At 34.5% G+C, this 68292-nt stretch overlaps 3 protein-coding genes across 3 annotated transcripts; 1 reads left to right on the forward strand and 2 right to left on the reverse strand.

Moving 5' to 3' along the window:
- The first annotated feature begins 37729 nt into the window (after positions 1-37729).
- LOC141717266 (phenolic glucoside malonyltransferase 1-like) lies at positions 37730-39465 on the forward strand. The gene has a single exon (XM_074519359.1). The coding sequence runs from the start codon at positions 37772-37774 to the stop codon at positions 39179-39181; it is 1410 nt and encodes a 469-aa protein (XP_074375460.1). The 5' UTR covers positions 37730-37771; the 3' UTR covers positions 39182-39465.
- Positions 39466-48892: 9427 nt separating this feature from the next.
- Positions 48893-51145, reverse strand: LOC141717267 (cytochrome P450 93A3-like). The gene is made up of 2 exons (XM_074519360.1): positions 50219-51145; positions 48893-49778 (listed from the first exon to the last, which is right to left on the reverse strand). The coding sequence occupies exons 1-2, from the start codon at positions 51125-51127 to the stop codon at positions 49122-49124; spliced, it is 1566 nt and encodes a 521-aa protein (XP_074375461.1). The 5' UTR covers positions 51128-51145; the 3' UTR covers positions 48893-49121.
- A 9986-nt stretch (positions 51146-61131) lies between these two features.
- LOC141717269 (cytochrome P450 93A3-like) lies at positions 61132-62977 on the reverse strand. The gene is made up of 2 exons (XM_074519361.1): positions 62057-62977; positions 61132-61788 (listed from the first exon to the last, which is right to left on the reverse strand). The coding sequence occupies exons 1-2, from the start codon at positions 62975-62977 to the stop codon at positions 61132-61134; spliced, it is 1578 nt and encodes a 525-aa protein (XP_074375462.1).
- Between the last annotated feature and the right edge of the window lie 5315 nt (positions 62978-68292).

Genomic DNA, 68292 nt, shown 5'->3' on the forward strand with positions numbered 1-68292 from the left:
CTCAAAAGGACTAACAATTCTAACGACATTGCAATACAAAAGAAATTAGGTCTCAAAAGTATTTTTATTGAAAGTGTAATATTTTTCTGAGTCTATATGCGTTAGTTTCGTATTAAACGAATGAACGGTTCATTTATTACTAATAAAATAAGAAATAAATAGAATTAAATCAATTAATAATAATATTAATTGACTTTTAAATACCAAAATATAATTTTTAAAAGTTTAAAAATAATTTTAGGAATTATTTGAATTAATTATAAATAATTTATATTTATTTAACTATTTATAAATAAAATTAATTTATTAAATAAATTAATTAATTAATTAAACTCATAAATAATTAACTAAAATAAATTATAAATAATTAAATCAAATTGAGTTTTGAAAAAAATAAAAGACAATAATTTTAGGAATTTAAAATAATTAAGTAAATAATTTTTAGTATTTAAAATAATTATTAAATGATTTTTAAAAATAAAATAAATAATTTTTAGAAATAAGAAAATGAATTTTGAAATAAAAGTAAAAAGAAATTAATAGAAACAGAATTTAGATTGAAGTTTTCTTCTTCACAGAATCAGACGGTGGCCCTGGGGGAAAGAATTTCGCCGGAGAACGGGGAAGGTGACCGGCGTTTCGTCGGTTTCTGGAAAATTCCAGATTTCGGTCAAACGTCCAGCGACCTCCCGGACGTCCGGTGACCCCCAAACACAACCAAAATTTCCAGATTTTGATTCCAATCAGTCCCAAAACATCCCAGAAACTCAGTTCTGCTAAAATTCGACTTCAACATCAATCCAAACTCCAACTCCGGCAAAAATCAACTCCTCTCTGATGAACCAAATCGGAAAAACCTGATTTCAACTAAATCGACATTAAAACTCGAGTTCTCGGTATCAAAACGAAGCCCAGAATAATTAAAAACCAACTCAATCATCAAACATAACCAAGAACATCACTATAACCTCAAAAATCGAATTGAAAAATCGAAAAAAAACTTAAAACTCAAACTTACTCAAATCGGAATCAAAATTAACAAAACAAGATGCTAAACCATTCCTAGTAATCCCAGGAACAATTATCAATCAACCAAATCATCAAACAATCCTTTAATCTTCAAAACCGAATTTAAATAACAAAAAACTGAAAAAAATGAAATCACAGAAGAATTAACCTTGGTTAATGATGTTTGTATCAATAAATAGAGCTTGAAGAGAGCTTCAAATCGACTATTCGAGCGTCACAAACGGATCTCAGAATCACCTTCAACTTTTGATTTTAATACCTACCCTCAAGAACACCCCCACTTATTCTTGAATAATTCTATTTTTTTCTGAATTTTTTATAAAAATAAAATAAATAAAATAATCTGATAAGCTATTTATACTATTACAGAAATTAATACCCTAAAATAAATTAAGGGTGTTTTTATTCCCGTAATTAAAATAATAAAGCCCCAAAATCATAATTACGGGGAATAATTTTTAAAAAAATGATAAACTATAAAATTAATGTCAAAATTTTCCAAAAATTGCGAATAATTCAAAAATACAGAAATACTGGGTATTTGAAATACAAAAAAAAAATTTAAAAATAAAAAACACGAATATTGTGGGATTTGACGTCCCGGTGGGGTTCCGGTCCGTTTATTTTTGAAAAATAGAAATGATCCCTAAATTAATAGAAAACCCCGAAAATACATAAAATGCATTCGAATGCACATAAACGAGATAAAACGAGTACGTCGGTAAATATGTAAATAAATACGAGTCCCAATTGCAGATCGATTCATATAATTGCAGTTTTAACACATATTAATCAATTGAAAAATTTTCAGGCCCGCACGGAAACACACATAACAGCTATAGCATCTAATATCATGGCAATAATCACTTTAAATTTATAAAACATATAATATTTATTCATTTAACATATAATATTCACATAATTTTCCCGAATATTACATCCTTCCCCCCTTAACAGGATTCTGTCCTCAGAATCAGCCTAAGAAAACAAGTGAGGATACTTGGATCGCATTTTGCTTTCCAACTCCCAGGTCGATTCCGCAACCTTGGGATTCCTCCACAAGACTCGCACTAAAGACAAAGACTTATTCCTAAGCACTCTTTATTTCTTATCTAAAATCTGCACTGGTTGCCCTACAAAAGACAAATCTGGCTGAATCTCGATTGGCTCGTATTCTATCACATGATTTGAATCGGGCAAGTAATGCTTCAATATCGACACATGGAACACATTGTGTGTAATAACCCCAATTTTTGAGAAATTTTGAAACCCTTATGAATAGTGTTTTTGCTGAACGAGAAAACTTTTCATGCCACGCTATGTAGGGGTTCTGTTATTGATCTTATGGGATATTATTAGTACTCTATGAAGTATATAAGTGTATGTAAAGATCGTCAGAATCCGATTCCGAACACTTTGGTTTTTCCCGGAAATCCACAAGATACGGAGAGAATTAAGTATAAGGTAACAGGATAAAAAGGATTTAAATTAAAGGATTATAATAGAGGATCATAAAAAAGGAATATAATGTATTGAGAAAGGTTAAGGGAACCTAAGTAATAAGACCCCGGGTATGATCCTTCAAACGATAAACGAGAACGAAAGTTAAGCGAACCGTATAACAGATCAGCGGTCATTAGGCAAACGATTAGGAAGTTAATCAAAGGGATTAGTGGGATTGATGTCATCCAACCAATAGAAAGAGGACAAGGAAGGGAGGATGACATCATGAGGATGACACAAGCATGACATGGGAAGGAAGGAGATGTGGTGACTTTTTAACCACACAAAACCAAGGGCAACTAGGTAATTCACTAAAGCAAACAACAAAAATCAACCAACCAAAAGCAAATCAAGCCAAAACACAAAAATCTCTCTTCTTCTTCTTCAAGCTCTCGGGTGCATTTCTTAAAATTTGAAGATCCAAGCTCCACCACTTACTATTTAGCAAGGTAATTATCTAAGCTTCCCCATGGATAGTTACATACTTCCTATAAGTTTAAGCTTCTAATTCCAAGCCAATCTTTTTCTATAAATCATGAAAGAAGATGGTGAATAGTGTTTTCAAGAACTAAAATTTGTGTTCTTGAAGTTTTGTTTAGATTAAGCTTGGATAAGGGCTTTAAAGGTGATTCCAAGCCATTCTCTTGATTCTCCACTCTCCAAGGAAGGTATAAACTACAAACCCTAGCTTTAGTTTTGAGTAATTAGGATTGAATGTGTTTGATATAGCATATGTGAAGCATGATGCTTGAATGGTTGAAGTTTGGTTGAGTTTGTAGATATTAGTTGGTTTTGTTGCATTGTTGGAGTTGTAAATCTTGGTAATTAGTTAAAGAACCTAAGTAAAGCTTTTAGTTCATGTGAGGAATAAGTATAAATGGTTAATGTGGATTTGTTGGGGCTGTTATGATGTGGTTTGGAGGGATATTGGTTGTATGATTGATTTGGGGTTGATTTGTGGTTGGTATTGAATGGTTTAAAAATTGGGAAAACGCGTAAACATAGCCGTCGTAATGTCCGATTTACTTTAGACTGCTTTTGTTCATAACATTAGGACCCGAGAACCCCCTGCTAGATTATGACCACTGCCATGTTTAGATAGCTCATGTTACGAGCTTCGTTTTGATATGTAGTTCGTTCGATTCCGATGCACGGTTTAGGAGAAACGACCGTTTCAAGTAACGGCGTTTCGCGAACGAAACTTTTTCCCTCGCCTTACTTTGAAACATAGGTTAAAGACCAAAAAGGGTTAATTAATGTATGAAACATTTATGGTAAGTGTGTTAGGCAGTTGGTAAGACACTCGCGAAGGAATCGCTTTAAAACTCGTAAAGGTTAAATTATTAAAAATGGTGGAGCCGAGGGTACCCGAGTGACTTAAGCAAATCAGTGAGCGCAAAACAAGCGTTAGAGTCTAAGTTAGTTAAAGTATAGATTTACAAGTGATTTTGGTTTAATTCCAACTTACTTGTTGTTTATAGGTTACCAGACTCGTCCCGAGCCTTTTATCACCCCAAGTCGCTCAGGCAAGTATTCTATCCGTTATACTGTTGTTGTGATGTATACATTTATATATGCATGATCTTGCGATAAATGCATATTGGTTAATTAGCAAATGTTGCGATATATTGAAGCATGCTGATATGGTATATATATATGCATGCCTGTCTCATATTCTTGAGTTATATATCTGTTGGTTCAGTTGATAATACCTATGCTAGAGGATAGCGGTAACTTGCATATACCCTTAGTATAGGGACCCAAAGGTGAAAATATTTTCTAAAACCGGGAGTCGAGGATCTCGAGTAGGTTTTGTATATATGGATATATATATATATACTTATATATATATATGGTCATAGTTTTCAAAACTATTAATCGAATAAGGCTTATTCGATAACTTTAGCTTTATTTTATTATTGAATATTATTTCGAATATTATTCGAAGGCGTATGACTCCTTTATATTAAATGAATATTATTTTGAATATTCATTCGAGGACTTATGACTCCTTTTATTTTATTATCTGAATATTATTTGAATATTCATTCGGGGGTTTATGACTCAGTTTATATTATTTAATGAATATTATTTGAATATTCATTTGAGGATCTATGACTCCGATTATTTGCTGAGATATATTCTTTATTGTATTTAAGAATAAGGTGTCGATAATCAAACTTACTTTTGATTATTCAAATAAAGATATTACTTTCGTATAAGTATATCTTTGATTATTTGCTATTCATTTCAAGTATAAGTTTTAATACTTCTACTTCAATTATTTTATAAAGATTATTCTTTATGGGAATATTATTTAAATAATAATATTCAGACATTTTCTAAATATTCTGGGGACTGATTTACTTCATTAAATCAGCTTCACTCCAAACATTCTTAAAAATGTTTTGCGAGTCTTCAAAATGATTTTTTTAAAAGTTAGAGCGGATCCCAAAACTCATTTTTTTAAGATCCTCCTTTCGAAGGGGATTTAAATACTCGCTCAAAACCTGAGGGATCCGGCTCTGTGGTGTGTTTTATATTCGCAACAAGGTTGCTGTTTTGATAAATAAATTGATTACTTACCCAACACTCGGGAAGTAAAATTCTTGGAACAAGTTAATCCATTAACAGGCATCGCCTGGGAAATATCGGTGAGTTCTCCTTTCCAAATAGATACGACTTCTTGGTGGAGCCGTATCAACAAGTTTCTACTTGGGGAAAGTGGGGACAAGCTTTACGTTTCAGAGTCATGGATTTCATCTGAACTAGGAGTGGCGTAAGTGGCCGAGTAGCGCCGGCCCAGCCTTATTATATTGGCCCAAATGGCCTGGAAGTTCCGCTAAGGCGGTCCATTCCTTAGGAGTTCAGTGTTCGGTTGACAAGTAAATCCGACAGGTTCTCCTCTACATGTAGAAAATGGCGGGGTTGCACTACTACGACTGATCATCGTAAGTGGTCTTCCTGGCGCGGCAAACTCCCGTAATGAGTTCATCATCCAATTGGATATTTCTGCAACACTACCCAGAGCATTTCGATAGAAAGGCTACGGTTGGGCGATTGTTGAGTGTTGGCAGGGTCAAGTTTTCAAAATGATGTTTGCATCAAATGAAGTATCTCGTAACTTCATTTTATTTTGATGATATTTTAAAGATTTAATCTATTCAAATCTTGTCTTGTAGTCTCATCTATGTGATGAACCGTTGAAAGCTCATTATACTTTGAACAGTGGTAGTTCAAGTAGCTTTATAAATGGTATAAGTATAGTGAAGTAATTGGTAACTTCATCTTCTTTTAAAACTTATATCCAGTAAGTAATTACCTTACTCATGATAAAGATTCTAGTAAGTATCCATTTAGATACTTATATTATTGTTATCACTACATATTATCTTGCGAGCTGTAAGGCTCACTCTTGCTTTATTTCTTCATCACACAACAACAGTAGGAAAGATGGCCAGACTCCAGCAGACCCAGCGCAAGCGCGTGGGAAGCATCCCGCATCTTCCCGATGATGTTGTGGCTGCTATAGCTGCAGAGGTAGATCTATTGGCAGATCAGGCATTCTATTTTTGAGAATCAAATTATGTATAATTATAACTTGTGGCAGATAATGGCAATTAACTGTAAATTTATCAAGTAATCATTTTGGGTTGTAATAACTTTTAAATTGTGGATTCAAAGACTTGTACTTATTTAAATTTCATCTCTGAGACTATAACGGGTTGTGGTGTGTGTTAGTGTGGGGTCACAGCATAAGGTTATTATTATTAATTAAGTGAAGTGATATTGTGGAAAGAAAGACCGTGATGACCCGGATCCCCGACCCCGGATCTGGGGGTGTTACAGAAATGGTATCAGAGCCAAGCGTTATAAACCTCAGAGATGATGGGACGTTAAGATAATAAGTTAACTAAGATAATAAGAACTCTTGCCAAGTTCATAGTCGGGCTACCTAACGTAGCACTGACAGTTAAAACCCTTATGGGAACCCTTATAAATATCGTGATAGGAGTGTAGTTCTTTATCGTATATGGTAGCGGGACTCCGAACCCTGAGGTTGAGGAGCAACTCCGTGATGATATTTTATTACTAATTGGAGATCGGATTGTGGATCCGATAGAGTGTCCTAATGCAGGACCGGATGATGTTGATATTGAGGATTTAGCGGTTGAGGATGTTGTCCTAGAAGGGATAGTTGTTGAGGAGGATCCCATGGAGGATCCTGACAAGATTGGATAAAGGACCACTGATGAATTGATGACCATGGTTTGGTCGACTACCAGAGGTAGGATTGGCCGGTCACTACCGGAGGTTCGTTCAAGTTATAAAGATAGTAGCCCCTTTAACGCGGCTTACTCGTAAGACTGAGAAGTTCGAATGGACAGAGAAATGCGAGAACAGCTTTCAAGAACTGAAGCAGAGGTTGGTGATGGCCCCTATGCTGGCATTGCCGGATGGAAAAAGGAGATTTTGTGATTTGTAAGTGACGCTTCGCATAAGGAATTAGGGTGCTTCTTAGCACAACAAGATAATCGCGTCCGCGTCAAGACAATTAAGGTAATATGAAATTCAATATCCCCGCCCATGAGCTTAGGCTCGTGGCAATAGTTTACCCTAAAGATTGGAGGCACTACTTGTATGGAGAGAAGTGCGAGAATTACCTAAGCCATAAGTGCTCTAGTACATTCTTACGTAGAAAGAGCTCAACATACGCCAGAGGAGGCGGTTAGAGCTAATCAAGAATTATGATTGGGAGATTCTTTATCATTCGGGGAAAGCCAATATGGTGGCTGATGCCCTTAGTAAAAAGGAGAGACTCAAGATGATAATGTCTTTTGGAGAGTTTATAAGAGATTTTGAGAAAATGGAAATAGTAGTGAAGGTAACCGGAGCCGGTACCGAAAAGTTGTTTGAGATAGCAATACAGCCCGAATTATTGGAAAAGATCATATTGTGCCAGAAAAAGTTATGAATGAAGGCAGAGAGCCAACAAATAGATAAGAGGTTAATACCGAGAAAGATGAGAAGGGAATAATGAGGTATTCCTACAGAATTTGGGTTCCAAATGTTCAAGAGCTTAAAGATGAGATCTTAGATGAAAGCTAGTTTGAGGAATAAGATTTAGAGCAAACCCTGAACGTGATAGTCAGGGAGGTCGCCATCAAGATAGAAGGAACCCATGACATAATGGAGTGGAAAATGAGGATTTTAAATTAAAAGATGACCCCAATTATGGGGAGTAGGATGAAACATTTCATACTAAGGAAACAGAAAGTCGAGTAAGGAAAGGAGACCCGAGACGGTACTCCTATACGGCAATTCATGGACCTGTCTAGACAGAACTTAGACTATTATCCCCAACCACCACCTTGAGGAAACAATGCGATAGGAAATTCTTTCAGGACCTTTAAGTCTCTAAGCTCTCAGAGTTCCAAGGAACAGGTTGACCTAGTCGAGGCAAGAGCCTGGCTAAAGGAAATATAGGAATCATTTGAGATTCTAAATGATTGACGAACCACAAAAGACTGTTTTTGTCACTTACCCTCCTAAGAGAGAGACCACCGGCTGGTGAAAGACCAAGAAAGGCACGGAGCCAGAGGTTAGAATAAACTGATTTAAGTTCAGTCAATTGTTTTTGGGAAAGTAATTCCCAAAGATAAGGAGATCGTGTAAAAGCTTTGGAGCTAGAATAAAAGTGGATGAGTATGATGAATTATGAATCTAAGTTGTAAAAGTTATCAAGATTCGTTCTGAGGACACAAATCCAGAATGACGGGATGTTTGGAATCAATACTTATGTTGTGTTAGTTCATGAAATAATGATAAGAGAAAGGAAAATAAAAAGAAACTGAAGTGGAAAGGAATATAAAGGCAATAGAGTTTGAGGTATGATAAGGGAATTGGGTATGAGGAAACCCTAAAGACTCGTAGAAATAGAAATAGAAAAGTATGCATTCGTCAGGATGAGGGTGATTCACCATGAGTTAAAATTGATGGTTGAAGGCATAAGAGTTATGTATATTTTATCCCCTTTAAGTTGGGAGGATTCGAGGAAACCTTGAGGTAATTCGAAGGATAAATAATGAGACGCGGATAGACTGAGGAGACAAGAAAGTAAGAAATTAAGAAAATTGGATGAAGGAAGTGACCTTCAAGAACGGGAAATGTAAGACCGGTGGCTTGATACCCAGAAAGGGAGACGCCAGGTATGAGAGATATCCCAACATTGAGTTGACTGTTGAGATAAACAACAAAAGTAAATAAGGAATTATTAAGAAGAGGTTCACGTTGAACATGACCAATATCTTCCAGAACATCCATATTATCATTACCAAATCAGGAAAGAAAAGCGGATGACCATTGTTATCTTTTGGAGGCCATATGGATTGACCTCAATTTGAATAAGGATGCTATTATGAAGTTAGGTATAGACTATCGAGGTGGGAATGATGAATAAGATAATCTATCAAGGATATATGACTTGATTTATCCATGGAAGGATGCATGTACCTTTTTAAAGGTGGAATTAAGAATAGAACATCGGTAACTTAAAATGAATCCTAGGGGAATGCATAAAGGTTGGCATTTCACCCTTAATAGGGACAGTATGAGTTTTGACAGGATGAATTGGAAAGGGTTAAGGTAACAACAACCTTTAAGGATCAGTGGAGAATTTTTTCAGAAGTATATAGATAATGGTTCTAGTAATAGTGAATGGTATTTTGATATGCCCTGTATCTAGGGAATACAGGAGGAACGATTGAAGGATAACCTTAGAGGTTTTACAAGGACAAAGGTAATATTCAAAATTCTCAAGAATAAAAATGTTGATAAAAGAAAAATGACGTAATTATAATGATGCCAAGTGGGGCACGTGTTAAACCACGAGAAATTATGGATCGAACCAGTAATGGTCGAAATTGTTCAGGGCAATTAGGACTTAAGATAAAAGATGTTCTAATTATGATTGAGCGTCAGTCATGATAGTGATTAACCTCTAAAGACTGAGGCAATAACTTATGGAATAATGGTGATTTTTTTTTACTCATCAGATTTTAAGGAAAACATCTTCACATAAGCTGTGATTGAAATGAGGTAGAAAATTATTTGGAGGTGGTTAAAATGACATTGACTATAAGGAAATTGTACTATCAGGAAAGGCCAAAGAGGTGGCCGACACTTTAAAGGTAAGTGGATAATTATAGGCGCGTGTGCCAAAAGAATACAGTAATGATGGTTAAAAATGTGAAGGTTGAATTATGGTTTGGAAGATTGACATTCCTTCTGATGACTGTGCAATACCCAACCGTAATAGTAGTTGGTAAAGGTTTAATTCGTGTAATCGCCATGAACGGGCTATCTATCTTAGAAGGTCCTATCTTGAGATAAGCCAGGACCATGTTTCAAAAAGGACTAGACGAACCTTTGAGTTAAGTCTTCTATTTAAGGCATATGATTAAGAATGGTATTAACCTGCTATCATTGCTTTGATTGAAACTCTTCTGCACTTTTATCTGCTTCATGTCATGTATGTATGTCAGGATCAGGAGTGTTCTTCATGAATCAGGAATGGTGATTATGTTACCTCCTTAGAAGGATTTGATACGAGATGTATGGACTCCGTATGGTTAGCTATTAAGACTTCATGGAAAATGAATGACTACAGTAGGTCAGTGGTGGACCATAGTAAGGTAGCAATGATTCTGCGAGTAATGAGCTGATTACAACCGTGAGAGTTGTATTGGAATGGGTGTTGAGATTGAGTACCACTAATCGGGTCGTGGTAGTGTATAAGTTATCATTGATAGACTAATTAAGTAGAGTATCTACCTAGTGATTTATTATTCTTTCTTATCAATAGAGAGTCGTATTATTATACGAGGAAGGTTGCGGTGCAAGCATAGAATTCTAGTAACGATGATGTATAGAATGAGATCCCAGATTCGATTTTCGATGTCGAGGGAGTTTCAAAGGTGATTGTGTATAAGCTCGAGGAAGAGCATGGGTCCATAGAATGATGGACGGAATAGCAAAAATATTTAGGCATGTGAAATAGGATGCTATAATACTTGATGTTGATATAAATACATATATGTTTTGTTCTCCTATGACAAACCTCTATAGTTCAGAGGTAGGTTCCAAGCCAGATATTTTGTGGCAGTATATTTTTTTTATATATACAATTCTCTTCAGTTCGTTCTTTTCTCTTCTTTTCATTTCATGTAAGCTGAGAAGAACAACCCTTCCAGAAGGGGAGGTATTGCCGAATGACTATCTATCTTTGTGATAGAAGCCTAGTAGGATACCACATGTTGTTTAATTGCTTGTCAAGTACTAAAGGCTGGCCACCTTCTGTACTAACTATGCGATATAACAAGTGTTCATGATCATAGTGATCTCTCAACAAATTCCTTTACTTCTATATGATTGATCAAATTTTGGAAAATAGAAACAACTGAAAAAGGAGTAATAAAGTGGTGGTAGTATGCGGAATGGGAACACATTCGTGATACTAAGTTTGACGTGGTTATTAAAAGGTTATAGAACGCTAACGAGCAAAAGTATAACCAGTATAATATTAGGAACGGAAGGTGATAGCGATTACGAACTGGAAAAGAACGGGTATTGAGAAGCAAAAGCTATAATGATTAGAAGCTATGATGAGAGTCTGTGTAATAGACTTGAAAGAATTTGGAATGATCACTTAACGCGGATTAAGTTATCTTACGACAATAGATCATATGTCATTATCAAGATGTCGCCTTATGAGATCCTTGAGGGAAGACAATGTCGATCTCCCTTATGTTAGGATGAAGTTGTAGAGCGCAAGATGCTCGGACCCGCAGTAGTCCAAAGGACCAAGGATATGATAGATCGAATCAGAGGACGGCTGGTAGTAGCCCAAGATGGACATGATAAGTATGTTGATTTGACACGAAAGGATAAAGAGTATGAAATAGGGGACCTAGTAATGTTATAGGTATCCCTTGGAAAGGATTGATGAGGTTCGGAAAGAAAGGAAAGCTAAGTCTACAATTTGTTGGACCCTTGGATATATTAAGACGTTTGGGAAGTTAGCATGTGAGCTAGCCCTAACTCCGAACATGTAGCAGGTCATAACGTGTTTCACGTATCAATGTTAAGGAAGTGTAATTCAGATGCCAGATAAATAGAGGCATATGAGCGCATAGATATGCAACCCGACGTAACCTATATGGAGCAACCAGGAAGGGTTATAGAGTGAAAAGGAACAAGTGCTTAGGAGAAGGATTATCAAACTAGGCAGAGTTTGGTGGTAGAACCACAATGTGGGAAAATTGACTCGAGAGTTAGAAAGGGTAATGCTAAGAAAGTATCCCCATTTGTTTTCTATCTGATTCCGGGACGGAATCCTTTTAAGGAGGGGAGACTGTAATAACCCCAATTTTTGAGAAATTTTGAAACCCTTATGAATAGTGTTTTTGCTGAACGAGAAAACTTTTCATGCCACGCTATGTAGGGGTTCTGTTATTGATCTTATGGGATATTATTAGTACTCTATGAAGTATATAAGTGTATGTAAAGATCGTCAGAATCCGATTCCGAACACTTTGGTTTTTCCCGGAAATCCACAAGATACGGAGAGAATTAAGTATAAGGTAACAGGATAAAAAGGATTTAAATTAAAGGATTATAATAGAGGATCATAAAAAAGGAATATAATGTATTGAGAAAGGTTAAGGGAACCTAAGTAATAAGACCCCGGGTATGATCCTTCAAACGATAAACGAGAACGAAAGTTAAGCGAACCGTATAACAGATCAGCGGTCATTAGGCAAACGATTAGGAAGTTAATCAAAGGGATTAGTGGGATTGATGTCATCCAACCAATAGAAAGAGGACAAGGAAGGGAGGATGACATCATGAGGATGACACAAGCATGACATGGGAAGGAAGGAGATGTGGTGACTTTTTAACCACACAAAACCAAGGGCAACTAGGTAATTCACTAAAGCAAACAACAAAAATCAACCAACCAAAAGCAAATCAAGCCAAAACACAAAAATCTCTCTTCTTCTTCTTCAAGCTCTCGGGTGCATTTCTTAAAATTTGAAGATCCAAGCTCCACCACTTACTATTTAGCAAGGTAATTATCTAAGCTTCCCCATGGATAGTTACATACTTCCTATAAGTTTAAGCTTCTAATTCCAAGCCAATCTTTTTCTATAAATCATGAAAGAAGATGGTGAATAGTGTTTTCAAGAACTAAAATTTGTGTTCTTGAAGTTTTGTTTAGATTAAGCTTGGATAAGGGCTTTAAAGGTGATTCCAAGCCATTCTCTTGATTCTCCACTCTCCAAGGAAGGTATAAACTACAAACCCTAGCTTTAGTTTTGAGTAATTAGGATTGAATGTGTTTGATATAGCATATGTGAAGCATGATGCTTGAATGGTTGAAGTTTGGTTGAGTTTGTAGAGATTAGTTGGTTTTGTTGCATTGTTGGAGTTGTAAATCTTGGTAATTAGTTAAAGAACCTAAGTAAAGCTTTTAGTTCATGTGAGGAATAAGTATAAATGGTTAATGTGGATTTGTTGGGGCTGTTATGATGTGGTTTGGAGGGATATTGGTTGTATGATTGATTTGGGGTTGATTTGTGGTTGGTATTGAATGGTTTAAAAATTGGGAAAACGCGTAAACATAGCCGTCGTAATGTCCGATTTACTTTAGACTGCTTTTGTTCATAACATTAGGACCCGAGAACCCCCTGCTAGATTATGACCACTGCCATGTTTAGATAGCTCATGTTACGAGCTTCGTTTTGATATGTAGTTCGTTCGATTCCGATGCACGGTTTAGGAGAAACGACCGTTTCAAGTAACGGCGTTTCGCGAATGAAACTTTTTCCCTCGCCTTACTTTGAAACATAGGTTAAAGACCAAAAAGGGTTAATTAATGTATGAAACATTTATGGTAAGTGTGTTAGGCAGTTGGTAAGACACTCGCGAAGGAATCGCTTTAAAACTCGTAAAGGTTAAATTATTAAAAATGGTGGAGCCGAGGGTACCCGAGTGACTTAAGCAAATCAGTGAGCGCAAAACAAGCGTTAGAGTCTAAGTTAGTTAAAGTATAGATTTACAAGTGATTTTGGTTTAATTCCAACTTACTTGTTGTTTATAGGTTACCAGACTCGTCCCGAGCCTTTTATCACCCCAAGTCGCTCAGGCAAGTATTCTATCCGTTATACTGTTGTTGTGATGTATACATTTATATATGCATGATCTTGCGATAAATGCATATTGGTTAATTAGCAAATGTTGCGATATATTGAAGCATGCTGATATGGTATATATATATGCATGCCTGTCTCATATTCTTGAGTTATATATCTGTTGGTTCAGTTGATAATACCTATGCTAGAGGATAGCGGTAACTTGCATATACCCTTAGTATAGGGACCCAAAGGTGAAAATATTTTCTAAAACCGGGAGTCGAGGATCCCGAGTAGGTTTTGTATATATGGATATATATATATATACTTATATATATATATGGTCATAGTTTTCTAAACTATTAATCGAATAAGGCTTATTCGATAACTTTAGCTTTATTTTATTATTGAATATTATTTCGAATATTATTCGAAGGCGTATGACTCCTTTATATTAAATGAATATTATTTTGAATATTCATTCGAGGACTTATGACTCCTTTTATTTTATTATCTGAATATTATTTGAATATTCATTCGAGGGCTTATGACTCAGTTTATATTATTTAATGAATATTATTTGAATATTCATTTGAGGATCTATGACTCCGATTATTTGCTGAGATATATTCTTTATTGTATTTAAGAATAAGGTGTCGATAATCAAACTTACTTTTGATTATTCAAATAAAGATATTACTTTCGTATAAGTATATCTTTGATTATTTGCTATTCATTTCAAGTATAAGTTTTAATACTTCTACTTCAATTATTTTATAAAGATTATTCTTTATGGGAATATTATTTAAATAATAATATTCAGACATTTTCTAAATATTCTGGGGACTGATTTACTTCATTAAATCAGCTTCACTCCAAACATTCTTAAAAATGTTTTGCGAGTCTTCAAAATGATTTTTTTAAAAGTTAGAGCGGATCCCAAAACTCATTTTTTTAAGATCCTCCTTTCGAAGGGGATTTAAATACTCGCTCAAAACCTGAGGGATCCGGCTCTGTGGTGTGTTTTATATTCGCAACAAGGTTGCTGTTTTGATAAATAAATTGATTACTTACCCAACACTCGGGAAGTAAAATTCTTGGAACAAGTTAATCCATTAACAGGCATCGCCTGGGAAATATCGGTGAGTTCTCCTTTCCAAATAGATACGACTTCTTGGTGGAGCCGTATCAACAAGTTTCTACTTGGGGAAAGTGGGGACAAGCTTTACGTTTCAGAGTCATGGATTTCATCTGAACTAGGAGTGGCGTAAGTGGCCGAGTAGCGCCGGCCCAGCCTTATTATATTGGCCCAAATGGCCTGGAAGTTCCGCTAAGGCGGTCCATTCCTTAGGAGTTCAGTGTTCGGTTGACAAGTAAATCCGACAGGTTCTCCTCTACATGTAGAAAATGGTGGGGTTGCACTACTACGACTGATCATCGTAAGTGGTCTTCCTGGCGCGGCAAACTCCCGTAATGAGTTCATCATCCAATTGGATATTTCTGCAACACTACCCAGAGCATTTCGATAGAAAGGCTACGGTTGGGCGATTGTTGAGTGTTGGCAGGGTCAAGTTTTCAAAATGATGTTTGCATCAAATAAAGTATCTCGTAACTTCATTTTATTTTGATGATATTTTAAAGATTTAATCTATTCAAATCTTGTCTTGTAGTCTCATCTATGTGATGAACCGTTGAAAGCTCATTATACTTTGAACAGTGGTAGTTCAAGTAGCTTTATAAATGGTATAAGTATAGTGAAGTAATTGGTAACTTCATCTTCTTTTAAAACTTATATCCAGTAAGTAATTACCTTACTCATGATAAAGATTCTAGTAAGTATCCATTTAGATACTTATATTATTGTTATCACTACATATTATCTTGCGAGCTGTAAGGCTCACTTTTGCTTTATTTCTTCATCACACAACAACAGTAGGAAAGATGGCCAGACTCCAGCAGACCCAGCGCAAGTGCGTGGGAAGCATCCCGTATCTTCCCGATGATGTTGTGGCTGCTATAGCTGCAGAGGTAGATCTATTGGCAGATCAGGCATTCTATTTTTGAGAATCAAATTATGTATAATTATAACTTGTGGCAGATAATGGCAATTAACTGTAAATTTATCAAGTAATCATTTTGGGTTGTAATAACTTTTAAATTGTGGATTCAAAGACTTGTACTTATTTAAATTTCATCTCTGAGACTATAACGGGTTGTGGTGTGTGTTAGTGTGGGGTCACAGCATAAGGTTATTATTATTAATTAAGTGAAGTGATATTGTGGAAAGAAAGACCGTGACGACCCGGATCCCCGACCCCGGATCTGGGGGTGTTACATTGTGAATATGCTGTATGTGAGGTGGTAAAGCTAACTCGTAAGCAACCTTTCCCACACGCCTCAAAATCTCAAAAGGGCCAACATAGCGCGGACTCAGCTTTCCTTTCTTCCCAAATCTTGATAAACCCTTCCAAGGTGAAACCTTCAATAGCACTGCTTCACCAACTTCAAATTCCATATCCTTTCTGGTAGGATCAGCATATTTGCGTTGACGATCTTAAGCTGCCACTAATCATTTTCGAATGAGTTCTATTTTCTCTTTTGTCTGCTGGATCAATTCTGGACCCAAAATCTTTCTCTCACCAACTTCTTCCCTACATATTGGAGATCTGCATCTTCTCCCGTACAAAGCTTCGTAAGGCGGCATTCCAATACTGGCGTGATAACTGTTGTTGTAGGAGAATTCAACTAATGGAAAATGTTTGTCCCAACTTCCTTCAAAATCTAGCGCACATACCCTTAGCATATCTTCAATAGTCTGAATTGTCCTTTCACTTTGACCATCTGTCTGCGGATGATACGCGGTACTCATGTTCAGCTTCGTTCCGAGACAATCTTGAAAACTTCTCCAAAATCTTGAATTAAATCGAGGATCTCTGTCGGAAGCTATTGATACTGGAACTCCATGTCGTGTCACAATTTTCTTCATATATAACCGAACCAATTTATCCATTGAAAATCTCTCGTTGATAGGAAAAAAATGCGCTGACTTCGTCAACCTGTCGATAATAACCCAAATAGCATCATGATTTGCCATGGTCCTCGGTAATCCAACTACAAAATCCATCGCGATATGTTCCCACTTCCATTCTGAAATGTCCAATGGTTGTAAAGTCCACTGGGCCTTTGATGTTTCGTTTTGACTCGCTGGTAAGTGTAACACGTACTTACCCATTCTGCAATTTCCTTCTTCATACTTGGCCACCAAAAATTTTCTCTTAAGTCTCTATACATCTTTGTACTTCCGGGATGAATTGAGTGTCTGGAGTTGTGAGCGTCTCGAAGAATTTCATCTTTCAGCTCGGCTACATTGGGTATCCATATTCTGGAAGAAAATCTTAATATCCCTTTATCATCCTTTTGACTCCCTATCTCTTCTCCTGTCAAACTGTCTCGTTCATGGCTCATGACTTCTTTCTGACATCTTCTTATTTTCTTCAATAGTTCTGGTTGAAAAGACATTACACATAACACATCTGTAGACATACTTGGGGTACTGACCTCTATTTCAAGCTTCTCAAATTCATTGATCAATTCCTCAGATGAAGTAATCATATTTAACCTTTCCTTCCTACTCAGAGCGTCGGCCACCACATTTGCTTTTCCTGGATGATAGTTGATAGTGCAGTCGTAGTCCTTGATTAATTATAGCCACCTTCTCTGCCTCATATTCAATTCCTTCTGGGTAAAAATATACTTCAAACTCTTGTGGTCCGTGTAGATCTCGCACTTTTCCCCATACAGACAATGCCTCCATATCTTCAATACGAATACTATAGCTGCCAATTCAAGATCATGAGTTGGATACTTCCCTTCATGTGGTTTCAACTGTCTTGAAGCGTAGGCTATCACCTTGTTGTGCTGCATCAAACCCATCCCAATCCTTTGTATGACGCATCACTGTAGATCACAAAATTTCCTTGATTATCTGGCAAGACTAACACTGGTGAAGATACTAATCTATTCTTTAATTCTTGGAAACTCTCCTCGCACTTCTCATCCCATTCAAATTTCTGGTTCTTCCTGGTGAGCTTTGTCAGAGGCGTAGCTATCTTCGCAAAATCTTGCACGAATCTTCTGTAGTAACCTGCCGATCCCATGAAACTTCTTACTTCTGTTGGTGTTTTTGGCCTCTCCCAGTTGATTATGGCTTCAATCTTTTCCGGATCCACTTCCACTCCTTTATTGCTGATCACGTGCCCAAGAAATCGTACTTCTTTTAACCAAAATTCACACTTTGAAAACTTTGCGTACAATTTCTCCTGTCGCAGTATCTCCAGAACTATCCTCAAGTGCTCTACATGCTCCTCTTCTGTTTTGGAATAGATCAGAATGTCGTCTATGAACACAATCATGAATTTATCCAAATACTTTTTGAATACTCAATTCATCAGATCCATGAAAGCTGCCGGTGCGTTGGTTAATCCAAATGCCATCACTAGAAACTCATAATGCCCATATCTGGTTCTGAATGCTGTCTTCGGAATTTCTTTTGGCTTAATCTTCAGTTGATGATATCCGGATCTTAAATCAATCTTAGAAAACCATAAAGCGCCTCTCAATTGGTCAGACAAATCATCGATCCTTGGAAACGGGTACTTGTTCTTAATGGTCAGCTTATTCAATTCTCGGTAGTCAATACACAGTCGCATACTCCCGTCTTTCTTCTTGACAAATAGTACTGGTGCGTCCCACGGGGATACATTGGGTCTTATAACTCCTTTCTTTAAAAGATCTTGTAGCTGAATAATTCTTTCATCTCCACTGGTGCCATTCGATACGGAGCTTCAGAAACTGGTTCTGTTTCGGGTGCTAGATCAATTGCAAATTAAATTTCTCTGTCGGGAGGTAATCCTGGAAGATCGTCTGGAAAGACATCTGAAAACTAATTGACAACTGGAATTACTTCTGGTGCTGACACTTCTTTGCTAGTGTCTATCACATGAGCCAAATACGCCTCACAATTCTGACACAATAACTTCTTTGCCTGAGCTATCATTAAGAACTTCTTTTCCTGCTTATTCCCTCGAAATATTATCTTCTTCTTGCTATCCAATGTCTGAAGTCTCACTTTCCTATTCTTACAATTAATCTGAGCGTTATTCTCTGACAACCAATCCATTCCTAAAATAACATCAAATTCTCCCAACTTAAAAGGTATTAAGTTGGCATAGAAATGATGTCCTGCTATCTCAACATCGTAGCTCAGACACACTCGGTCGACAGGAACTTGGTTCTTATTAGATAATTCTATCATTAACGCTTGTTCTAACAATTTAACTTCGAAACGCAGTTTATCGACAAAATCTTGAGAAATAAATGACCTTGTGGCTCCAGAATCAATTAAAACTTTAGCATCTATGGAGTTGACTGGAAGCGTACCTGCAACCACATCTGAACTCTGAATAGCATCCTTCATAGACATGTTGAATGTTCTGGCTTTGGGTTGAGCTGGTGGTCCTTCAATTCTTGGTTCACCCTGAGATGGAGCACCTGTAAGTCTTGGTGTGTTACTTGTTGTACCTTGTGTTGGGCAATTTCTAGAGATATGCCCTGGCTTTCCACACTTATAATAACCAATTCCCAAATTCGGATCCCGATTCGGATTCTGACACATATTAGCAAAGTGTCCCCTCCTACCACACTTGAAACACATCACATTGGCATTACAATTCCCAAAGTGCTTTCTGCCATAAATCTGGCAATCCGGTATTGGTGGACGATTGGGCCTCTGCTGATTTGAATTCTGAAAATGGCTACCTTGTCCTCCATTTCCTGATTGTGGTCTTCTGAATCCCACATTCCTATTACCTTGAAACGGCTTTGGAAATTTCCTTGTTGCTGACCTCCTCCTGAGGTTTCTATTTTCCTTTTCTTCCCATCCTTTTCTCTCTGAGACATGTCACTACTACTTTCAATCACCATCGCTTTCTGAACCACGGTCACATATGAAGTCAACTCAAGCATGGCCACTCTGTTAACTTTAATCCCTGTTTGAACCTTCTTGCTTTCTTTTCATCGGTATCAACCTGATCTGGCACAAACCTCGCTAACTCAGTAAACTTAGCTACATACTCAGCGACAATAAGATCTCCCTGGGTCATGTTCAAGAACTTGATCTCCATTTGGTTCTTCATGTACCTTGGGAAATACTTCTCCAGGAACAGCTTGGTAAACCTTTCCCAAGTCACAAACTCATCTCCTTCCTAAGCTCGTATGGATTCCCACCGATAGTTCGCCTCCGCCTTCAGAATTTAGCTTGCAAACTTGGTCTTCTGTTCAGCTCCTGCTCCAACTAAGTCAAAATCCTTTTCAATCTCTTTAAGCCATACATTGGCTTCCACGGGGTCAGCATTTCATTTGAATTCAGGTGGCTTCATAGCTTGAAACTGCTTAAAAGTCACTGCAGGTGGTGTTGCTGCTTGCTGCTGCTGTTGCTGCTGCGTAAGATGCAATACCTGTTGCTGCATTAGTCCCAACATCTAGACAATCACTGGGTCTGTACGACTCTCGGTACGATCCTCTCCTGAATTATTCCTTCTCTTTGGTGCCATTATTCTGATAAGAAAACAAGCAACATAAATAATAATCTATCAAACATTGTGTCAAATATGTAGCAATTCTTTAGCATATCAAAATTATCGAGTATTATCTCTTCTCAAAATATCATTTACTTGCTACAATATTAACACAAGCGACATGATTATCACATAATCCTGCTTATTATCTCGAGAATAATAACACAAGAAAATTGACAAAGAATTATCCAAACCTTTTAAACTCTTGCTCAACATCTCAAATAAACCAACACATGGTGGATAGGTTTGCAACACAACCTTCCAACCTCTTTCAATACTTCTTACTATTCTCAGAAACCAACTAAAATAGCACCGCAATGGTACAAAAGCCAAGAACTAAACACAAAATAGGGAACCTAAACAACTTAACTATAACCCAGCCCAATAACCTAAATTTAACCCTATAAGAGCTAAACTACACGCACTTATCTTATGTGATCTTCCTATGACTCATCTATGACAATCCTAAGCCTGTTTCAGTGACCATAACCTTAGCTCTGATACCAACCTGTGACGCCCTCCAAACCCAGGGTCTAGATTTGGGGGTCACTAGCCGAAAAGAAACTATAATAAAATAATCATAGCGGAATAATATAATAAATATGACCCCTTGCATGCAACTGGATCGATCACATGTTATAGTATGGAACACGCACTAATACAAACTAACTGTTATCACAACTATAAGTCTAATTAGTTTTACAACTTATTCAAATTTTATTACAAACCTCTAGACTATTCAAGCGTCCCAAAATAGTCTACCTGGAAAACACACCAAACTATCTACAAGCACTCGACTTCTGATCAAACCTAGAACTCAACTCTGCTCTGGCTTAGCTGAAAGATTAGAATAATAAACAAGTATGAGCGAAAGAAATGCTCAGCAAGCAGTATAAAGTGTATGCTTGAAATGATAAACCACATTTTGATAATAACTGAACAACAGGATAAAACCAGTGATGTTTGATCAATAATAAAAGCTTCACAAGCTATCAACAATAAACGATAATTTTTAGATTGGAATCTAACTCCGACGGACGTACTATCACATGCTGATCAGCCCGTGTGATAGCACTGGATCATGGTTCGTAGAAACATGTTCCGAAATACGAGTACTCAAATAAAAAGGCAATATATCTGCCTGTGGCACAAATTTTATCATAATATTTCATATAACACTTAGAAATAGCCCTCCGCTGGACCGTCCGTCCCGGTCACTTACGCATTCATCCAATCCATAAAACATTTTGATCAAAGGAGCCAAATCAAATGACATCATTAACAATATAACTCCCCATTTCTCATGGTCCGAAGTTATCTCAACAACCGATGGCGAAATAACCAGAACAATTAGTTATTCGCTAATCTCAATTCAATGTTCCACTGTATAGAGTAATTTTAGCGAAATATAAAACGTTTAACTATTCTGAACTTAGAATAGTATGGAAATTGAAATAATGGAATTCAGAGTCAATATCACTTGAATGATAAGTGAAGATATAACTGTTTGCATAACAGGATTCATAATAAACATCACTTGAATAATAAGTGAAGATAGGGATACTTGCATAATATGATTTGAATTAAACGTCATTTGAATGATAAGTGAAGTTAGGGGTACTTGCCTGATATGCTTGATAATCTCTTATTATAACTCTGTTTATAGCTGCTGGCTATTATCTCCATCTAATGCTTCACTACACTTTTTGCTACTTGATTCTATAAACAAAAGGATTATCTTAACTGACAGAACAAAACTCAATCGACGTAACTATACGTCTTGACATCTACCTGATCGTTTATAACTAATCATGGCATTTTAAAACTGTAAACATATAGCATGCATATCACGTAACACGTAATCATGTCATTTATATATCACGTAATCATATATTTCATGTAACACATAAGTCAGATTGTTAAAACATAGGTTTCAGTACGTTCAGAATTCAAATCAGGTCAATAATAGTGTTTACCGATCAGATACTGACTCAAAAGGACTAACAATTCGAACGAAATTGCAATACAAAAGAAATTAGGTCTCAAAAGTATTTTTATTGAAAGCGTAATGTTTTTCTGAGTCTATACGCGCTCGTTTCGTATTAAACGGACGAACGGTTCATTTATTACGAAAAAATAAGAAATAAATAGAATTAAATCAATTAATAATAATATTAATTGACTTTTAAATACCAAAATATAGTTTTTAAAAGTTTAAAAATAATTTTTAGAAATTATTTGAATTAATTATAAATAATTTATATTTATTTAACTATTTATAAATAAAATTAATTGATTAAATGAATTAATCAATTAATTAAACTCCTAAATAATTAACTAAAATAAATTATAAATAATTAAATCAAATTGAGTTTTAAAAAAAATATAAGACAATAATTTTAGGAATTTAAAATAATTAAGTAAATAATTTTTAGTATTTAAAATAATTATTAAATGATTTTTAGACATAAAATAAATGATTTTTAGAAATAAGATAATGAATTTTGAAATAAAAGTAAAAAGAAATTAATAGAAACAGAATTTAGATTGAAGTCTTCTTCTTCACAGAATCAGACGATGGCCCTGGGGGAAAGAATTTCGCCGGAGAACGGGGAAGGTGACCGGCGTTTCGCCGGTTTCTGGAAAATTCCAGATTCCGGTCAAACGTCCAGTGACCTCCCGGACGTCCGGTGACCCCGAAAACACAACCAAAATTTCCAGATTTTGATTCCAATCAGTCCCAAAACATCCCAGAAACTCAGTTCTGCTAAAATTCGACTCTAACATCAATCCAAACTCCAACTCCGGCAAAAATCAACTCCTCTATGATAAACCAAATCGGAAAAACCCGATTTCAACTAAATCGACATTAAAACTCGAGTTCTCGGTATCAAAACGAAGCCCAGAATAATTAAAAACCAACCCAATCATCAAACATAACCAAGAACATCACTATAACCTCAAAAATCGAATTGACAAATCGAAAAAAAAAATTAAAACTCAAACTTACTCAAATCGGAATCAAAATTAACAAAACAAGATGCTAAACCATTCCTTGTAATCCCAGGAACAATTATCAATCAACCAAATCATCAAAGAATCCTTTAATCTTCAAAACCGAATTTAAATAACAAAAAAATGAAAAAAATGAAATCACAGAAGAATTAACCTTGCTTAATGATGTTTGTATCAATAGATAGAGCTTGAAGATAGCTTCAAATCGACTATCCGAGCGTCACAAACGAATCTCAGAATCACCTTCAACTTTTGAATTTAATTCCTACCCTCAAGAACACCCCCACTTGTTCTTGAATAATTCTATTTTTTTATGAATTTTTTATAAAAATAAAATAAATAAAATAATCTGATCAGCTATTTATACTATTACAGAAATTAATACCCTAAAATAAATTAAGGGTGTTTTTATTCCCATAATTAAAATAATAAAGCCCCAAAATCATAATTACGGGGAATAATTTTTTTAAAAATGATAAACTACAAAATTAATGTCAAAATTTCCCAAAAATTGTGAATAATTCAAAAATACAGAAATACTGGGTATTTGAAATACGAATAATTTTATAAAAATTAAAACACGAATTTTGTGGGATTTGACGTCCCGGTGGGGTTCCGGTCCGTTTATTTTTGAAAAATAGAAATGATCCCTAAATTAATTGAAAACCCCGAAAACACATAAAATGCATTCAAATGTACATAAATGAGATAAAACGAGTACGTCGGTAATATGTAAATAAATACGAGTCCCAATTGCAGATCGATTCATATAATTGCAGTTTTAACACATATTAATCAATCGAAAAATTTTCTGGCCCGCACGGAAACACACATAACAGCTATAACATATAATATCATGGCAATAATCACTTTAAATTTATAAAACGCATAATATTTATTCATTTAACATATAATATTCACATAATTTTCCCGGATATTACAATACTGATGTCGTATGATTGAAGTTTGAGTCTCCCATTCTTCACTCAAGGCTCTCAGAAACTTGGTGTTTGAATCCTCTCGATCATACACCTTTCCTACCAAAGACAGATTGTTGAGTAGGGTCAGAAATCTGTCATATATGTCAGTGAGACTTTTATCAGGCTTGGCCTCAGAGTGTTCATATTTTTGAATCAGAACAACCCTTCTGTTCTTCTTGATGGCCATGGTTCCTTGACATTGAGTTTCAAGAGCATCGCAGATCTTTTTGGCAGTCTTGTAAGCTATAACCCACTTTGACATCACAGAATCAAGACTGTTATGCAAAATGTTTCTTACCTTTGCATCTTTCAGCACAACTACTTTCTCTTCTGGTGTCCACTCACTCTTCTCCTCTAGCTGATAATGTTCAGCAACAGTAGGAGTTGCAGGCACCAGTTTTGTTGGCATGTAGGGTCCATCATTAATCACGTCGAGATAATCTGGATCTGTAGCTTCCAGGTGTATGAGCATCTTCACCTTCCATGTAAGATATTCAGTCTTTTTCAGAATGGGAAGTTTAATACTTTCATACTTGTTCAGAGACATGTTTAGATCATTTCTGATTGTAAGTTTATAAGTAGGTTCTGATACCAATTGTTACCCAGTGAAAATATAATTATTTATGGGGGTTGGATACAATTGTATAAATGTTTCGAACAAGTAATAAAATATAACAGCTTTTTATATATCTGATAAAAACTATTACAAAACTCTCTCAAGAAATACTGATGTTCTTGAGAGCTGCTAGGTCGAATGATACTCGAGATCGATACTCTACGTGATGACCTAAACTGTGTTTATATACTACACAACTACAACAAATAAATCTAAGATATGCATTATCAAAAGCTAACTAAAACTGATACATATCTTCAACTGAATAGATAAAGTCCTATAACTCATACGTAAAAGATATATACTCCACAATACAAGGAACAAAACAAATCTTCTAAGCTGACTGTCTTCAAATACTGATGACATCCAAATGCTGATGATATGTCAAATCCTGACGACACATCAAATACTGATGACACCAAACAGCCAGATCCTGAGCTCCTTCTGATCATTGAGAATTCAATATGTAACACAAAATATAAGGAATTTGATTTGATATGAAATCAACTCCAAGAGACTAGCTACTTATTCTTTAAAAATTTGACATGCTCCCCTTCTACGTTATTTGTTAGGAATCCTATCTCATCCTTTATTTCATTTTTATAAATAAAAAATTTCAATTCCCTTCATTTTTAATAATATTTTTCCTCTTTTTCTCTCTTTCCTATATTATATTTAATAGTATAATAATAAGGATCATATATAAAGAGTGTTGTTGGAGTTGTACTCCATTATTTAATATATTTATAAGAAATTTGCTAAGAGACTTTGGAAAAGCTCAAAGAACTGTCACTTGAATGTGCTGGATTTCTCACCTCCTCATAGGGAATCATGGGCAATTGGACTCCTAGCTTCAATTGTAAAAGCAATATCAGCTAGGGTTTTGAAAAGTGTTGTTCCTATTAGAGGAACCTCCAATTGAATTGGAGAGGATTTGAGTAGCTCCCCCTCAAGAGTACTATCCTCAAACCATAAAGCCCGTGAAGGTTGTTGTGCACATGAAGGTACAACTGTTGACATAGAGTCTTCAGTAAAAATTGATAAAATCCATGTATTTGTGATGGTGTTATCAAGGTCTAACTCAGCATTTGGCCTTTCACCATCTAAATATGGCTCCTGAGTGGTGAACAAAGTTTCATAAACTGTGTCACTTGATTTTGGTAGGACTTTAGAAGTTGATTCAAGTCCTTCATTGAATGAAGAAGAAATTTGAGAGATGAGATTAGTGATGTCAGTTGTGAGTGTTGGAAACTCCCCCTGAGTAGAAGTGGAAGTTTCAATACTTTTCGTGCTCTGATAAAGTGGTATTGGGTTGATAATTTTTGGAGGAGTTATTTCAATAACAAATACAATATTATCTTATAAAAAATATTAACTCCGTTCCAAGTTTGTTTGTCAGTTCTCTATCATGGATTCTAATATTTTTTGATATATTTTGGTGATTTTATGGAATATATGTCAGGAGAGAAATAAAATGTTTCATGGAGATAAAATAAGAGATACATATGAGATTACAACATATGCAAGACAGCTTCTCCCAAATTTTAAATATACTAACATCAGAATGGAGCACAAAATTAAAGGAGTATCAGTGTCAAATACTCACAATTGGAAGCCTCCCCAAATCGATAATGTATAAAAATTTAACTGATATTTGTTGAATGTCATCTACTAAGCATGTCGCAATTATTTTTGTTGTTTGTGATTATAAGGGTTATGTTTTGGGATCAGGTGGATATGGAGGTTTACACTACAAGAAACAGGTCAAAAGACATCGGTTATAAACCGATGCTAAAAGTTTTTAAAAGCGATGTCTTTGCATGTGTAGTGAAAGGTCCAGAGTTTTAGACATCAGTTCTAGACCGATGTCTAAGATACCAGTAGACAACGATTGTAGATAAATAGCTGATGTCTATTTCTTTATATCTTTTATTTTAACTCATGATCACCAGTTCAATATAGTAATATATTGCAAGTTATATCACTTTAAGCATGCGACACACAAGGGAAAAAAATATAAAAACAACATTTCTTAAAATTAAACATTGCAAATAGGCATCTTTGACATCATCTTTTTCTGTGAGTGATGTTCATAACTGTCTTAGACATCGGTTTTGTAGGCATGCTCAATTTATATCATTGTTATTTAAGTAAGATCACATCAGTTATCTAATATTTACCCGATGTTAAACGTTCACATGACATCAGTTATTTTCTTAAATACTGATGTATATTTAGAATTTAAACATGGCATTTTATTAATTAACCATTGTCTTTTATCATTACCAACATCAGTTTTTGTTTGTAAATTCTAACCTGTTGTTAGGTAACTGGTATATGAACCCCGCATTTGTATAAAATGAACCAAAACAAACCAAAACAATGGCAACAATACCAAAAGGCAATCTCTAAAAATCCAATAGCACCAATAATTTTTTAACAATACCAAATGTTGCTCCAAATTACCACCAGTACGTATTACTTACATCCAAATATAGAACCAAAACCAAACACCAGTTTTAACACCAACACCAAACTACTACATATCCAGTACCTACCGATCTCCAAAAGACTAACACCAAAATCCATCCTAACAGCGACCAAAAACATACCAAAAGTATCAAAAGTAGTTTCAAGATCGATTAAGTACTGAGATGAAAATAAGAGCTAGTAATCCTAGATACATAGCTACTATATCTTCTCTTGGATATAAGCAAGGGTCTCGATACAGACCACATCCAGCTCCTCCATTTTGTAAGACTTCCGACTCTTGCTGGCCCACTGAAATTTATAACAAATCAGCTATAAACAATTAAGCCAAATCGACATAAACTAAACCTAGTAACAACTATATTAGTCAAATTGCATCAAAACACCAAATTATATATACCTTAGTGATAAAAGTCATTTCTTTATCCTCAATTATATCTTTCATGTATCGCATAACAACGTAACCACATTCGTGGCCACCTGGTTGCTTAGAAGACCCCTGAAAAATATTATACCATCAACGACAAACAAAAAATCTTACAACTAGCTCACTGATTCATGGAGTGTATGAAATACTTACGGCCAGATTTTTAATCTGTGGAACAATGTTTCCCCTTCCGGTCTGAGCATTGAAAGTCTTCATTGCACTGCAGAGACATATATTGTCATGTAATAAGAAAAAATTAGAATTAATGAAAATATTTAAATCTGCAAGTAATGTAATGATTTTACCTTAATAATGGTTTTTGCAAGTGAGGAAAATTTGTTGGATGAGACAAAGGATTCAAGATAAAAATATCACCAGCCGAAATTATGATCAAAATCCAATGATAACTAATATAATAAAAAAAATAAACAGAGGTCAAATTGAGCAGACTAAATCAATATTTAATGTTCAAAATAGGCTCTCAAAACTTACTTGTATTTATGCGGCATCAAAAACACGCGATCATATCCATCTGTCAACCGCTTAACAAAATATCTTTCAAATTCTTTGTTAAGGGTAAATGTGGCCCCGGGATCAAAATAAGCAAACATATCCAAATCATTATTCGCAAGAACCACACTGTGCAGGTACCTATATATATAAATAAATATATCAAAAAATATCACAGTATTGTGCAACATTATTATGCAGAATGACTATAAATGGCAGGGGAAAAAAACTTACGACATATGTGCAGCTTAGCCAATCTCTTCAAATTTTAACAAAGCGATTATATTCTCATGCAATATATAGATAACTCTTTTGCAACCAAACACCTCAGTATCACATGGAATTACAATAGAGTCCCCGATCTCTTTCATAATTGTTGTTGCATGTTTATACAAAAGGTTAAAGCCTTTTGGAACAGAGTCAACTACCTCCACTTCTTTGAACATAGCAACCGACCTTTGCAACTGATTTTTCTCTTTTTTCTTTGCCGAGAATCCTTCCTTTCTATTATTCTACAAACAATTAATCAAACATGAAAAATACATTTTCATCCGTAAATTTTAAAACTTAAATAGGGAAAAATGATAAAAGTAAAGAATTATACCACTAGGGATGCTACTGTGATCAAGTCTTGAGGCCATGAAACCGTAGAACCAATCGCTTGTCTCATGGTCTCTAGTTCACCTTCTATGGGCACAGGAAGCAAGGCATCTGCCTGAATGGCTCCACCCACCGAGACGCGAACATGTCCATGCTGCATAGGCACTCCATGAACTACAAAATTCACTGGATCATCAAATATCGTACCAAATGCAACCTTGTTTTTTATGTTGTCCACTGACAGCTCACAGGATTGTGGACCCTGCATTCATATAATATTGTCCATTTCTTACTTTTCATGTGTAGTGTTGTCTATGGACAGTTATATATATATATATATATGTGTGTGTGTGTATGTGTGTGTGTGTGATATAAAGACAATGCACAAAATTTTACCTTCTTTTCAGGTGGAGGAGGGTCCCCGCCAACATATTCAATTTCATCATCAACATTCATCTCTTTCCAACAAACTCTGAGCAGAATTCAACTGATTCTTCTTTTATATAGCTTTCCGCCATACAACCTTCTGGAAAATAACGGTTTCTTACATAACTCTTTAACACTTTATTAAACCGCTCAAATGGAAACATCCATCTATAGAAAACTGGTCCACATAAACGTAACTCTCTAACCAAGTGGACTGTTAGGTGTATCATTACATCGAAAAATGAGGAAGAGAAGATTTTTCCAGCTCACACAAGGTCACTATTACATCTGACTGCAGTTTATCCAGTTTTGATACATCTACAACTTTGTTACACAAGGAGTTGAAAAAGAAACACAGTCTAATTATGCTAATTCTAACATTCTTTGGGAGAACCGAACAAATGGCAACATGGAACAACTATTGGAGGAGGATGTGGCAGTCATGGGACTTGAGCCCGTACATCTTCAAATCAAGCATCGACACACAATTTTTGTTATTTGATGCATGTCCAAACATAAGTTTCATATGTAAGAATGACAACAATACTTTCTGTTTTCAGCCTTTGACAAAGTATAAGAGGCAGGGGCAAGTATGTTTTCTTTTCGCCTACCTATGGAGCTAAGTCAGCCCTAAGACCCATTTCCATCATATGCGTGATGCCTCACTGTCTTTGGATTTATACCGCATATTCAGTAGAGTACCAATCAGATTATCACACATATTTTTCTCAACGTGCATAACATCGAGACAATGGCGCACATGGTGAAACTTCCAGTAATCGAACTCGAAAAAAATTGACTTCTTTTTCCATAAACATTCCACCTTTTTTGAACTCTTTACTTCTTTTCCAAAAGTAAACTTAACTTGTTGCTGCTCCGCTAATACTTTTTCTCCGGAAAGGGGTTGACGTGCATATCCATTCTCTTGTTCTCCATTAAAAATTGCATTTTGCCTCCTATATGGATGATGTTGCGGCAAGTACCTACGATGACCTTGGTAGCACATTTTCCTACTATGAATAAAGTACTTAGCTATAGTATCTTCGCAGCATACTGGACATGCCATATACCCCTTATTAACGCAGCTAGACAGATTCCTATATGCGGGAAAGTCATTTATCGTCCACAACAACATTGCTCTTAAAGTGAAATAAGATTTAGTATGCGCGTCGAAAACATCTGGTTCCCCTTCTTCCCAAAGATTTTTCAGGTCATCAATCATTGGTTGTAGATATACGTCTATATTATTTCCCGGCTCATGTGGACTAGAAACCAATAATGTTGAACATTATAAACTTCCTCTTCATGCATAGCCATGGAGGAAGATTATAATTTACCAATACCACTTCCCAGCAGGTATACCTATTGGTCAGTCCATTATTATGTGGATTTATACCATCGACTGACAAAGCTAAGCGAAGATTCCTGGATACACTACCGAAGCTAGGCCACCTATGACCGATATTCCTCCAAGAAGGAGAGTCAGCTGGATGGCGCATCAGGCCATCTTGAATGCGGTGGTCCGAATGCCAAGTCATCATTTCAGCAGTAGAAGCAGATTTAAATAATCGCTAAAATCTGGGAATAATGGGGAAGTACCACAAAAATTTGGTTGGAATATTAGTCCTAACTCTGCCATCCTTCCCCAATTTCCATCGAGATAAATTATACTTGGGGCACTTAGAAGACTCACTATATATACCTCTATATAGTATGAAATCATTCAGACACACATGGAACTTTATATAGTCAAGTCCCATATCAGATAGGTTCTTTTTGGCTTATTATGCATTAACCAGCAAAACATGACCAGTAGGAAGGAAAGAGCCAACAGAAGACAGTAGCTCGGTGAAGGAGGCATCGCTAATACCAAACCTCGATTTTCAGTTGTGCAATTTCAACATCGATTCTAACTTAGTACAGTCACTACCCTCAAACAGAGGTTGTTCAGCGTCAGCCACAAACCTCTTGAACTCATGCGCCTCTTCATCATAATCACCCATACCATATGTTGCCTCACAAATTTTTTTTATTTGTGTGGCAGCAAAATTGTCCGACATAGGGGGTGTAGGGTATGTACTACCAGCAGAAGACCTAGTTTCAAAATATTTTTCCCTGTTCCAAATCCATTCAGTGCACCCTAAACTAAAACCATTCTTGTACAAATGACCCCTGATTATTTTTACATAGAATTTTTTAAAATTACCACACCGTCCACATGGACAAGAAATTTTCCTAGAATCATCTGCATTTTCTTCCGCAAAGATCAAGAAATTTTCAACTCCTCTTTCTTACTTTAACGAATCCCTATCTTTCAAAATCCACGACTTATCCATAAGTTCTAAAATAGGTATGACCAAGCAACCTACCTGATTATGATTCAAACATACACAAGAAATACAAATTAAAATACAGATGCAAGAAACAAATGTGAACAACAGAGCAACTATCCTCAATTCATATTATTCGTCTTTCATATATAATTTTAAAATTTATTCTACCACTGCCTAAAGCTTTTTAAAATTAAACACATATCATGTCCGAGGTTTAACAACAAAATATAGATGTATGCACACTAATAACTACATGTACAATGTCTAAGGTTTAACACGTACAATGTCTACCACTGCCTAAACTTTTTTTTGATTAAACACGTACACATACAATGTCTAAAGTTTATATAATTACATCAGATGCGGAGAAACACACTAACCTCCAAAGCGTAAAATATATCTTGAAATGCTCTGAATCTAAGCGAAGTCCAAAAATTAAAATAATGTATTGCTGCAAAATCAAAATAATTTAATTGTAAATTTCAACAACATAAACATAATCAAAATCATGTAAATTTAAAACAATGCTTGCATAGAAAAAGTCAAAAAAAATTAAACACTAAAAAAACAAAAAACTCTAAAATTGTACATGCAATACAAAAAATATTGAAAAATATTGAAAAATATACCTTAATAACATAAACGAACTCCCCAAGTCAAGAACTTCAAGATCTGAGGAAAAAAGAAGAGTTAAAAAAGAAAATTAAATACTAAAATTGAAAAACTCTAAAATTGTACATGCAATACAAAAAATATTGAAAAACTATACCTTAATAACAGAAACGAACTCCCCAAGTGAAGAACTTCAAGATCTGAGGAAAAAAGAAGAGTTGGAAAAAAAAATTAAACCAAATATGAACAAGTAGTAATTAAAGCAAACCAAATATGAACAAGTGGTTAATCGAAAGCAAACCAAGATTCTGAAGATGGGTTGAAACAATTTTGCTCACAGTAATTGAGATAGTAATTATGGTTTATTAGATTTGTGTTGTGAAATTAAGGTTTAAGTTTGAAGATGGAGGGAGAGATAGTGACGGAGAGATAGGGTGAGAGAGAGTGGGGAGTAAGTGAGAGAGAGAAAGAGTTGAGAGTGAGAGAGAGACAGTGAGAGTGGTCGAGGGTGAAAGGGGGGGATGAATTGGGACAAGGGAGGGGGGAAATTAGAATTTTGGGAGGGGGAAACTGAATATTGTTGTTATAAAAGCGGAGGAAGAATATCTATGTAATAGCTGAGTTTTTAATTTTAAAAAAAGAGATAAGACAACTGTTGCTAAGTAAACTGATGTACACGTTTTTTTTATTTTTTTAATAAAGATTAGACAACAGTTACAATACAAACTGATATCTAAAAAGGCTTTAACATCGTTTAACCGCTGTTAAAAGGGTGATGTCTTTTACCCTGTTTCTTGTAGTGTTAGTAGTAAACTCTGTTATTGAGGCCGAGGCTGAGGCTGAGGCTGAGGCTGAGGAGACCGCAAAAATTGAAGATATAAAGAGTATAATCATTGAGATGTATTCTCTCATTTTTAAATAATAATGCAGTTTTTTAACAAATTAAAAATTTGATAAATTTAATCTTATTCTTAGCTTCTACTTTTTAATGTTGTACACGGTCTTTCGTAAGAAGAGATTGTAATAGGTTAGTTAATTGTATAGTTAATTGTAATAGGTTAGTTAATTGTATAGTTAATTGTAATAGGTTAGTTATTTTTTTTTCTTTTTCTTCTTGGCAAAAAAAAATCAGAAATTTAAATTGTTATTCAAGAATTGTGTCCCTAATGTGGCTTATAATTTGCATTTCAGTGTTGTACCGATTTAAAAAGTTAATGGAACATTATGTTGACCATAAAATAGAAGAAATAGGTGGACGACTTTTGGCTTTGTCACAACCATGCTCAAATGCTCAAATGCCATGCTTTTTATTATATAGTAATAAAAAAATCGATGAGTAACAGATCAATTCATTTTTATAATGCATTACGAGCTGTAACAGATCAATTCATTTTTATAATGCGACCTTCTGCATTTCCTTCCACTTGTGAATTGTTTGACATCAGCGTATTAAATTCTTCATTATAAAAATTAGTCGATTTTTCAAAAATCGCCGATAAATTATTCAAAATTTGGTCAAATTTTTTTGTCCGATTTGACCGATTTTTGATAAATTGTTGATAAAGTATCCGATTTTTAAAAAGTATGCAATATATCACAAATCGATATCTCAATTAAATAATTCTGATTTTCAAAATTTGTAACACTGATTAAATTAGGGTTCCGTCTTATTATTAAATTAATAACAATAGAAGTGAAGCTTCTCCTCCCTCCTGGGGTCAACTTTAACGTGCTGTGAGTACTGGATGGAGATGTTGCACCGAGATCTCAGATCTGTATTGGTTGATGTCATTCAGAAACGGAAATTAAAATAGATTATTAGAATAGGAAAATGCTAGAATCTCAAAAAAAAAAATGTTTCGAAAATTATTTCAAAATGATTAGTTATTGGTATGTTATCAGTTATTCCGTCATTAATGATAATGGTTGATAACCCGTGCGAAACACGAGTCGAGTTAATTTATTTACATAATTTTTAAAAATCATAATATATAAGTGTCATGTTAAAATTTCTAATGTTTACTCAAAAAATTCAACTCAGGATGTGTTTAGGATGTGTTTGGTATTGCTGTTGCAGACAGCAACAGCTTTTCGCTGAAAAACAGTTAAAATTAGGGGTGTACGCGGTTCAGATCAGATCGATTTTGGGGTAAAAGTCGAACCAAACCGCGAAGAACGGTTTTAGAAAATTGTCATCCGCAACCGCAAGAACCAAACCGCGAAAAGCGGTTTTAGAAAATTGTCATCCGCAACCGCATTTGCGGTTGCGGTTAATCGCGTCAATTGTGGTTGCAAATTTGCGGTTATTGCGGATCGGTTTGCGGTTCAACCACTTATTTTAAAATAATTAATAATTTGCAAAAAATAAATTTGGAATATTAATAAATTCAAATTTAAGTTACGTGATAAATTTATATTCAAAAATAAAATACAAACTAATGCTCCGTGTAGAGCAAGAATATTAAAAACATACAAAAATATGGAGGCGAGAGAAAATAAAAAATAAAAGGAATAAAAAAAATTACATGTTGATTATATTTTCCATTTGTTTCGTTATATATCTTATAATGATTGTGAATCTTATAAACGAAGTCTTAACATTAATCTAAGATTAGTTAATAAATGTGTATACTTATTAATTTATATTATATCAACTACATTTTTGAAAATATATTTCATTATAAATATATGTTGCGAGTTGCGGTTGCGATTTTCAAGAATTTAAAACGGCATCCAAACCGCGAATGAGCGGTTTTTAAAATTTAAATCCACAACCAACCCGCGTTTCGCGATTATCCGCAAAATGCGGTTCGGTTGCGAGCGGTTGCGCGGTTGAATGCGGTTGAGCGGTTCGTGTGTACACCCCTAGTTAAAATACTGTTTGGTAAAATTTAAAAACTGCTTTTCGGAAAAGTGCTTTTGGCCTAAAAGCTATTGTTACAGAAAGCAAGTGCCTCCATGCTTTTAGAAAAAACAGCTTTTTAGCTGTTGCGTGAAACAGATGCTGATTTCACCATCAAACCTTACCAAAAACATTATTATTTTTAATTTTTTGAATCAAAACATATACTTATCAAAAAAATTACCAAACAGTCATCTGATTTTTAGAACAATACTTTTTTCAGCAACACTTTTTCTAACGGCACAACAATTTTTAACAGCAATCCCAAACAGAGCCTCAAACTATTGAGTACGATATTTGTGTTATGATTATAAAAAAATGATTATAATTATTATACTATTTCAAAATATTTATTTTTTCAATAAAATATACTATTGAGTCATATGGCAAATAGTAGGGGTGTACGCGGTTCAGATCAGATCGGTTTTGAGTTAAAAGTCAAACCAAATCGCGAAGAGCAGTTTTAGAAAATCGTCATCCGCAATCGCATTGGCGGTTGCGGTTAACCACGTTATTTACAGTTGTGATTTTGCGATTTTGCGATTATTGCGGATCTGTTTGCGGTTCAACCATTTGTTATAAAATAATTAATAATTTGTAAAAAACATAATTCAAAATATTAATATATTAAATTTATTGATAAGTTTACATTCAAAAATTAAATACAAACTATCCCACTAATATAGTTAAAAAATATTTATTTAGCTGATAAAATTAAACACACTCTTCTAACAGATGAAACATAACTAATAACTCTTGGTGAGTTATTTATAATGAACTTTGATCTTTGGTTGAAGAGCTATCCAGGTGAGAATTTTTTTACCCAGAAACAAACTAAAATTAAATAAAGGAATAAGAGAGGTGTTAAAGCTAGTATATAAGACAAACAGTTACAGAGGGAATCTTGAAACTTCTTTTACACCGAATAAGCGATTATTAAAATTTAAATCCGTAACCAATCCTGTGTTTCACGATTATCCGTAAAATGCGGTTCGATTGCGAGCAGTTAAGCGGTTCAATGCGGTTGAGCGGTTTTTTTTACACCCCTAGCAAATAAGATTACTGAGTTAAAATTAATATAAGAATTGCAATTAAAAACCGGGTAAAATAGTATATATATATATATATATATATATATATATATATATATATATATATAGTCCTTTACTCCGTGTAGAACAATCTTATATGGAGAACCGTGGAGAACCATTATTTTTATCATAGAATCTCATCATAAATTGTAAATTTTTATTTTAAAAAATATAAAATTCGATGCTAATCTAGAATATAAATATAATAAAAAATTTAACAATTAAAATTTGATAAAATTACTTGATTTTAAATTTGATTTTACAGTATAATAATTTTTAATAAGTGTTATTCTACTGTGATTCTGCTATAGAACCAATCTAAACTTTTTCAATGATTTTTTAAATAAAAAATTGTGTAATTTCGATTTTTAATTTGATAATTAAAAATTTTAACTATATATGATGAAAAATAAAATAAATTATAAATTTTATATTTTTTAAATAATGGTTCTCCACGATTCTCTACATAAGAAGGTACTCCATGGAGTGCTACCCTATATATATATATTATAAATCATATATATAAGAAAAGAAGAATAAAAATTATACATTTAGAGTTATAATGAAATTCAAAAAGGGTGAAATCAAAAGTTGGTGAAATCAAACACGTATAATATATTGAATTAGCAATAAGGGAATTAAGAAAAGCCAAAAGGGTGAAACAAAAATAAAACCAAATTTAATAGGTAGAAGTATAAGGAAACAAAAGTAAAACTAAAATTAATAGAATCATACGATATGTAGAAGTATAAAATAACAAAAATAAAATCAAAATTAATAGAATTATAATACATTTAGAAGTATGACATGAATAAATAGTGTAATCAAAAGTTTAGTAGAATTAAAAGACATACAAAAATAGAATTATAAGATATACATGAATAAATAAGTGAAAACAAAAGTTGGTGGTACCAAAAATTTGGTAAACCAAAATTAATGGTACAATGTAAAAAGGGGTTTCGCTTATTAATAAAGGTTATTAATGAATCTCTCGTGCATACATATGAGTTTCGCAAATAAATTTACGTTAAATGTTATTTTGAAACATTTATTTAAAGCATTTTTGGACATGCAGCAATATTGAGGTTACCTGTGAAGCATTACTATGTAGTACGTACCCAAAACGATCTCAAAATATTTACGAATGACAGATGATGCATTATTGTTCGTGGTATTTAAATAGCTGGTATCATTTGATTTATAAAAAATTAGCCGACAATATTTTCACAACTTCATTAAAAATGATTTTTGTATTTGGGAACCATTCTGAAAACTTTAAAACTTGTCCTATTATCGGGACTTGGAAAAAAACACTATTAAGTACAATTTTAAAATTCAGACAAGACAACATTTATGTTAGCCCCTAGATTCTCCTTAAAATTTGAGAGTGCTAACTGCTAATATTGTACGATGACTAATGCACCAGGCAACAACATGGTAGATGTTCTCGATCACTGCCGTGTTTCACCATCACTTGATCTCTCCGTTACTAAAACTTTGCCCCTCACTTTCTTCGACATATTTTGGCTAAACTGGCCTTCTCTTAGCCGTGTTTACTTCTATGAAATCCCCTGTTCTACAACTGAGTTTACTCAAACAATTGTTCCGCATCTTAAAAAATCACTAGCCTCAACTCTCGAACACTACTATCGGTTTTGCGGTAATTTATTGATTCCCACAACTCTTTCTGACAATACCATCCCTGCAATTCGTTACTTGGATGGTGACTCGGTTTCGCTAGTTATAGCGGAGTTTAGTGGTGTTGCTTCTGAAGGACTTACGAATTTATCTGGTAATGATGCTCGAGATGTTGAGGAATTGCTCGCGCTTGTTCCTGAACTGCCACGAGGTAGTACTGATACAAGTGAAGATGGTACTGTTATGGTATCTCCTGTTTTAGCTCTTCAAGTGACTTTGTTTCGGGATCATGGATTCAGCGTTGGAATCAGAAACTCGCATGTTGTTGCTGATGGAAAATCTATGTACAATTTCATCAGGACATGGACGTCAATTAGTGCTAAGCAACTTATTGGCGAAGATGATTTTAAGAATTTAGATAGCCTTCCATTTTATGATAGGAGTGTGATCAAAGACCCCAATGGAATGGGCTCGATTTTCTTGAGGGAAAGTTTGCGCATGGCAGAGGAATATCAGAAAGATTTTGCTCATGCAGGGGATAAGAAAAAAATGGTTCAAGCCACATTTGTGATGAATCGAGCCCAGATCCATGGACTTAAAAACTTGGTGTCAGGCCAGGTACCACATGTATCGACTTTTGTGGCGGTGTGTGCCTATGTATGGACTTGCATGGCAAAGGCACGCGCAGCTCTAGGTCAGGAGACGAATGTTGAAGCTGAGGTAGTGGAGAATTTTGTGTTTGCCATGGACGCTAGGGCTCGTCTGGATCCACCAATAGCTTCCAATTATTTTGGAAATGCGGTTTTGGGTTGTTGGACTTCCCTAAAAACCATCCAGTTAGTAGGAGAAGAAGGCTTTGGGAATGCAGTTAAGAAAATAAGAACGGTTCTTGATGAACAGATAAACAATGAGGAGGGAGTGTTGAAAGGGATGGATACGGTTTTTGACAGGATTGAAGCTAGGAAAGGCCAGATGAGTTTTGGGGTTGCTGGTTCGCCAAAGTTTGACTATTACAGTGCAGATTTTGGGTGGGGCAAACCTAAAAAGTACAAAGTTATTTCAGAGAAATTTGCGCTTGCTGGATCCAGGGATTCAGAGGGTGATCTGGAACTTGGATTTTGCTTCTCAAAAGATGAAATGGATGCTTTCACTACCATCTTCACCCAAGGGTTGCTCAACTAACAAAGTATGCTTGGTTGGCAACATGTTCAACAATTTATCTTTGTGATGAGGTTCTTGATGGCCTAGCCTTGTACTGATATAGAGCATATTCATGTATTCTCCCACAATTACAAGAGTTCGAAAATCTACTTCTCTTTCAACTAAAACAATAATAAGGTTTTTGGTGGTCTTTCATGTAACTACATGAGTTCGGTTTCTCAGATGCTGCAGTCTTTTCCTTCTTTAGCGTAAATCCAAGTAATCTTCAGATGCTCGACTAATCTTTTCTCATTTAGTCATTTATTTGGCAGCAAGAATAAATATTTTCGCTTTAAAAGCAAGACTAGAATCTGATAACAAATTAATTCAAATCCAAGTAAAGTTCACCAGATATAATTATACTGGTTTATAAAAGCATTCAAGTCTGTTTTCGCCCTAGCCTCAGCTGTGAATCTCATGCGACATGATTTCTTAAAAACGGTTCAAGTGTTTATGTCTTAGTTGTTAGATAGGTTAGAAATGTAGGTAAGAATGTGTCAAACTTGCTGAGAAAACAAAGTTAAGAACAAAATAAAACTGACAAGCAAGGTGTTAATTTATCAATAACTCATCTGTCAACCAAGAAAAGAAAACAATACATTTCAATCAGGTTGCATATATAGCATTGCCATGTCTTCATATTGTGACAAGTAGCCCGCAGTTTTGAGCAATGCACACATGGTTTTAGCAATTTTGCTATAGTTTTTGACTTGGACATATATCTACGAAATTGTCAATGTTAAGTAACCACGGGTTGGGAGGACTCGAATCCGAGACCCTCCCTAAACCGAGCTCTGATACCATATGTTAAGTAACTAGTTCATCAAAAACCGTAAGATGGTAGAGGAAGACTCAAACAAGATCTTACACTCTTCAACAGTCAAGTACAAATGTGTAGAGTACTTCCAAAAAAACACGACATATATCATTTGATGTTGTTTCAATTTTGATATTTTAATTTTCTAGTTATGCCTAATTAGTTATAATCCTTTCATGCTCAAGATTCTATATTATCAACACTTGAAGTTATAATTTCCTAGTGGAGCACTGATCTTTGTCGTCAATTTTTCTGAAGTTACCCAAGAACATAGCTGATGGCCTGAGATAACAAGGTAAGAGCATCTCCAATGGGGGTGCCAAGAAGGTGCCAGCGCCACGTGGCATGACGTGGTTTGACACCCTTGTTAGATGACATGGGGTGTCAAATTATGAAGTGCAAACGTTTATCATACTTTCAAAACACGGAGTACATTATTTGATGTTGTTTCAATTTTGATTTAATTTTTTAACTACGCTTAATTATTTTATTTACACCATCATGTTCAAGATTCTATGTTGATCAACAATTGAAGTTTTCCTAGAAGTGCAGAATTGATCTTTGTCGTCAATGTTTCTGAAGTCATACATGAACATAGCTGAAATTAACAAGCTATGCAACATCACAACATAGATTACTCGCTTAGTCTCAACTCTCGGGTGGCCAGGGCCTTTATTCAAGCTCTGTTTCCAATATTCATGGAGCTTCTGTATGATATCTATCATTATTTGACATTAGTGGAATTATATGATTCTGAAGCGTTGGCATAATCACACAATAAAGAGAGGGGGAAAAAATCTGAGCATACGACATCATATAGGTAGTGTTAAAGAGTATAAGATGATATTCGAGCATTCCCTGCGTAAACTAGCATATAACAGCATAAAAATACAGGTGCAATAATATAAAATTAGACCCTGCCTGGATGGAAATGGATCAAGCCTAGCAACCGGAACACAAAGCAAAGGATGAGCCCTGGGGAGTGTCAAACCTATACCTTCTTCCATGTTCACAGTATTCTCACCATTCTTCCCTTCACCTCCTACTTTCCATTCAAAACATTGTATTAATACAGCAAATGTTGTAATTCAAGTGCATTTTCCCAGTGGTTTGGATCTCGGCCAATAGCCTAAATATTAACTAGGAGTCTAGTCTTGGCCGGTATATGGTAGTTTGCAGTGACACAATCTTTACTCGCTTCTCTGGCAGGGTGAAGTCTTAGTGTTTCTTTTACAACAGCTTGATGGTAAGGGAGATTATGGATATCAGATTCTGTGAAAACAATCTGCGATTAATACAAATAATCAAACAAGTGTGTGCGTGAGTAAACGAAATCAAACGGAGGAAGAAAAGATATAGACAGAAGAGAGATCCTCGAGTCCAGTTGAAACTGTCTCCTTAAAGCTATTTCGCCTCTCACCGTATGTGCGAGCCGATAGCCTCCCAGAATAAAACAAGGTAGCGGCGGCGTTACGGATAACTAGCACCTTCAGCGAGCTTGAACGGACACGAAACTATCACCGAGAGAGAGAGATTTGTGTTTAGAGGCGAATATGTTTTTGGTGTGTCTAACCCTAACGCCTTAGAGATGTTTATATAGGTGTAGATAGACTTGTGCGCTACTCTTTTTCATAATTAAATATCATTAATTATGGAATCGGTGTAATACTTGCAAGATACTCTATTCCATAAATAATCTGAAACAGAATCAGATTAAATATATCAAGACATACACCATATCAATTAATCTGAAACAAAATCAAATTAATTTATGCCATAATATTTGAGCCAAATTCTAATGGAAAATAATAATTTCCATTATTAAGAGAATATCATCATATCTCACACATCTTTTAGTCATAATGCTCAAAAATATGACTTACCAATATGGGACTTATACCCATATTTTTCAACAATCCCCCACATGGGTGAGATTGGTGATCTTAGTAGCACACACCAGACAGACAGACAGACAGACACGGAGTTTGACTTGGTGATAGTTTCTTCGATCAGATATAACATACGATAGGTAGAGAATGCTCCTTGAACCTTCGCTCGAGTAAGCATACCGACTTTACTGGTAGACAGTAGACGTGCTTGTCCTTGAACTGTTCGACCGTTTATGTAAACGATGATATACTTATCACTATATCGTTTCTGACTCGTTCAGCTCTCATGAGTATGTCCATTTTGGCCATGGAACATCGTCCTGGTTCTGCAGAAGTTTCTAAAGAATTGTGCCTCGCAATTCTCCTTTGAAGCGGCCCCACTTCTCTCCCACATAGGTGATCTTTATCTTATAGAGTAACCCGCGTTTACTCAACTGAATTCCATACGTTCACTCCTGAGCTCCATGTATTCATCAAAGATCATTAAAGGCTCAAAGCTTAACCTCGTACCTTACGGGTCTCACTGTTTCCTCATCATAGGAACAGGCCAGGGGTTACCCCCACAGTGATTTGGTCATCATGATTTAGTTGTCCCATTGAACCAAGTTCTTGGGATCTCCAGTCAGCAATGGTTGGGTGTCCACCATGATGCCGTTAAGCAATAGGCTTAAGGCCCATCCCTCTCGATGATTTCTCAACCACTTCTCTTGATAACCCTTTGGTTAGTGGATCCGCGATATTATCCTTTGACGGTATATAGTCAATAGTGATAATTCCGGTTGAGATCAATTGTCTAATGGAACTGTGTCGTCGTCGTATATGACGAGACTTTCCATTATACATCGTGCTCTGTGCTCTGCCAATAGCGGATTGACTATCACAGTGAATCCCTATTGCAGTTACAGGCTTTGGCCATCTTGGAATATCCTCCAGAAACTGACGTAGATATTCAGCCTCTTCGACGCATTTATCTAGTGCCACAAACTCAGCTTCCATCGTGGAATGAGTTATCACCGTTTGTTTTGAGGATTTCCATGATATTGCCGCTCCAGCTAATGTAAACACATAGCCACTCGTAGACTTAAGTGCTTTCTTGCTAGATATCCAATTTGCGTCAGTATATCCTTCTAATACTGCTGGGTATCTGCCATAGTGCAGTCCATAGTCTCGAGTTCCCCTCAAGTACCTTAGTACCCTTATAATCGCTTTCCAGTGATCAGCTCCCGGATTACTCGTAAACCTACTCAACTTGCTAATTGAGTATGCAATGTCTGGTCTTGTACAACTCATGAGGTACATCAGACTACCAATTATCCTCGAATATTCCAATTGGGAAACAGCTACACCTTTGTTCTTGGATAGGTGCAAAGTCATATCCACAAGTGTCCTAGCTTTCTCAAAGTCATCCTTAAGAAACTTCTCAAGGATCTTGTCAACATAATGTGGTTGACTTAATGCGAGACCCTCTGATGTTCTAGAAATTTGAATTCCCAGAATTACATTTGCTAGTCCCATATCTTTCATGTCGAACCTTGATTTCAACATGTCCTTTGTAGATTTGATAACTTTATCATTGCTTCCAGCAATAAGTAGATCATCTATATATAGTGTCATCATGACATAGCCATTGTCATTCTCCTTGACATAGTTGTTCTCGTTATCCTTGTAATAGGCACAGCTATCACATTCATTAATTTTGAAACCATTGGCCAGCACGACCTCATCAAATTTTTCATGCCATTTCATAGGCGCTTGTTTCAAACCATACAATGATTTCACCAATCTAAACACTTTCCTTTCTTGTCCTGGGACAACAAACCCTTCAGGTTGTTCCATATAGATTTCTTCATCTATATCTCCATTTAGGAAAGCTATTTTCACATCCATTTGATGTACAGTTAGATTACGCATTGCAGCAATAGCAAACATCATCCTTATGGACGTTATTCTCGTTACAGGAGAATATGTATCAAAGTAATCAAGGCCTTTTTGTTGCTTGTATCCTTTAATTACAAGTCTGGCCTTATACTTATCAATAGTGCCATCAGTTTTCAACTTCTTCTTGAAAACCCACTTGCTACCTAATGGTTTGCAACCAGTTGGCAAGTCCACTAATTCCCAAATATGATTTTGCATAATTGAATCAACTTCATTCTTGATGGCCTCTTTCCACATAGGCCCATCAGGTGAGGTAACCGCCTCCTTATAAGTTTTTGGGTCACCTTCTTCGAGCAAATAGGTCATAAAATCAGACCCATAGGATTTTTCCGTTCGTTGTCTTTTGCTCCTTCTCACTACCCCCACATTTTCGTCTTCACTTTCGTCACTCTCATTATCGTCATCTATAGACTCATGAGATCGTTTAGACGTTGTAGGTTGTTGGTTTCCTGGATTACAGGGAAACATCGTCTCAAAAAATGAGGCATTTCTTGATTCCATAATGGTATTCTTTTGAATATCAGGAATCTTGGATTCATGAACAAGAAACCGATATGCAGTGCTGTGTGGAGGATATCCGATGAAGACACAATCCACAGTCTTAGGACCTATCTTCACCTTCTTCGGTGTAGGGATCAGTACCTTTGCAAGGCACCCCCACACTTTCAGGTGTTGGTAACTTGGTTTCTTTTTCTTCCACATTTCATAAGGACTTACATCCTTATTCTTGCGCATCGTAATATTTAAAATATTATTTGCGCTTAAGATGGCTTCTCCCCACATCGATTATGGGAGCCCAGAGCTTAACAACATCGCATTCATCATCTCTTTCAGAGTGCGATTCTTCCTTTCAGCCACACCATTTGACTGAGGGGAGTATGGTGCAGTGACCTCATGGATTATACCATGTTGTGAACAGAATTCCCCAAACGGTTCAACATATTCACCTCCACGATCACTTCGTATCGTTTTGATTTTCTCAGTTTGTTGTGTCTCAACTTCTTCCTTATAGATTTTAAATTTATCTATAGCTTCGTCTTTGCTTTTCAACAAATATACATAGCAGTATTTTGTACAATCATCAATGAATGTAATAAAATACTTGTTTCCTCCTCTTGTTGGAGCGAATTTTAAATCACATATGTCGCTATGTATTAGGTCTAGCACTTTGGTGTTCCTTTCCACACGTTTGAATGATGATCTCGTTAATTTTGCCTCAACACAAGTCTCACACTTATGTTTTGGATCGATAGTAAGTTTAGGTATGTATTCTTTTGCACTTAAACGTCGTAAAGTGTCATAATTTACATGTCCTAATCTAGCATTCCATAAATTAGGAGACTCAAGCAAGTAAGCAGAAGAATTCTTTATTTCATTATCGTCCTTAACGGACATTACATTGAGCTTAAAAAGCCCATCAGTTAAATAACCCTTGCCTACAAACATACCACTCTTAGACAAAATAACTTTATCTAACTCTATTACAATGCGAAAGCCATGCTTATTCAACAGAGAACCAGACACAAGGTTCTTGCGAATATCAGGCACATAAAGTACATTCTTCAAAGTCAGATTCTTCCCAGAGGTCATCTTCAGGATCACCGTGCCTTCACCCTCAATGGTAGAAGTTGCTAAATTCCCCATGTAGAGCTTCTCACCAGCATCGGAAGCTTTGAGGCTAGAGAAAACCGCCTTGTCTGAGCAAACATGCCTAGTAGCACCAGTATCAATCCACCATTCACGTGGATTAGAACCGACCAGGTTCACTTAAGAGACCGTAGCACAGAGGTCTATGTCACCCATCTCCTTGGAGATATTCTCTACCATGTTTGCTTCTTTCTTCTTGTTGGGCTTCTTGGGCTTCTTGCAGTCAGAAGACCTATGACCAACTTTATCACAGTTGTAGCACTTCCCTTGAAATTTCGACTTCGAAATCCCTCCCTTGGGTGCCAGCTTTGCCCCTTTACCAGAATTAGCCTTCTTGGGCTTGGAGCTTTGAGCATGCTCCACCATGTTTGCCTTCTCAGTGGCAACGTTAACTTTCTTCTCGGACCCTCTGTTGTCTTCTTCAATACGAAGTCTAACAATAAGATCCTCCATAGACATCTCCTTTCGCTTGTGCTTAAGGTAGTTCTTGAAATCTTTCCATCCAGGTGGAAGCTTTTCAATAACTGCAGCAACTTGGAAAGACTCACTTATGACCATTCCCTCAGCATGAATGTCATGAATGATCACCTGCAGTTCCTGCACCTGACTGACCACAGTCTTAGAGTCTGCCATCTTATAATCAAGAAAGCGGCCAACAATCCACTTCTTTGCCCCAGCGTCCTCGGTTTTATACTTATGGTCAAGTGACTCCCATAAGACCTTAGCTGTTGGCTTCGCGCTGTATACGTTATACAACGAGTCAGACAAACAATTTAACACATAGTTCCGACAGATGTAGTCGGAGTGCTTCCAAGCATCAGTAGCATACACAGTCTGCATGTTACTCTCAGCAGTGAGCAACGGTGGTTCTTCCTTAAGGAAGCGATCCATATGCAACGTGGTCAGATAAAAGTGCATCTTTTGTTGCCAACGTTTGAAGTTCGTTCCGTTGAACTTCTCAGGTTTTTCAGCATGTGCAGCAGGCACAGTTGGCATAACAGGTGCAGCAGGCACCACGGGTGGAACAGATGGTACGTGCGTCTGTACTACAGGTGTATGCACACCAGTAGGCACCGCAGGTATGATCGGAGGAGTGAATCCTGCCGATATCTGTCCAAGAGGAACACTAAACTGTCCAATGACAATGTGTCCCACAGGCACATGTCCCGAAGGCACATGTCCAACAGGCGTTTGACCCCCATCAGATCGTACGATCCGTGCGTTAGGGTTAATCGGCTGCTGGTGAACCCCATCAGATCCAGTGATCTGTGCGTTGGGATCAGCCGTCATGTTCATCGAATCGTTCACAGTTTGGTTCTCCATCGATCTGTTACTCAACAAAATAAGCAGATACAGATGTATCAGTCACAGATGTATATAAAATAAATAGCTTTAAGATTGTGAAAACAATCTGCGATTAATACAAATAATCAAACAAGTGTGTGCGTGAGTAAACGAAATCAAACGGAGGAAGAAAAGATATAAACAGAAGAGAGATCCTCGAGTCCAGTTGAAACTGTCTCCTTAAAGCTATTTCGCCTCTCACCGTATGTGCGAGTCGATAGCCTCCCAGGATAAAACGAGGTAGCGGCGGCGTTACGGATAACGAGCACCTTCAGCGAGCTTGAACGGGCACGAAACTATCACCGAGAGAGAGAGATTTGTGTTTAGAGGCGAATATGTTTTTGGTGTGTCTAACCCTAACGCCTTAGAGGTGTTTATATAGGTGTAGATAAACTTGTGCGCTACTCTTTTCCATAATTAAATATCATTAATTATGGAATCGGTGTAATACTTGCAAGCTACTCTATTCCATAAATAATCTGAAACAGAATCAGATTAAATATATCAAGACATACACCATATCAATTAATCTGAAACAAAATCAAATTAATTTATGCCATAATATTTGAGCCAAATTCTAATGGAAAATAATAATTTCCATTATTAAGAGAATATCATCATATCTCACACATCTTTTAGTCATAATGCTCAAAAATATGACTTACCAATATGGGACTTATACCCATATTTTCCAACAGATTCTTCTACCAATCTGTTCTTCCCAACAACAGTATCTATTTCTTGTCTAGCTTTTCTCATAATGTTTGGATGGTTGATTAGTTCTGCAAGTGCCCATTCTGTTGTGATGGCTGCAGTATCTGTTCCGGCTCCAAAATACATACTGCAATTTAGTACAAGCATAAGTTAAAATAACAATTAGTACCTGATGATAATGACTGACTATTTGGGAATTTTAAGATGATTTTATAGCAATTAAACAAAACAACGAAAAATTATATTAATGACTTCTATACTTTAGCAGAAGAGAATGCATATAGCAAGACGACTAATATTTAGTATTAGGCAAGATATAAGTTAGCACTTACCAGTATGAAAGCCTTGATGTTCACTCTGCTCGACTTAATCTCAAGGCTCTCATCTTCTGATATGTCGAGCAAGATATCAAGTAAGTCTTTCTCCATGCCACTTTCTTTCCTTTTCGACCTCACCTCTCTGTGCTCCCCTATAAGCCTTATACGCTCGCCTCCAATATCAACAGCATGTCTAGCTTTGGCCTTTTTCAACATCACATTCACCATACTCTCATCTTTTGGTGTCTAACTGGTTGAAGACGATCAAGATTTGACCAACAAGAAGCTCAGACATGCATAGTTTCTTTACAAACTTCCAGTATGGTCCATACGGAGCAAACGAAAAGTTTTGTGAACCATATGTTAGGTAGGTACTCGGTGGCCTCAATGTGAGGCCTGTCTGACCAAGATGCCTCATGTGTTTTAAGAAACTCTTTCGCCATTTCCGAGGCAACAATAGAATGATTAGAGCCAAGGAATATATGGATTAAAGGTCCATAACGTTTCGAGAGCTTGTGAAGAGCCTGATGTGGTATCAGAGCAAGAAGGTGGAGATGGCCAATAATTGGAAATTTGATTGGGCTTGGTGGAAGGCTAGAAGCAGTTCGACTTCTAAATGTGGCTCGCAGTAAATGGTTTGGATGAGCCAAATGAAGAAATACACTAGGTAAACTTGAAAATTCTCCATGATAATCTGAACTTAAAGAAGAGGCAATGTAATTTCCGCGCAATATCTCTTTGTTGAATTAGTACAATTAAGTAATTAAGTCATTTCTATGGACTGTAGTTTAAAAGCTGAGTATTATACAGGCATCAACAATATAATTAATGTCATAATTATCAACTTGGTTGCTTAATATTGGCACAGTTGTTTCTAATTCTTTTTGTGTCTCAACTATGTGGTCATATATAGCTGGGTGACCAATATTTTCATAGTCGGTCGTATCAAATACCCAAGATCGTGTCAAATATATAATACAAAAAGCCTCGCATTGCAGCAGATTCTATGCAGTTTTTCCATTGTTCTTCTTACAAAGAGTTTGTCTCTTGATTTGTATATGTGATAAGAGCAACTCCTTTAGAGCTTGCCAACGCTCACGTGGCTTGGCTTTTTTGATTACTAACTTAATGGAGTTGCATGGTTGCCAACCAAAGTTGCCAAATGTACGATAAAAATCTATTAGGAAATAAAGGCATGCTGTAAATGACCATAAAAACAGCATAAAAGCACAGGTACAATCATATTGACTCAGATCCTACTTGGATGGAAATGGATCGAGCCTAGCAACTGGTACACAAACCAAAGGATGAGCCCTGGGGAGTGTCAGACCTATACCTTCTTCCATGTTCACAGTATTCTCACCATTCTTCCCTTCGCCTCTTACTTCCCATTCAAAACATTGTATCAATACAGCAAGAGTTGTTTGGACAACCTGCAATGCTAGTGAAGTCCCGGGACATCCTCTCCGTCCACTTCCAAATGGCAACAGATGAAAATGTTGCCCTCTAACATCCAACTGACTCTTTCCATCCCTGATATCTTCACTACTCATTAAATATCTTTCAGGTTTAAATTCAAGTGCATTTTCCCAGTAGTTTGAATCTCGGCCAAGAGCCCAAACATTAACGAATAGTCTAGTTTTGGCTGGTATGTGGTAATTAGCAATGGTACTATCTTCACTTGCTTCTCTTACTATTAGTGGACCAGTAGGGTGAAGTCTTAGTGTTTCTTTTACAATAGCTTGAAGGTAAGGGAGATTTGCGATATCAGATTCTTCAACTAATTTGTTCTTTCCAACAACAGTATCTATTTCTTGTCGAGCTTTTTTCATGATGTTTGGATGGTTGATTAGCTCTGCTAGCGCCCATTCTGTTGTGATGGCAGAAGTTTCTGTTCCAGCTACAAATACATCCTGCAATTTTATGCAAGAATAAGTTATGTCTCAACTGTGATTATCTTCCAAACATTAAATGTAAAATTACTCTCCAACTGAATGAAGAACATGAAATAGAAGTCAACTGCTTACATATGTAATTTATTAATGCAAGATGACTTAATCAACTCCGGAATCTCTGCAGGCCAAGCTACTGCTTACATATTGGCATGTTGAGAAAAGTGCCATATTTTTTTATGCAGTTTGACTTTGTTTTAGGATTTACCCTAATTCCTAAATGTGTTAGTGTCATGAATTTAAGAAAAGGGACTGTCATTTTCTGTGCTCATAGACATGTTTATGGTGATGATTATTTCTGAAAGTTTAAGAATCTTAGAAAAATGTAAAGCAATTAATTGGAGAAATTGAGAAAATATTAGTGACTATTAACGTGCAGTGTTAGATTAGATATATGTTACCAGTATGAAAGCCTTGATGTTCTCTCTGCTCAGTTTAATCTCAAGGCTCTCGTCTTCTGATATATCGAGTAATATATCAAGCAAGTCCTTTTCTGCGTGTCCCCCATTGCTATTTTCTTTCCTCTTCCTCCTCACGTCTGTGTGCTCCTCTATAATCCTCTCCATCATTTTGTCAAACCTTCCGCGTATATCCACTAGCCTCTTCCTTATTCCTTGTAAATCCAAATTCTTGCAAAACCATATATAATCGGAGACATTAAACTTCCCTGTAATTTCAGCTACCTCTTTAATTAAGTTCTTAACTTCTCCAGCTTCATCCTCATTCTCTGAACACCTCTCCCTCATAAGCATTCTTGAAATTACATTGTTGGTCAGCCTCATAAGCTCAGCTCCAATATCAACAGCCTTTCCAACTTTGGCATTTTTCAACATTACATTCACCATACTCTCAATCTCTTGCTGTCTAACTGGTTGAAGAAGATCAAGAGTTCGACCTCCAAGAAGCTCAGACATGCATAGCTTCTTTACGAACTTCCAGTATGGTCCATATGGAGCAAATGAAAAGTCTTGTGAACCATATGTTAGGTAATCCGTGGCCTCAGTTTGAGGCCTGTCTGACCATGATGCCTCGTGTGTTTTGAGAAACTCTTTCGCCATTTCAGGAGATGAGGCAACAATACAAGGATAAGAGCCGAGAAAGATATGGATTAAAGGTCCATAACGTGTTGAGAGCTTGTGAAGGGCCTGATGTGGTATAGGAGCAAGAAGGTGGAGATGACCAATGATAGGAATTTTAAGAGGGCTAGGTGGAAGGCTAGAGGTTTTTCGACTTCTAAATATGGCTCGTAGAATGATGGTTGGGATGAGCCAAATGAAGAAGTAAAACACATAAACTTGAAAATCTGCCATGAAAGTTAACTTGAAGAAGAAGAGGCAATGTGGTGTTCAAATTCTACATGATGCAGTTTATATATACTAAGCACAATCTGGTTGAGTAGGTATAATTGTGAAGTTTTGTTTCCAATTAAGTAACCAAGTCATATTGATTAAGACCGATAATGATCTGGTCCTGTTTAACAATTAGCGAATTAGCGGTTAGATTAACTGTTTTGACTAGCTGATTGAGAAGTTGTTTTGATAAGCGGATTAAATTTAACTGTTTTGAATAAAACTGATTCGTAAATAAATATTTTAATTAGTTCTTTGTATTTTCACGGGACACATGAAAAATCATCTAAACGCTCCTCCGAGTAGTTTTTTTCAAGATTAGTTTTATGTGACCAAAGCAATTTCAATCACTTAACTACCAAAATCTAATTTCCAAACAGATCATCGTTTAGATTGTGACACATATTTTATGTAGACTGCAGTTTTAACGCTAAGTCTGAGCCGGCACCAGACAAGTGACATTCTCCAATTTTATAATGTCAAGATTATCAACTTGGTTGCTTAATGTATCCACACTTTTGTCTCTAATAGTCTCTGTTTGCCTTCACTTTGTTGTCATCTACAGTTCAGGTGATAAATTTACTTAATCATCAGTCGGTCGTGTCCAATACACAATAAAACAAGCCTCTCAATTCAGCATCTAGTCTTGCCTATATTACTGTTTCCACAAGCTAAAACTTGATGCCACAAATGATCTTCTTCGATTATATTGAACCTTTTCCGTTTGTCTACGTACATTCTATTTGTGCCTGTCACAATTATATCATTGATTTGGTCTTTGATCACATTATAACATCAAGTGCTAAACGTGACATGCCTAGACATTATGATTTGTCTGGTAAGTCTATATTAACCTATGGAATATTACTGGATAGTTTGTTGTTATAATATGCCTTTCTATTGTTTTCCTGTGCTATTTTGTGGCAACCTATATAATAATTATTATTATTCAATAATTTCATTATTATAATAGTTTTAATAATTTCCATTGTTAGGCTAATTTTCTTTAGTATTATTTAGGTTTTGGCTATCACTACAAGAAATTTGCAATCAGACAACACTTGACAGACAATGGTTAAAAAAAAACCGTCGTCCTAAAAAATCATACAACGGTGAATTGATTTTGCAGAAAAAACAGTTGTATGAGCTCCAGAACAAACAACAGATATCCATCTTTTTTAAACTGTTGTACAAGTTGTATCCTCTCATCGAGTCAGACAACGGTTTTTTAAATATAGTGTTGTTGTAGATCTTTAACACAACGATTACAAACCGTTGTTACTATGTTAACATATAGGGATAGAAGACAACAATTTTGACATTACATTGTGTAATTTAGACAACGGTTTTTCAGAAAGGTTGTCCTCCAAACTATCAAACAACGAAATAAAACAGTTGTCTGAGGAATTTCAGTGGGTATCACGTATTGAGGTGGCAACACGTGATAGGTGGTAAATCATTCACAAGGATAGATGAGGTGGCGAAATGTGAGCCCTTCATTTATATGAGATTTGATATGGGCCGTTAGATCGAAAAATAGATGATATTCTTATACAACGGTTTTATGTTAAAACAAAAGTGTTGTCTTAGTTGGTCTCATACAAGCTTTTAGATATTACGTTGTGTAACAGTTTTTAAAAGGGTTGTCTTAGATACCTTCATACAACGGAATAAAACAGTTGTCTGAAATAATTTTTTTATAATTTCAATGGGCACCACCTGATGAGGTGGCACCCGATGATAGGTTGTAAACATTTTACTCGAATTGCTGAAGTGTCGAAATGATAGCCCTTGATTGAAATGAGATTAGATATTAGCCGTTAGATTGAAAAAAGCTGATATGCTTACACAACGGTTTTATAATAAAAAAAGCGTTGTCTTAGTTTATCTCTACACAATGGTATTTCAAGGAAACCATTGTAAAAGTATTACTGTATAAAATGAGATTCCCGGTTAACAAGTTAAATTTTTAAATAATTTTTTCGATGATCCAACCGTACGGATGTTAAGATTTATCAATTTTAGTCATATGAAAAAATTATTAAAAATTTTGAAATTCATCTTGCATGTTAGGATTAGAAAAATCCAGTTAATATACCCCTCCCGACAACGAGACTCGTTCCCGATTGACAAGATTAATTTTTAAAATAATTTTTTCGACGATCCAACCGTACGGATGTTAAGATATATCAATTTTAGTCATATGAAAAAAATATTAAAAAATTTGAAATTCATCTTGCATGTCATGTTTAGAAAAATCCAGTTAATGTACCCCTCCCGACAACGAGACTCGTTCCCGATTGACAAGATTAATTTTTAAAATGAATTTTTCGACGATCCAACCGTACAGATGTTAAGATATATCAATTTTAATCATATGAAAAAATTATTAAAAAATTTGAAATTCATCTTGCATGTCAAGATTAGAAAAATCCTGTTAATGTACCCCTCCCGACAACGAGACTCGTTCCCGATTGACAAGATTAATTTTTAAAATGATTTTTTCGATGATCCAACCGTACGGATGTTAAGATATATCAATTTTAGTTATATGAAAAAAACATTAAAAAATTTGAAATTCATCTTGCATGTCATGTTTAGAAAAATCCAGTTAATGTACCCCTCCCGACAACGAGACTCGTTCCCGATTGACAAGATTAATTTTTAAAATGAATTTTTAGACGATCCAACCGTACGGATGTTAAGATATATCAATTTTAGTCATATGAAAAAATTGTTAAAAAATTTGAAATTCATCTTGCATGTCAGGATTAGAAAAATCCAGTTAATGTACCCCTCCCGACAACGAGACTCGTTCCCGATTGACAAGATTAATTTTTAAAATGATTTTTTCGACAATCCAACCGTACGGATGTTAAGATATATCAATTTTAGTCATATAAAAAAATTATTAAAATATTTGAAATTCATCTTTCATGTCAGGATTAGAAAAATCCAGCTAATGTACCCCTCCCGACAACGAGACTCGTTCCCGATTGACAAGATTAATTTTTAAAATGATTTTTTCGACGATCCAATCGTACGGATGTTAAGATATATCAATTTTAGTCATATGAAAAAAATATTAAAAAATTTGAAAATCATCTTGCATGTCAGGTTTAGAAAAATCCAGTTAATGTAACCCTCCCGACAACGAGACTCGTTCCCGATTGACAAGATTAATTTTTAAAATGATTTTTTCGACGATCCAACCGTACGGATGTTAAGATATATCAGTTTTAGTCATATGAAAAAATTATTAAAAATTTGAAATTCATCTTGCATGTCAGGATTAGAAAAATCCAGTTAATGTACCCCTCTTGACAACGAGACTCGTTCCCGATTGACAAGATTAATTTTTAAAATGATTTTTTCGACGATCCAACCGTACGGATGTTAAGATATATCAGTTTTAGTCATATGATAAAATTATTAAAAAATTTGAAATTCATCTTGCATGTCAGGATTAGAAAAATCCAGTTAATGTACCCCTCCCGACAACGAGACTCGTTCCCGATTGACAAGATTAATTTTTAAAATGATTTTTTCGACAATTCAACCGTACGGATGTTAAGATATATCAATTTTAGTCATATGAAAAAATTATTAAAATATTTGAAATTCATCTTTCATGTCAGGATTAGAAAAATCCAGTTAATGTACCCCTCCCGACAACGAGACTCGTTCCCGATTGACAAGATTAATTTTTAAAATGATTTTTTCGACGATCCAACCGTACGGATGTTAAGATATATCAATTTTAGTCATATGAAAAAAATATTAAAATAATTGAAAATCATCTTGCATGTCAGGTTTAGAAAAATCCAGTAAAAGTACCCCCGACAACGAGACTCATTCCAGATTTACAAGATTAATTTGCCACAAGAGCATAATTTTCTTCATTTCATGGTAAGTACAAAATACAAGGTCTTAATTTTGCCTTATTTGTATTCTATTTCTTTAAGTTCATTTATTTTTAATGTGTATATGGTTGCAAAGGTGTCCTAATACTGTAAAAGGTAAGGAGCAAAATGATCTACGCAAGCTCTAAGGACAGATTCAAGAGGGAACTCGATGGCATCCAGTTTAAGTTGCAAGCCACTAATCCAATGGGACTTGATGTTTTCAATAGCTGAGCCAATTAAAAATGTATAGAGAATCTTTAAGTTATACCTGTAATTCTTGTAGAGAATCTTTGTATTGTAAATTTAATTTCAATTGTGAAATAACAATTGGATAATCATAATACCATTTAATTTTAAAATTGGTTTATTTCAAACAATGAAATTAATTTTGTAAACAGTTGTGTGAAAGCCACTTAAAATATGATGGAAACCGTTGTATGTCTCACTGCACATATTTTTTTTTAAAAACTGTTGTCTTTTAATATTCTTTGCAATGGTTTAAATCTTTTACTCCATTATCTTTTAAAAAAATATTCATAAAATAAGCTTATAAACGGTTGTTTATGACAATATCGAATAAGTTAACAACAATGGTTTTTCTACAAAACCATTGTTGTTAAGTTAGATAGACAATAGTTTAATAAAGAAACAGTTGTTTTAAAAAAGTTCCAACAATGGTAAATATAGAGTACCCGTTGTGCCTTCTTGATTGTAACTATTACTAAAAAAGGTTGTGTAATTTCTCTTATTACAAGGGTTAAAACAACCGTTGTCTGGTATTCTATCACACGAGTGTTGGATAGACAACGGAAACTATACATGTCACACAACGGTGCAAAACTGTTGTATGATTGCAAATATGTTGTAGTGTATATAAACCCTTTTTTATTATAATCAAGAACAAGTTTATTATAATAAAACTAGCTTACGGCCCGTGCGATATACATGTCTTGGTTTATATTTATACTGGCCTATAACCCGTGCGATGCACAGATTGCTTTTAACATTCGACAGTTTTTAATAATATATTTTATAATATAATTTTTAATAATTGAAAAATAAATTGAAGAATATAATAAGTTATAACAATATATGTTTTATAATAATTTGAGTTTTGACTGAAAATAAATAATATAATATAATATGTTGTTCACAGGATCCGAGCCCCGAACCTGTAGAAATTGTTAAAATAAAAAATATAAAAATTTAAATATAATAAGGTGTTGACAGGGCAAACCCTGAATCCATGAGAGCAGTTAAAATATTAATATAATAATATTTTATTATTACATCCAACAGTTCTAATCTTTCTGACTTTAGATCCGACGATTGTTTTTTGTCGTACCAAACAACTGTACCGAACAACTGACTACCAAATAGAGGGTGTTCTGCTTATAATAGTATAGTATAGATAGATAGATATTTTCAATTTTATTTTGTATAATTTTATTAAAATTTTATATATATAATTAAATAGTAAATAATGATTATATAATTATAATACTTTCATAAATAATAATGTAAATGTTTGTTGTTGGTGAGTGAGATTCGAATTTGAAAACTTATATGTATCTTTATAAATAACATAAATATTTGTCGTTAACGGGATTCGAACCTGAGAACTTATTTGTATCTTTATAAATAATAATATAAATGTTTGTTGTTGACAGAATTCGAACCAGAGAACCTGTATGGTATTTTTTTAATATTTGTATCTAACGGCTCTGATTGTTTGATGAAGAAGATCCGACGGTCATGATGAAAAGGAATAACCAACCAAAATGAGGGGTTAACCAAACTACAAATTATAAATATAGATTTATACCCATGGCTATGGTACAAAAGTTCCTTCTATCCGTTCTAGCAGCACTTTTCATTTGTTCAACGATGATAAGAACCTCAGAAGCACAAACGAAAACCATAGACTACAGTCCACTTAGAAAAGCAGCAGCCGGCACTCGCAAAAAAGAGGATCTTCCCAAACCTGGGGCTCACCTGGTCCAGGGGAGGCAAACCCATACAATTGAGGTTGTAGCCCGATCAATAGGTGCTGCTGTCATCCAAATTAAGTTCATCGTGGCCAAGGGATTGCAGAAATAGTGCACCGTGACCGTCTTAATATATATACAATATTATTATCATATTATAATTACTTTATTATATATATAAAAAATTGTTAGGTTAATATCCTTTACTTGTTGGTTACATAAACTCCTCTTATATTGTAATCGTGAACAAATTTATTAATACTTGGATCTAATTTGTTAATTTAGATTTGATGTATGTTAGTATCGAGAAGACCCTCCAATCCTTCACAATAAACTAGTACAGAAAATTTGAGATAAATGCTTTATGTTAACTTTCTTTAGAGGGCTTTTTGCCAGTTAAAAAAACACTCTACTATCTAGTTACTGACGCAATTAGTCCCACTGCAAATAAGGAACACAAGAGGACTGGAACTGGTAAATTCAGAGTCATACCTAAATTACTCGTCTCTTGTTACAATGTATTTTCTTCTTTTTAATAGGCAATCCAATGTAATGAAAAAACATTATGACTTGCAAGTTCTTTACTTGCTTCTCTGTGTATTTGTGGACCAGCAGGGTGAAGTCTGAGAACATCGTTTCCTAACTCATTCTTAAATATAATATAGAATATTAGCTCTTAGAAGGCTCAACTCCAACCATACTTCTTATATTCGCTCCTTATTTTATTTTATCTATACTATACTATATATAATAGCCGACACAGGGTATAATTTGTAGTACGACCGTCCGATCTTTTTCATCATATAATCAGAGCCGTTAGATCCAAATACTAAAAAAACACACTCCACAAGTTCTCAGGTTCGTATCCCGTCAACAACAAACATTTATATTATTATTTATATTATTTATAAATTTACATATGAGTTCTCATGTTCGAATCCGGTTAACAACAAATATCCATATTATTATTTATAAAAATACATGTAACTTTTTAGGTTGAAATCTCACTAATAACAATTATTTATATTATTATTTAAAAATAATATTTCATCAATCATGTACAATAAAATTTAACTTAAAATTATATACAATAAAATTATATTAAATAATTAGAAATAAAAATATTTTAATATTAACCGAGACCTGTGCATCGCATGGGTCGTAAGGTAATATTATTAAAAGTAAGTTATGTCCATAAAAGTACAAAGGAAAGTGGATGGAAAGAGAATGTTTGCATATAAATTTATTATATAGTATTAGTTAAGAGTGGCTAGTAGCTCTTAAAATTGAGGAGAAAGAAGAGAAATTTAATGAATTTAAGAGGGACTAGGAGCGTGTTGGAGCAAATAAAACTACTATCCTCTTTAAATTTCTTGGTTGCTTAATATATTGGTACAATTGTTTCTAATAATTTTTGTGTCTCAGCTTTTTTGTCTTATATAGCTTGAGTGACCAATATTTTCATAACCATCGTCGTATACAGCTTGAGTGACCAAAATTTTAATAACCGGTCGGTCATATCATCCATACTCTTTATTAATAAGAAAAACACCGAAATACATAAATACCATATGTTGATACTTGCCTTAGCTAATCTCACTCAAAATTCGAGTTTCATTACCCGCAACTAAGTAATTATACAAAATATTTATATAATTAATCTCATTTGATTTCATCGCGGTTCGATGCCCTACAACTATGTAATTATTATACAAGATCGTATAGCCGGCTAATTTAATAAACGTAATAGCATTTGATATTAATATTTTAATCCGAGCCCTTATTTCTCACGGATTACCAACTTGTATACATATTACAAAAGCCTCGCATTACTTATGATTATATGCTATTTAGTGAATTTGATAGTACTACAATTTTTAGAGTTAGAATTGGTAATGGAGATAATTTAGAGGGGACCTGTTTTATATTTTAATTTTTCTTTACAAAAATTAAAATTTTGATATAAAATTAAATTGAAAAGCAAAAAAATAGATCTAAATTTAGCTCATGCCACAATGTTATAAAAAACAATGAGTTAGAAATGTTTGATAGTTTTTAAAAATATTTTAAACTATGAAAGGCTACGAACAAGGAGTTGAACTCTACTCTACGTGGTAAAAGACATGACATCCTACTAGCTGAGCTCAGTCACAGTTACTACAAAGAGTATACTATAACATTAATATTGACAATTTTAGGGGGCTAGGGAATAGGGCCGTGTGTGTCTATTAGGGTTGTTAGGGTGTGCAAGAACTCCAACCGCACATTGTCTCTAACTTAAAAGGATGCAAGGAGGCCTAGTGCACATGGTCTCCAACTTAAAAGGCCGCAAAATTATCAAATACGTATAGATATTTTTAGTATATATGTCATAATTTCAGACAATTTTAATATACTCTTTCGTGAATTTTCAATATGATATCTAACTTGTGTGGGGGTTGTTGAGTAATTCATTTTCAATACACTTTGTTGTCTATAGAATGCTCTATATAAATGTGTTTTTCATTTCTACGGGGCCTCTAAATATTAAATATTAATCTCGCTCGGCGCCTCCAAAAAAATTAAGACGGGCATGCTGGGACCCTGGACCTCCCCTATCTCCGTCTCTTATTAGGGCGAAAGGCAAAGGCACAGAAGCATTAAAGGCATTTATGATTGAGTTAAATGCATACTGTGTACCTCTAGTTTCCACATTGTGCACTTTGTGTACCTCTACTTCAATATCTAGCAATGTGTGTACCTGTAGTTACAAGATTCTAGCAGATTGTGTACTTTTGTTAGTTTTGGTTTGACAAGTTAAAGCACAGCCGGAAAGGAGGGGTAGCTGCTGTCTTTTGGTACCCCTAACGGCTATATTGTTGTTTGCTGGTCTATGCTATAAACATAACAAAGGGGGTTATTGTTCATGCAAACTAAGATAATTGTTGAATTGGGGAATATTGTAATTGTCAAATGTTGGTGGTTGAACGGACGGCTTGGACGGAGAGGAATGCTGGGAGAAGGTTGTGAGCTGCGTTTAGAGTAGAAGGGGTTGCAAATATTTCCAATGGGTTGATGGTGATCCTGGGCGTGAAGTGATACGTGGTTTGCTTAGAAGAATAGAGAACGAAGTAGAAGAGAAAGAGAAGGTGAAGATAGTCCACCAAAATGGTGCCCCAATTGAAGCAAATGTGCCCAGGCAAACTAGCGTGTTTATGAAATTTGTGTTGGTCGTTGTTGCTATGTTAATTGTCTATAATTTATCCGGAAAGTATTGTGTTTGTAATTAATGTTTAATTCACAATGTAACTCTTACTAACATTGTTATGTTAATGAATTGTTATATTATAATTTATCCTTCCATTTTCATTCATTCCAACCAAACGCAGCGTAAGTATTGTGCCTTAAATTTGTGGAAAGATAAAGTGCCTGATCCACAAGTTGCAATGCAGAAACAAAAAAACCATTCTTGAACAGAAAAAAAACCAGTTTTTTTTTTGTAAAGACGATCAAGCTCTCAAGTCATGTGAATGGGACCGGAAAGAAAACAAGAAAGTTAATTTCCAGGAGGAGCTAGAGTCTATCGGGAAAGTAGATGATTTGCTTATGCCTTCTAGTGCACAAGCTTACATACAAAAGAAATTGCAGATTCAGAAAGGCTTTTCCGAAGTGACACAAGATAGAGTTATGCAGCTACAGTGTCAAGGAGAAGTGTCAGAAACTGAATCTGAGCATATTTCAAAGAGCCTGAAGTAGCCAAATTAGTCGCCGTGTTTTGAATTTTGAACCGAGTCAAATGACTGTCTTAATTTGTAAGAACTAGTTTTTTAGCTATTAGGTTTAGATAGTTCAGTTCAAAAGCTCTGATAACAACACTAGGTTTCTCAAGTTTATAGCCTGCACAGCCTGGTTAATATGTATTTAGACCAACATCCTTTAGGGATTGCCAAAGTTTACGTGGATTGGCTTCTTTGATTGCCAACTTAATGGAGTTGCCAAATGTACAATAAAAATCTATTTAGGAAATAAAGGCATGCTGTAAATCATCATAAAACCGCATAAAAACACAGGTAGAATCATATTGACTCAGATCCTACTTGATTGGAAATGGATCGAGCCTAGCAACTGGTACACAAACCAAAGGATGGGCCCTGGGGAGTGTCAAACCAAAACCTTCTTCCATGTTTACAGTATTCTCACCATTCTTCCCTTCACCTCTTACTTTCCATTCAAAGCATTGTATCAATACAGCAAGAGTTGTTTGGACAATCTGCAATGCTAGTGTAGTCCCTGGACATCCTCTCCGTCCACTTCCAAATGGCAAGAAATGAAAATGCTGTCCTCTAACATCCAACTGACTCTTTCCATTCCTTATATCTTCACTACTCATAAGAAATCTTTCGGGTTTGAATTCAAGTGCATTTTCCCAGTAGTTTGAGTCTCGTCCAATAGCCCAAACATTAACGAATAGTCTAGTCTTGGCTGGTATGTGGTAGTTTGCAATGGTACAATCTTCACTTGCTTCTCTTACTATTATTGGACCGGTGGGGTGAAGTCGTAGTGTTTCTTTTACAATAGCTTGAAGGTAAGGGAGATTCGCGATATCAGATTCTTCAACTAATCTGTTCTTTCCAACAACAGTATCTATCTCTTGTCTAGCTTGTTTCATGATGTTTGGATGGTTTATTAGCTCTGCTAGTGCCCATTCTGTTGTGATGGCAGAAGTTTCTGTTCCAGCTGCAAATATATCCTGCAATTTTAAACAAGAATAATTTACGTGTCAACTTTGATCAATTGCCAAACATTTAATGTAAATTACTCCCCAACTTAATAAAGTACATGAAATAAAAGTAAACTTAGATGGTGATGATAATTCCTGAAAGTTTAAGAATCTTAGAAACCTCAAAAGCAGTTAATTAGAGAAAATGAACAGATATTATTGACTACTATACTTTTAGCAGTAGAGAATGGATTTAGCAAGACTACTAATGTGCAATGATAGATTAGGTATAAGTTACCAGTATGAAAGCCTTAATGTTTTCTCTGCTCAATTTAATCTCAAGGCTCTCATCTTCTGATATATCGAGTAAAATATCAAGCAAGTCCTTTTCTACGTGCTCCCCATCGCGATTTTCTTTCATATTCCTCCTCACGTCTCTGTGCTCCTCTATAATCCTCTCCATCATTTTGTCAAACCTTCCGCGTGTATCTACAAGCCTCTTCCTTAATCCCTGTAAATCCAAATTCTTGCAAAACCATATATAATCAGAGACATTAAATGTCCCTGCAATTTGAGCTACAATTTCAGCTACCTCTTTAATTAAGTTCCTAACTTCTCCAGCTTCGTCATCATTCTCTGAACACCTCTCCCTCATAAGCATACTTGAAATGACATTGTTTGACAGCCTCATAATCTCGCCTCCAATATCAACAGCCTTTCCATCTTTGGCCTTTTTCAACATTACATTCACCATGCACTCAATCTCGTGGCGTCTAACTGGTTGAAGCAGATCAAGCGTTTGACCACCTAGAAGCTCAGACATGCATAATTTCTTTACAAACTTCCAGTAAGGTCCATATGGAGCAAATGAAAAGTCTTGTTTACCATATGTAAGGTAATCTGTGGCCTCAGTGTGAGGCCTGTCTGACCATGATGCCTCATGTGTCTTAAGAAACTCTTTTGCCATTTCAGGAGATGACGCAACAATACAAGGATCAGAGCCAAGGAAGATATGCATTAAAGGTCCATAACGTGTTGAGAGCTTGTGAAGGGCCTGATGTGGTATAGGAGCAAGAAGGTGGAGATGACCAATGATAGGAATTTTAAAAGGGCTAGGTGGAAGGCTAGAGGTTTTTCGACTTTTGAATATGGCTCCTAGAATAATGGTTGGGATGAGCAAAATGATGAAGTGAATTAGATAAACTTGAAAATCTGCCATGGAAGTTTACTTGATGTTATAATGTGATCAAGATGCAGTTTATATACTGCAAAGTTCTAATTCCAAACAAGATAAATTAAGTTCTGCAAAGTTCATATTGATTCAGACAATTATTTGGATAATGTTATTATTGTCGTTTACATTGTGATTGGTAATTTAGTTATAATCAATGATACAAAACAACTACAGTTGTTGAGAGCCTTGCAATACACAATATTCACAATTTAGATAGTTAATTATGTCAAAATTATCGACACTTTTGTCTCTCCCAGTCTTTTTTTGTCCTATATTTTCTTTTGAAAACACTGTTTCCATATTGATACATTAATGCCAAGACAAACCTTTTCCTTTTGTCTATCACTTTCTATATTCTATTTGGTCTTTGATCACATTATAATATCAAGTGCTTAACGTGACATGCCTAAAAATTTTATATAGGATTTTCAGGGAGAGGGTACAGTGCAGATTGTCTTCTGCAACCTTTTAGTTACTAACCTTTAATACGCCCCGTTCATGTTAACATATATAATATATATTATTATTACGGGATAGTTCCGTTGTCACGATAGTTTCCATTGTTAGGCTAATAATTTCCTTTATTGTTGTATAGGTATTGGCTAAATAAACACTTTTTTTATTGTAATCGACAACAAGTGTATTATAATAAAATCTCTACCAATGGCCATGGCACAAAAGTTCCTCGTATTCGCTCTAGCAGCACTTCTTATTTGTTCAACAATGATAACAACCTCAGAAGCGCAATCAAAAACCATAGACTACAGTCCACTTCGAAAAGCAGCTGCTGGCACTCGCAAAAAAGTGGATCTTCCCAAACCTGGTCCAGGGGAGGCAAATCCATACAATCGAGGTTGTAGTCCTATCAACAGGTGAAGCGGTCATCCAAATTAAGTTCTTCATGGCCAAGGGATTGCAGAAAGAGTGCACTGTGACACTGTGACACTGTGACAATGTTAACATATACAATATTATTATCATTGGATATTTAGTTAGTTTAATTTCCTTTACTATTATTTAGTCGTTGGTTACATAAGCTGCTCTTTCCCTTCTATTGTAATCGACAACAAGTTTATTTATATATGAATCTAATTTGTTAATCTAGATTTGATGCTTGTTTGGATTTATTATGGGTTTTTGCTTTCATATATGCTGCTTAAACAATACAATTTGGATTTTGTTTTGTTTTGATATTAGGTTTGGATATAGTTTGGAGTTGGATTTAGTTTTGGTTAGATTTAAGTTTTGGATAATGTGGATTTGGATTCGATTTTGGTTTGATTTTAGTTTCGTTTTTGTTTTTGTTGGTTGCAGTTTACATCAGTTTGGTTATATTTTGGATAATTTTTTTTTCTGCGGTTTCATGTGTTAAAATTGATCATATAGGCATTATATCATTTTTTACAGAACAGAAAATTGCTACCTTCGACTCTGTCAAGTTTTATCAAGTCTTGATTCATTGCGAGATTTCATATCCATCTTTGTTTAGTAATGATCTTTCAACACTATAGGTAAAACAATCAGTTAGTATCGAGAAGACCCTCCAATCCTTCACAATAAACTGGTACAGATAATTTGAAATAACTGCTTCAAAATAGCTTGCTTTAGAGATATTTTTCCCCAGTTATGAAAACAATGCAATTATTTCCCCTGGGAATAAGGAACATAAAAGGACTATAACTCGTAAATTCAGAATCATACATAAGTTACTCGTGAAACATATCTTGAATTTAACAGTGGTATATATTGAAAAGTTGTCTTACTAAAGGAGCCAGTATAGTCTTTCATATGACAGTGGTCTCTTGTTACAATGTATCTTCTCTTCTTTTATACGTCTTTCATACGACAGTGGTCTCTTATTACAATGTATCTTCTCTTCTTTAATAGATAATTTAATGCCATGATAAAACATTATGGTTTAAAAACAGTTCCTAAATGGATTCAGCCTAAGAACTAGAACACAGACCAAAGGATGAGCCCTAGGAAGTGTCAAACCCAAGCCTTCTTCCATGTTCAAAGTTTTGTATTCCTAATTTTAATTCAATAAATTAGATATACTATAACCAAACATAAAAATATATTTTTTAGCCTTTTCGAATCATATATATTTTTTAATATAATTATTAGAATTATATTTTTTTATTATACTTCTTGAATTTTAAGGAACACCCAGACCATCCCAAATGCATATATAAATATACATAATGTAACAACTGCTATTTAAAAATATAATTTTTTAGACGTTTTAATTTAGTATAATTAGTAGAATTCTATTTTAATTATAATTCTTGATTTCTAAGTATTACCCAAGTATTCTTCTTTAATTTTTATATGAATTATAATATTATACTAGCCTAAAAACCCGTGCAATGCATTGTTCTTAATAAAATTTTTAATTTTATTTTAGCTCAGTATGAATATAATTTTGTTTTAAATCAAATAAATAATATATTTTATTTTAGCGTGAATGTATTACGTTCAAAATTTTATATTTGTTTTGGCATGGTTCAATAAAATAAATTAGCCAGATCGGTAGTATTTATTATATTATTTTAGCATGAGATAACAAATCTTGATTTTAGCCTCAGACCCCGTTATATCAACCAAATCCAGCTAATTATATTTAATTTTTATATAATTTTGTTTTAGCCTCATGAAATTATATCAAACTAAACGATTTTTTTAAAATTTTGATTTTATTTTAGCCCGTTTATTATTTTGTTTTAACCTGATGACATTATACCGATCAAATGAATTTTCTTTCAAATTCTTATTAGTCATTATTATTTTGTTTTAGTCCGAGTGTGCAAATCCAACTAACTATATGTAGTTCATTTTTAATTTCTATTTAAGATTGGATCAATAGTTTATTTTTGTTTAATCCGGCTCGGGTGAATTCACAAATTATTTTTAATATTATATAATTTTTAAATTTAGTTTAAAGTGAAAATTTTAAGCTCTGAAAATTATTTATTAGAAATTTTTGATAATATGATTTGATAATTATTTTAAATATGCATGTGTATAATTTAGTGAAATTTTAGTTTTTAAAAAAATATCAGTGATTGAAAGATTTCGTTTTGTTGAAATTAATTGGTGTGTTTAAAAAAGATAATTATGTTTCATTTAAAAGATAAATTTTAGCTCATATTAATAGTAAACGAATTATCTTTACTTTGTTAATACCGAACAAATCTAACTAATTATATTCAAATTTATTTTGGTTTAATTTGTTTAAACCCGGATCAATGATAAAAAGTTTATGTATCAATAATAAAATTTTTATATTAACCCGAATAAAAGTACATATTATTTTATTTTAGCTAGTATAGTTATTTTTTTATTTTAATTTTGATTTATTATGAATCAATTGTATAATTTTTTTTAGAATTGATTAATTTTAATCTAGACACAATTATACTAACTAAGGAATCATCTCTATTTTCATTTTATTAAAATAGTTTTGGATATTATAAAAATTGAAAAAAAACTCGTAATTATATAAACCTAGCACAAATCTGCAATCAAACTTTTAAAATTTAGTCGAATCCCAGTTATCACACAATCCTAAGACTACATTATACCTAACACCGAATTAAGTAGACTTTAATTATATTTTAACACGGATCAATAATATATGAATTACGTTTAGTTTGAATTTAATTTTAGTTTTAGCATAGATCAATAATATACATTATTTTGTTTTAGCCTTATGCCCATTATATCAACCATCTAATTACATTTAGTTTATTTTTAATTTTATTTTAGCTCTAGTTAAATATTATTTTAATCCGAATAGATATTATATATTTTTTTTTTATTTTGATGACATTATATCGACCAACACATTAGGTTGTAGCCCGATTCAATAAAATATTTTTTAGCTAGATAAGTAGTATTTATTATTTTGTTTTAGTTTGAGATATCAAATCTTGGTTTTAGTCTCACACTCGTTATGTCAACCAAATCTAGCTTTTGTTTAATTTCCTTTTAGCCCGGAACAATTATTATTATGTTTTAGACCGAATTGATAATATGTATAATTTTATTTTGGTCCGATGACATTATATCTGCCAAACGAATTTACTTTCAATTTATTTTATTTTAACTCGTTTAATTTTTTGTTTTAACCTGACATTATATCGACCAAACGAATTTGATTTCAAATTTTTATCAATCTTTATTATTTTATTTTAATCCGAGGATGCAAATCCAACTAATTGTATGTAATTTATTTTTATTTTTTATTTAGGATTGGATCAATAGTATAATTTTATTTAATATTATATATTATGTTGTTTAAATCAAGACCATTAGACATATTACAATTCTTTTGTACTTATGTAATTATATTATGAATAACAATCTATTTATGAGAGTGTTTTAAATATTATTATAATTACGGTGACCACCGACTACCAACCAAACTTCCATTTTTTCGTCTTTGATTTGATATAATAGTATAGATAGATGTATTATTTTACCCGTTTTTTAATTACAATTCTTATATTGATTTCAACTTAGTAATACTATTTCTCTTATGACTCGATAGGTATACTTTAATGAAATAATATTTTTTTTTAAAATTGTATTATAGTTATAATCTTTTTATTTATTATAATTAATAATCTTTATTAATAAGTGAAACACTTTTTTAAGTGATACTTTGGTTTCGCCTCTTTTTTGTTTCCTCAACTTTTGGTTTCACCCCTTTTTAATTTTATTATAACTATGAATGTATAATTTTAATATTCTTTTACTTCTATTTGACTTATAATATTATACATATTATTTTACCCATTTTTAATTGCAATTCTTATATTGATTTCAACTCAATAATCCTGTTTTACCATATGACTCAATAGTATATTTTAATGAAATAATAAAATATTTGAAATTGTATAATAATTATAATCTTTTTATTATAATCATGAAACAAAAATTGTACCTATATTAATAAGTGAAATCCCATTTTAAATGGTCCCAAATTTGATATCGCCTTAATTTTGTTTGACCCATATTTTAGTTTCACTTCGATCATCCTATTTCTAATAAAACTCTATATTTTTTTATTTTTAATGAAATATAATAAATTATTGAAATCTTATTATAATTAATCCTATTTTTTATTTCAGCTCGATAATCCTTTTTCTGATATGACTCTATATAACTCTATAATATTTTTTAATGAAATAATAAAATCGTTGATATTATTATAATCTTTTTAATTATATTTTTAATGCAAATAATGTATTTATCACATGCATAATAATTTTTTTTTTTACTTTTCTTAAGATAAT

This window comes from Apium graveolens, chromosome 4 (genome assembly GCF_009905375.1).
Source record: "Apium graveolens cultivar Ventura chromosome 4, ASM990537v1, whole genome shotgun sequence".
Taxonomy (NCBI): Eukaryota; Viridiplantae; Streptophyta; class Magnoliopsida; order Apiales; family Apiaceae; genus Apium; species Apium graveolens.

Bases quoted from the DNA above. Each gene is read 5' to 3' on its own strand.
- LOC141717269 (XM_074519361.1), bottom strand. From the start codon at position 62,977: ATGGCAGATTTTCAAGTTTATCTAATTCACTTCATCATTTTGCTCATC. The intron at 61,789-62,056 runs GTAACTTATACC...TTAAAATTGCAG, and splicing joins ACATTAAGGCTTTCATACTG to GATATATTTGCAGCTGGAAC.
- LOC141717267 (XM_074519360.1), bottom strand. From the start codon at position 51,127: ATGGCAGATTTTCAAGTTTATGTGTTTTACTTCTTCATTTGGCTCATC. The intron at 49,779-50,218 runs GTAACATATATC...ATAAAATTGCAG, and splicing joins ACATCAAGGCTTTCATACTG to GATGTATTTGTAGCTGGAAC.
- LOC141717266 (XM_074519359.1), top strand. From the start codon at position 37,772: ATGACTAATGCACCAGGCAACAACATGGTAGATGTTCTCGATCACTGC.